Source organism: Python bivittatus, unplaced genomic scaffold (genome assembly GCF_059951505.1).
Source record: "Python bivittatus isolate LINGU-HERP-01145 unplaced genomic scaffold, Pbiv_v1 ctg000210_np1212, whole genome shotgun sequence".
Lineage (NCBI taxonomy): Eukaryota > Metazoa > Chordata > Lepidosauria > Squamata > Pythonidae > Python > Python bivittatus.
This window is the reverse complement of record NW_028277053.1, coordinates 12,028,822-12,100,910: the sequence shown is the minus strand read 5'-3', so window position 1 is coordinate 12,100,910 and position 72,089 is coordinate 12,028,822.

Here is a 72,089-nt window from a genome sequence, read left to right as displayed (position 1 = left end):
AATAGAAAGTACAGGAAAGAAAAAAACAGAAAGAGAAATAGAAAAGAAAAAAATAAGAATATAGTAAAGAAAAAAAATAAATATATAAAGAAATTACTTCCCCCTTCATCACAAGTATAAGGAAATCCTTAAAGCCTCATCATTTCAGTCCTGATATCAGGAAAAGTTCATTAAGGGTTACCAGGGATAACACCATATCTATTTTAACCTTGATCAAATAAACCAACTTTATATTCCTTCCTTTATTTTTAACAATCTTGATCTTTAGTCCCTTCAAATAATGTCCCTGAACTTGATTTCTTTCCATTTTTTCTTTGTTCCTTCTCACAAAAATTCTTCAAAGCTTTAACAAGACTCTTTTGTACATGCAATACAGGAAAATTATCCAGGTCACTTTCTTGGTTTGTTATTTATATATTCCTTGTAATTATTAAGACATCAGCCAGTTTCTTTTGCATGTCCAGTGTAGCATCTTTTTCCATTCTTGTAGCCTGTCATTTTTAAATCCACTGTCTGATCAGCCTCAGTCTTGTCCAGTAAAACTTGTTTCTGTTCCATAACAACTTTTAAACACAGCCTATCTATAGAGGCAGACACTCTTAAAATTACCTTCTGGGTCCATAATATCCTTTAATATGTTCAGTGTTAAAATATTTTGCTTCATTCTCTATTAGTAAGTTAAATGTAAATGTTCTTCTCCTTTAATTGTAATCTTTAGTTCCTTCTGGTTCCCTCTAGTGTCCAACCTTCAAAGTCTCATCTTATCATGTTTTATTTTTTTAAAGAGAATTCAGAACAACACCATATTCCCATGGGAAGGATTCCCTCATCTCCCAGAGCTCTAAACCTTCTGGAGACTGCTGGAGCACTTCTGAGTGATCTCATGCACTCTCCTTGTCCAGAGAAGAATTACAAAGAGCTGGTCTACTTGCCATCTCTTCGTTCTGCCACAATCATTGGCTCCACTTTTCACAAAGCTGTCTTCAGTTTGCCATTTCTTCCCCAGAAGTCCAGAAGAAGGATTAAAAAAAAAAAAAAAAGTGGAACCAATTACCTAGACAGGTTTTGGGTTCACTTTGATTGGACGTGTTCAAATGGAGGCTGGGCAGAGATTCTTTAATTTGAATCCTTGCATTGAAAACATGGGAGTCTATGCCCCCAATGGCCCTTTGTAGAATTCTGTGAAGGGCAGGAATTAGCATCATATATTTGCTCAGGATTTAGCCCCATCCCTGTAATGAAAGGCATGTGCAAGGAGGATACTGGAATGGAGGATCAAGGTTATTAGGAGGGAGGGGGAGCATTCCTGAGCAAGCACTTCCTCAGCCTGCAGCAGGACCATGAGAAGGTGAAGAAGCTGAGACTGGCCCCTTCCTAGAGTCTCACGGGGTATAGTCACTAGCTGCTTTAGCCTAGGTTTAATCTGGCGAGATTCTGTCTACAGGTGCAAACTGATAAAGGAACTGGACTGGACTGGACTGGACTGCCTTGTTGTCATTCTTGGGCTGGGCCTGACAATCCCCTTTGATAGAACCATATTTAGCTACTAAACAAAAGGGTATTAATCAATTTGCACATATGGGAGTAAAGTAATAGCTTATCAGGACTGCTATTATCCAACACGTCTTGCTCAGTGTCAGCCGCTTTCAGCAGTATATGAATCCCAACCAGGGAACATGGAGTCTCAGACATTAAAATGCATAATATGAGAGTAGTGCTATCCTGGCAAGAACATAAATGGGTCAGCTTCTCTCCCTGGGAGATGTATATGTTTGATACTCCCCCCCCCAAAAAACAAAAAACAAAAATTAAGAGAGAGCCAAATTAAGACCATTAAGAGAGAACCTTGCTCATTCAAGATGAACTACAATCATGCAACATGAACATTTCTGGACTTATATAGTGGAGGAATCCTCTCATCTATGCCTTTGATCTCAAGAATAAATTATGAATTAGTTAGCCATTCCACCTGATTGTCCCTTAGCATTCCAGTTTTCACTGTGTGGAGGAAGAGGAAGAGGAAGAGGAAGAGGATAGCTTCCATGGAATCAAGTGATCGCACAAGATGCTATCACCATGGCAGAGGGCCATGAACCAAATTTGTTCCTCTTCTACATCTCAGAGAATGTGTGAAATGTGCAATGAAGTCTTAAGCAAATTAGCTTTTCTGGGGAAGATTATTGTCCCCTGAACCTGTGAATTTGAATAAACCAATGTCAGTTGTTGTCCAGAAGATTCCTAGCCAGTATGACTTATACACCCAGTTTCATGGAAGTTTTCTTTTCCCTCCTGATTGGCTCCAGTGGAGCTTCCGTGGCTCCCAATCCCTTCCTTGGGAAAATATGATTGGGCAGTGCCAATACTGGTAGTGGAAATACAGATTGAGTGTGCTGATTTATAACTAGTCTGGAAGATGAGCGGCATCATTGCCATGTCTGAGGTTGGCACATCCAGAGCTATACTAGTGTTGTGGATTGCATACCTGAAAAACATCTGAAAAGATGAAGTTAAAATGCCTTCATTGACTTTAGAAGAAAAATCAGTTCAAGCTTGACTATCTTCAATAATTAGCAGTAATAGCAAGGGGAATACAATTACAGGAAGAGCAAATTGCTTTTTATTTAAATGCTCTCATTTTTTTTCAATACATCCCACTGTGCAAGTTCCTCTTTAAATTAGAGGGAGCATGTATAATCTTAGTTCCTCCACTGGGGCTTATAGGAATATATGTTCTTTAGATGCTTACTTATGTGTTTGGAGGATTAAATTGCTGTAAGAACTTTGTAATGACAGATATCAATGGTAATTTAGTTAATTGTGTGTATTCCAGCTCTCTTTTTAATTTGGTTATATTTTAAAGTTTTCCATACGTATGTCTTCTTCCTCCCTTGAAGAGAGGGAGGGCAATCAGCTCAGAGGAAGATCTTGCTCAGGTCTAAGGCAGCCAGTTCAAGGAAACATGAAAAACAGCGTTCTTGGGAAAAGGTCTGTTTCCTCTATTCTCTGGGGAAGGAGATTTTCCTTTGAATTTTACTGAGAGTCAGAGGCTCAGGGAACAAAAGTAGCTGTATTTAATAGGGCTGTGCAGTACTTCAGTTTGGAGGGGAGAAAGGTGCTTTGGAGTGCCCTGAGTCATTCATACAGCTCCTGTTGGCAACTCCTTAAAATATTGCAGATGGGGATAATATGACTTCCCTCTGCAGCTCCACCATGAGAAGATCCATTTGGTTTGAATAGTTGCAGGTAGATGCTACCTGTGTTCCCATGTTTCTCTTTAAATCTGAAGAGCTGCATAGCTCCAGTGTTTAGGTGTACATCTGAATGGCTTCATTCATCTATGAACACGATCCCTTCCGCACTTGGCAGAGGAAGATATAGCAGGAGACTAGGGGTGGGCTCCCCACAGGGGAAGGCAATTTCAGGATCTTAAATTGATTCCACATTCCATATTTCAGGATCCTTCCCCTGTACCTGGTTATCAGACCCTCAGAGACTCTGGTTTCTGGCTTCTGCTACTGAATCAGCCTGTAATATAGCTCTTCTATAAGCTATAATTTATAATTATAATTTATAATATAATATAATATAATATAATATAATATAATATAATATAATATAATATAATATAATATAATAATATAATATATAATTATAATATAATAATATTATATTATAATATAATATAATATATAATATAATTATAAATTATAATTATAATTCTATAAGCTATGATTTAATTGCGGATGAAGCCAACCTGGATAACTGAGATTTCCTCTCACAGATATTCCTTCCTGAGTTTTGAATGGTTAAGAAACCATGGGACCATGAGTTCTAGTCCTGTCTTAGACATGAAGTCGACTGGATGACTATGGCCAGTCCCTCTCTCTCAGCTCTATGAAGAAGAAGGCAAGAGCAAGACACTTTCAAAAATCTTACCAGGAAAACTGCAACGACTTGTGTGGGCAGTCACCAAGAGTCAACATGAGTCAAAGCCACCCCCTCCCCCCCAAAATCAGCCATGACCCCACAGCAGGGGTGAGGTTGTTGCCACTACCATCAGGGAAAATCATGTGCCTTTCAGGAATGGCACACCATAGATAACCAGTTGTGAGACCCTGTCATGAAACTGGACACTACGGATCAGTTGGAATCTACTATACCAGCCTTCCTGCTGTGTAGCTACTTGACTTTATGGCCAAGTTGGCAGTGGAATTTCCTAGACTTATGCTTCTGTTGTAGAGAACCAGAGAGATCATCTTGGAGAAGGAATCCACAAAACATAAGGTACAGAAGCAATGTGTTAAGTCCAGAGAGCTAAGAAGAGATTCAAACTAGTTTTCTTCCCCCCAATTCCCTGGGTATAAAAGGGAAAGAAGAGAAGACACAGACAGACTTTCAAGCATCTGATAGCCTATTTCAATAAAATATAGTTCTACTCTTTCTGTGGAGTCTTTTCCTGATCTAGTCTACCTTGAACAGCTGACTACTGGGAGATTTCAACCTGCCTTCCTTAACTGTAGAATCAGAGTCAGAGGTGCCTTGGGCAGGTTGGGAGTTCATGATCCAGGTCATCAAGGGTTCAATTCATAAGGGTAATCATGCACTGGATCTAGTTTTTGTCTTGGGGCAGTGACAATGTGATCTGGATAGGGGGGATATTAATAATCACTCTCTGATTATGTTGGAATTCTCCTGGGCCACCCCCTACCTTAGGGAGGTAGGACCTATTTGATTGGTCTGCTCCAGATGCCTAATAGACCCTGTTGAGTTACAAAGTGACCTTTGGGTTATTCCTGAAGTTCTAATACTTAATTTGACTGAGGCCTTAGTCACCACTTGGAAGGGAGAGAGATGATGGCCTTAGATTGGATCAAGCTGGTGCCTCCTCTCCCTGTTTGTAGATCCTCAAGGGTCCCTTGGTTCTCAGAGGAGCTCCAGGAGAGAAAGTGGTAGAAGAGACACCTAAAGCACCACTGGAGGAAGGCAAGGAGAGAATCTGGTTGAACACAAGTAAGAGCCTTTAATAAGGATAACATTGTGGCAATAAGAGTAGCAAAACATAATTATTTGTCTTGGCTCATTTTTGTTCTGTTATTCCTAGGTATGACCTTTTGGCCTCATTTAAACAATTCATTTATCTTCTTCAGAGATTAGGGCTGAGGTGTACAAATCTGAACAACCACTAGAGGGCAGTAAAGAGATGGCAACAAATAACCTTGTTGCCACCTAGTGGTCCTCCAGACCCATGAAGCTAAGATTTATTAGCCCTACTAAAATACTTGTAGACCATCAGTGCATTCCCACAAATCACTGTCCAAGACTGTGCATTTAATATTTCTCTCTTGTCTTAAAAATGCCCTCTTCATAGTCCTGCTTCCTTTTTCTCAATTCAGCAGCGTCATTCTTCATTTCCTGTTAAACTGGAGGTGCTGGATAGAATTGGGGATGGAAACCACAGAGCAGAAAGCAAAGTTCAGTTCTGCCTAACACCCCGCTCCCCTCAAAACTAATATTGCTGCTATTTCTAAGTATTTATGTATTGTCTCTCTGCACACTCAGTCTGGGGGAGGTCAGGAAACACTTGGAGAAGTTGCCTGTGGCAAGGATTAGGAGGCAGAGGACTGACCTGCTGGGAGAAGACAAATAGCAAGTAGCAAAATTCATTTTTCTTCTCTTGTTTCTTTTTCTGGGCAATTTTACAGATCGTGCAGAGGCAAATATGGAATTACCAATTAGTGCTGCAGCCATACAAACATGGTTCCTGGTTTGACATGCCAGTGCCCTTCTGATTCTTATGCTTTACACCACCCTGTAAATGCACTGGGAAGATACAGAGGGCAAGGTGGCCAGCCCGGTCTCAGGTTTAGTTTAAGCTGTTTAGAGAGCTGATTTGGTCTAATGGTTAAGTTGCTAGACTAGGAGTGGGGAAACCTGACTTCTAGTCTTGCCTTAGGTACAGAAGCTAGTTGAGTGATTCTGGGCCACTCACTCCCTCACAGCCTTAGGAAGAAGGCAATAGCAAACCACTTCTGAAAAAAAATTGCTTTGAAAACTGCATGGATTTGTCCATGTAGTTCCTAGGTGTCCATCTGAAATAAAGGAGCACCCCCCCCCCCCAAAAAAAAGACATTCAGGCCATTAGATCCAACCTGCTGCTCTCTTCAGGAATCCAAAAGAGAGTAATTCAGAATGAATGGATTCTGAAATGACTCTCTTCCAAAATGTGCCCAGCATACCCAGCACTCTAAAGAACCATCTGCCAAGGTTCAAAGGGATGCTGAGGAAAGAAGAACAGTATTATCTACAGCTGCTTTCCCAGACACTTTGTGGGGTGACCACTTTCACATAATTGTCATGTCTATTTGCCCCTTTCCACAGATTTTCATGCAACGCACGATCAACATTTGGCATGCACCATTTTGCTGTTTCCCTATCTACTCAGTACAGGGAGATGAAACAGGTGGGAATCGCATGCACATACTTATTTCCTTGCCTTTTGGGGGCTCGCTCCTCTTTTTCCAAGCTGCCACACTAAACTAGGCTCTAAAACGATAGAGTGATAACAAAAAGAAAAAGGGAAAAAAGCCAAAAAAAAAGCCAGCAATTAACATTTTCTCCCTTCCGTGTCCTCAGTGAGAAGGGCTCTCTTAAGCTGTCACATGATGAAGATAACATGTGTCCAGGCCCTGATACATAACACAAGAACTTGGGAAAGTTTGAACAATTCAGTCTTTGTAAATTCCAGTATGGACTGCAGTTGATAGCTCCTAGCACAGATAATTTGAATGTAACCCCCTTTGGGCATTTCCAGATTGTGTTAGCAAAATATGGCAATAGAACAGTTACCAATTTGGAGTGACACATTGTTTGGGAGGTTTAGAGAAAAATAGAGCATTTCCATACTTGTTTTAGCCCTAAAAAGAGCCCAAATGGATCAGAAAAATCCTGCCTTCATTATGACACTGCCAGATATCCTCAGAGGTTAACAAATGTTTTAAAAAATTAAGTGTGGCCCCCAGTTACCCAGAAGATTAATGTAGAAACTGGACGAAAAGACCTGTTGAGTGAATGAAAACCTAAGAGTGAATGAAAGTGATAATGCCACATACCAAAAATAAACCTTTATCTCTTTCTTCTGATACTCTATGATTGTTCTCACACTAGTTCAGTAATTTTGAGTTACATTTCCTTGCAGCAATCAACCTGTAGGGCTGCTCTGGGGATTATTCTAGGCAGACGTTGGATAAAGTCACACAGATCTGCTTGGAGATGGAATCGGGCTGTGTAGATCCTATGGAGTTGCCTGAAGCTCAGTCTTAATTGGGAAGAGTTTGACCCTATTGGCCTTTCATAAGGCACTGAAGACCTACTGTTCCCTATCTTGGGCCACATATTTAGGCAAGCTGTAGTTGGTGACTATTGTTTTTTATGAGTTGGGTGGTGTTTGTGACTTCAGGTGTTGTGGTTGTCGTTAAATTATTGCCTTTGTTGTTTTTAATCTTTGTACTCTGCCCAGAGTCCCTTTTGTGAGATAGGTGGCCACATAAATTGCTTAAACAAACAATGGTTATAAAGCCTTTGAAATCACTTCACATCATAACAATGGCAGAAGATGTCTGGTAATGCAAATCAATATAAACTAATGTGGATGAATTAGAGTTTATCTCAAAGTTTGAGGTAAAGGTGAAGGCAAGAAATTTCAGTAAGGAGGTTGAGATTTTTGGTGGAGAGCATGTGATAGGCCAGTGTTCCTCAACCTTCGCAACTTTAAGATATGTGGACTTCAACTCCCAGAATTCCCCAGCCAGCATGGCTGGCTGGGAAATTCTGAGAGTTGAAATCCACATATCTTAAAGTCGCGAAAGTTGAGGAACACTGTGATAGGCTGTTACAAATGTTGTTTGCAGCAAATAGATAATTTATCTGTGTGTTTTTGTTGCTTTAACCAACTGAGACCCTTCTGGATTTAACTGTCTCATGTTACACTTTTTAAAGAATTATTTCTGCCACTGGGTTTTCCCCACCGACCCACGCACGCAAACCCAGGAGATGCAGCCATTATCGTCCTCAGCTGATATTTGCAACCATCACCTTCAGTTTCTCCATTCAATCAGGATTAAGGCCATAAGAAAAATTCCCTTCTCCTTTCCATTGCCTGAGAAACATGAAGACATCTTAAATCCAGTGATCTGTCTGGAAAGACCTAGGTCTTAAAGGCACATTACCATATTACAGTGGTTGACCCACAGCACAACTTAGCATTATTGATTAAGAACATATGACAGCAAAGCAAAATATAGACGAATATTAAGATTTCTTTTTTAAAAGAACCTCAAAAGAGAAAGTGTGAACAACATAACAGTGGTATGTGATTAGGCCTCAGAGAAAGGGTAGCTTTTAATGGAAATCAAACTGGCTTGAGTTGAGCATAAATAAAATAAAAGCAAGCCCTAAGATTACTCACTGAAGTTAGGAATCTCTTTAGATAACATTCCTTCCAACATCTTTCACCCAGGTCTTTGGTGAGGGTTAGGGTTAGACCCCTTGCTTCATCGCACTTCCCACCTTTATCTTTTATGTTTTATTGATTTTATTGTAATTTGATTGTGGTGAACCACCCACAGTCATTGAGACATTTACTAGACATAAAACTGGTGCAACTGGGGGTCCTCCTGGACTCACAACTCCTGCTCGAGGAGCAAGTAGCAATCATTGCCAGGAGAGCCTTTGCTCAACTTCATGTTGTGCACCAGTTATGCCCTTTTCTGGATCAGGAAGCTGGTCAGTCACTCACCCCCTGGTCACCTCTTGTTCAGACTATTGCAATGCGCTCTACATGGGGCTATGCTTGAAGAGTATCCGGAAGCTACAGCTGGTTCAAAATGCAGCCACACGGACAATCTTGGGTGCCCCAAGGATGGCACATATAACACCTTTGCTGCAGGAGCTGCACTGGGTCCCAGTTTGCTTCGGGTCCAATGCAAGGTGTTGGTTATCACCTTTAAAGCCCTACATGGCATGGGTCCAGGCTACCTGAGGGACCATCATATCATCCTCTCCCACCCAGTCAGGCAGAGAGGGTATGTTATGGACCCTGTCAGTGAGAGAATGTTGGCTGGCAGTGCCCAGGAGGAGGGCCTTCTTTGCCATTGCCCCTGCCCTCTGGAATATTCTCCCCCCAGAAGCGTGGCAGACCCCTTCCCTCCCGGCTTTCTGGAAAGATCTGAAGACCTGGTTCTCCCAACTTGCTGGGGCAAGAAGAGTTTTAATCAACACTGGGGGTGGCTGGTGCCCTGATGATATTCCCTGAGCCTAATAATTTTTAGCTACCATCTTGGAAGTAACTTACTACTATTTAGGACTTCATTTAATTGTTACATTGTATTTTTAATTAATATTTATTTTTCCTGTAAACTGCCCAGAGTCATTTTCTAACAAGACAGGTGGTGAAAAATTTGATAGATGATAGATAGATAGATAGAGTTAGTCTATATTATAATTGTGGGAGCATTCTGCCCTAATGGGAAATCTTTAGAAGCTTGTGTTTCTAGAGGATCCCATCCCAGTGTCTCTTGGTGGCAATCCTCATACAGCTGTTCCCCAAAGAAACTCAGCCACATAGCCTAGCACTCCTGCTTCTCTGCCTGGCTGTATCAACAATCTTTGGGAGTCATTAGCTGGAGTACCACTTCAAGATCATAAGCAGCTGACTTTGTAAAGGTAGAAGGAATGGGATCTTGTTTATATCAGCTGTGGACTACCCTTCTGGCTTTCAACCACCACTTTTCCTTTGAGTCCAGAAAAGTCATGAGAATAAAGATCTAAATGTAAGTAAAATCTGAATTTGACACATTATCCCTTGGCCACCACTCAAATATTCATATTCTAAATGCATATATTGCACATTTTCTAAATGCAAACATTTTTAATGCTTATAGCTCTCCTAGTAGAACTGTACAAAATGAGTTTGGGCTGTTGCCAGCATTTGAAATCTGAGTTGAATTGATTCGGTAAACTAAAACCAACTTGGACCGCAACATCTTTTTCAACTCTAATTTTCACTTTGGACCAAATCCCTAAGAACTGTTCTGTTGAGAACCCCAGTGAAGCTGAGTTTTGTTTATGTTGCAAGATTATTCCTTGGAAGTCCACTGAATATGATTTAAAGCAAGAACAGAAATGACACACGTCCAAACTATTCAATGCCATCCTGAGATTCTGGCTGGTAAAGCCAGTTTATTTTAATAGAAAACATGCAACAGTGACTACACATTTTACTCATTCATTAAATCCAATCGAAATAATATTTTAGGGATGATTATTATTATTGCATTATTCTTTCTCAATGAATGCCAAGCTCATAGCTCCAGGGGCTGAACTAGGAGAACATATTTATGGAGAGGCTACATTAATATCATTAAACCCAAAAAACAGCAGCCTAAATCAAAGTAATCTGTCACCATCTGTAGTGATGGTTAAGTTAGATGTCAAATGGTTGACTCAGACAGCACTGTATCCTTCCTTTCCCCTAACCATCTTATAGGATATCTAAAATCATATATAGGTTGCTTCTATTATTCCGATTTCAGTATCTGTTATATCTGTTAAATTTAGCATGGATACTTTTTATTAGATTTGATTTAGTTCCTCTTGGAAAAGCAGTTGCCCTTGGGGCTGTAACTGGAGGAGGCAAAGCATAGACAGATCTTCTCCACCATTTAACCTTGCTCTGAATCTCATTGAGCAATAAAAACTGTTAGCACATCTGGCAAAGGAGAAATGTGGCAAGCTATATTCTTACTAATGTATGGTGATAACATTGACATCCATGCCTTATTTTTTCCATTCTTCATACTGGTTTAAAAAGCACTTAATTCCATTCAGATGTGTGAGTCAAGAACCCAGCTGAGTGCTGAGTCGTAGGCTGATGAATTCCATATTTATTCATGGCTGTTTTCTAGACTGCCAAATTAAAGACTGAAATGAACCTTGAGCTTGTAGTAGACACTTCTTATACCTTGGACAGAAAAATCTCATCTCCATCCCACCAGGCAGCATCTCTCTTGTCACCATAAAGGGATAAGTTTTCCACCATGCTCTGGTGATGGCAACTGTTATGGCAACTGTTTGGCTCTTCTAGGGTGTGGACAGAATAATGTGTTTCTGCTGTGTGTTCCAGTAGTCTGGGGACAGGTTTGTCTTGTTTAAAGCATCTTCACTTTAAAAATGAGAAAATGAAAAGGATCTCAGGAAAGAGAGGGTGGAAAACAAAGTCCCCAAGGCCTATTGCAGCTGAAAAGTTCCTTCTCCTTCACACATGACCACCAACTATTCTGTGGGAAATATACCTGGGATTGTTGCATACTTTTATTTTAAAAATGTGTTATTATTGTTGTTATTTCTTTTAAGCTGCTTCAGTAGGATCTGTAGGCTACGGATAATAATGAACTGTGAGCGATTTTGGTAGTCAGTGATGTACCAAAAGGAGGACGAGAATGAGTATCCCATGGCAATTTGAAAAAAAGAATCCAGTTTTATTACAGCAAGAATTCCCCCTCATATCAAATTAAATGTTCTCTCTTTTTTTAGCATTTTCCCCCAGAGGGGAAGAGGAGTTGTTAGTATTTCATCTGCTTAGACATTCTATGTGCAAATATTACCACTTGCTTGAGTGTGTTTCTCACCCATTCTAAAGTTGAAAATTGGAAAGTTTCCTTTTGTCTTGCTGATATTATTTCCAATTTTTCCCCTTTTAGGAAAAGAAGAATGTTCTTATTGTAGATGCAGCTTGTTTCTAAAATAAATACTAGCTGCTAATCTTAAGAAGAGAAAGATGATGTATTATTTTCTTCTGAATCATACAATCTTTACATTTGCAAGATACTGTATGTACAGTAGATGTTAGCTTTAGTTTATAGTATATATATGTTTCACATGGGAATGAGAAAATAAAGATTAATCAGAAAGTTATTTCAATTGCAGCAATAACAGGAGATTTTAAAACAAATTGGTCAAGGTTTAGAATCTTATATTTTCTACTCTCAAATCCAGAGCAATAGTAAAGTTTGTGGATTCTTCCACATTAAAGCCCATGAGCTTAGGCAAACTAGATCAGAAAGGAAACAGATTTTGTAAGGGTTAGGTAATTTAGCCTACCAAATTTCTTCAGTCTGATTTTTTTTTCCCCTACTGATATCAATGGAAATGAGAAATTAGCTATGCCAGTTTCAGGCCAGCAGACCTAAAGCTGGAGAATGGTGTTGGTCTGAATAAGGAGACCAAAAGCTGGTTCTGAAAGAAAACTTGCTCCATCACAGGATGGTTCATTTTAGGACTTTACACCAATTTTAGCATGCTAAATATGATTAGAGAAAACTCCTTAGGAACCTTGTTTCTGTCTATGGCTAGTCCCAGGCAAAACTTGAGACATTTCACCCACCCCCAGCCTCATCATCTGCATCTACACTGTATTACTTGCTTGGCTGGGTGACTTACTGATCTGCATTCTCATTTTTATATTTCTTGAGCTAAATGGGAATGGATTTGCTATTTCCCTCACCAAAGAAAATCCCTTGAATCCTTTGATTCTAATGTAGGCATGGTGGGTACGCATGTGTGTACAAAAACTGATTTCTCTTTTTTCAAGAAACCAAGGTGAGTTACTGATGACAATGGCCAGGCATTCTACTACCAGTATCAAAGATCTCTCAAAATGCTTATCAGAGGGCCATATTTAGATGCACGCCTGAGAAAGAAGTGTAATAAATCCATTCCCTTTACTATTCTGAGCAATATCCATTTACCAGTTGAATGAACAAGTCCTATGAAGTTTCCCCAAAAGTAGACATTTATGCCAGCCTTGATATAAAAACAACACTCCTGGATGATACTAGTTTGTTTTTCAAAAATTATCAGCCAGGTTTTTAGCTGCTAATAAACTAAGAATTAATTCAGTGCTCCATCTCGATCATTGAGATAATGGTGACTTCAGATATAATGGGTTAGATTCAATCTTGCCATTCTTAAAGAAGATCCATTGAAATTATCGGGCTTAATTTAATCATGACCAATCTCATTGATTCAACTGTATGATATTAAGTTCAAAATGTTAGTAACATCACTTTGAACTTGAGCCATGACCACCATATTTACTGAGTGAGGGGTGTCTTTTTGTTTACTTCTAAGAATTAAATTGCCAGTTTGCCTTTACATTAAACATAATATTAAATAATTGTGCAGATAAAAAAATATTTTCATCATGGTGACATTTAATCAGAAAACCATCTATTTCACAGATATTTCATTCTCCTTTAATGTAAGTGCCATGCAATGATGAGTTATGATTAATTTGGTTTTGTTCCCCCCCCCCCAACACCCAAATCCAGGCTTCTTTCTGAAACTGTGTCACAATTACTTCCCTTTTATTGTCCTCTCTGATACCTGATGTAAACTATAATGCAATCATATCCCGCTAGGCCTTTTTTCTATTCTAGCAAACATTTTTTGCCTAATTGCCCCTTTTGTAATTCTCTTTGGCTGTCTATGTATCTTTAATGCATGTCTTAGCTACTCCACACCCCTAAAGACTTGTCAGGTTAAAGATTAATGAATAGATGTTACCCAGAGGTTTTGCAAAGGTTAAAAATAATTACAAATGGGATCTTTTACACAGCGTTGAAGATGTGAATTTTGGGAAATGGGATGAGCAGGAAGGAAAGCTTGTGGGAATCAAACCAGCCACTTATAGCTTCTGAGTAGCAAGAATTAGCATAAGAGGAAACGTGAAGGGAAGTGAACCTCTTTGTTTCAGAGATGTTAATGCAGACAAATAAAAGAAAATAGGACATGGTACAAGACAGGCAAAGTTTCCCATCTGTAACTTCACTCATTTCTAATCCCTTTGCCCCATTTCTGCTAGCTAAAACATACCACACCAAATCTGTTGCTTCATGCTGTCATTTATTAATTGACTGATGTTCTTCGTTTTCAAAAAGAACAATAATCACTATCTTCGATAGATGCATTCTGGTGGAACTGACCAATACAGCAAGAAGGTTTTGAAAACCTGATGAAATTGTTCTGTCAAAGAATTTGTCACCTACAATGCCACTTGAGTATGCACTTATGTGTTTGTTTCTAATTATATGATATAGTTCTTACTGCAATCAATCAATAACATTAGGATCTATATCGGTTTAGTCTTATAGAGTTTAAGTGGAACATAAGCACCCTCGGCAATTTTTTGGAACAACATCCAGTCCCCAAACTACACTTCTAGACAACCTTGGTCATTTCAGGTTATTTGGAACTCAAGCTTCACACAAAACTCAATCTATCTGTAGCCAATTTTATGAATCTGTAACTTGTCATTTCTAGAAGTGTTTTGTTTTTGTGTTGGAAGCACGGCAGCTGTGAAAAGCAACACAGAGACATTCTGCCCAGCGCATAGACAGAAAATGAGAGATATGTGGCATTATGATTACCTCTTGGTTTGTTATCTAGCTGACATGTTACTGTGTCAGGTGGGAAAAAAAGCCATTTAAAAAAAAAGTGAATGTCTATTATTGTACCGAATTGGAAAATCTTATGGTAAGATCATACTGCCCTCCCAACACTGAAACTGCTTCTCCATCCTTGGATTGTTATGCCAAGTGAAATAGCAATTTATACACTTACACTAAAAATGCTCATTGCAATCTGACTGCAATTGCTCAGCGACAGTTAGCCATTACTGGGTTTGGCATACTGCGCAATGAGCATAGCACTGATGCTATGCTATTGAACCTCATCTCTCCTAGCTGATATATGCTATTATTTCACTTTAAATACTGTGTCCAGCTCTGGGCTCTACACTTTAAGAAGGCTTTAAAAAAAAATGGGAACAGGCTGAAAGAAGGCAGTGGACTGTCAGAGAACCAGAAACTAAGTTCTGTGAAGAGAAATGGAAGAAGCTGGGTATTGAAAAAAAATTACTGAGTGTGATGGACTGGAATGGTGGGAGGGGAGTAAAGAATGTGCTCTCATCTCCAGAGGAGCAAGGAAGAGATAAGTGGAGGAGACTGGCACCTCCCTAAGAAATTCCAGTCCATCACACTGAGAGATCATACTCTTCAAAGGCCTGAAAGGTTGGCACACAGAGGATCAAAAGTGTTCTTTCTGTTCCAGAGTGCTGGACACAGAGTAATGGATATAAGTTTCCAGAAGGCATATTCCAATTGAATGTTAGGAAATCAATCAATCAATCAATCAACAATCTTCTTCATTTAACCATTTTAACAATGGAACCAATTGCATAGAGAAGTGGTAGGACCCCATCACTGGATGTGTTCAAGCACAGATTAGATAGTCATATGTTTGGGCTGTTTTAATCTGGATTCCTACACCTCAGTAGGAATTGGCTTGAGTGGTTTAAGAGGCTTCTTCTGACACTATCATTCCAAGGACCTGGAACACAAGGAAAGAATAAAATCCTGAGGAGATCTCTCTTCATCTTTATCCTCACAACTAAGAATGACTGTCTCATCTCAAAGACATCAGTGAGTTCCATTGGCTCCCCCCAGTTCTAGTCCAACAACTTAACCACTACACCCCCTAGTGTATTTACCAGGATTTTTGTACAAATAACTCCACACATAGATTTAATTTGGTCAATATAAGAATTGGAGCAACAGGCAGAATCTTACTTATCTTCCATATAATTGCTAACATTCTTTTCCTTTTTATACTACAGTAACATAATTATAATGATGTTTTCAGGAACTAGGTAGATCTCCAAGTCCATAATAATAGCTAATTCAGAATCCAACAGGGTTTAATAAAACCAGATTGATTGACTGGTAGTCAGAGTACAAAGCAACTGTCATACAACTATCTAGCAATCTTCTAATAAGCAAATGCTTTTCAAAGATTCAGAAATGTACCTTTTCTGCGTATAGGGAAAAAATCAGTCTAAGAAAACAAATTTCCATAAAGGACAGTATAACATTCTTCCCATGACTCAGTATGGAATCAGTGACTAAATGAATATTCTTTTTGCAAAGTATGCTTTATATAATGCATATAAGTATGTGTTTGTGTGTGTGTGTGTTGATAAATACATATCATTACATATATGATACAACTATCAAACATTAGAGCTACATTTGTTTGTTTGAAATTTATTTGGAAGAAGTGCTTCAGAACTCAAATGCCTCTCTGCTGTTTATCAAAACATCTCAACTATCTTCAGACATCCACAAAGAGCTATACCTTTTTTGTCAGCCTTGCACAGAAGGACAGAAGAAATTTGGGCTTCTTTAAAAAAAAAAATAACAGAGATGCTGTGTTCATGCTCATGAGAACATGAAGCACTTTGCATCATTTTCAAAGCATCGCACACCTATCAAATATTGACCTGTAAATAAGAATCTAAACAGCAGAAATCTCTCCCCTTCCCTAGTTTGCTCCTGTTTTCTCCACATAAGAAAATAAGTCTCTGGTGCATTGGGAAATAAATTGTATAAAATTTCTGCAAGCTGCATGAATAAGTTAAGCAAACTACAGCTAAGGGCCACACATTCGCACCTTTTGTTCAAGGAGAGCCTTCCCTGTCCCATCATGGATGTGTTCTGCATCGGTATCTGGGTGGCATTTGCCAAATAGAGCCTCTATAGCTTCCCATAGTTTAAAGCCTCACCATATCTAAATCTGGCCCTGGGTTTCTGTCTCAAAAGAGCTAAAACTCTGCCCATCTTGACAAAGAAATACAGGTCAGAGAGAGGTCAGATAAGAAGATACTACAGAATCTTACAGCCAAGTTCTCTTTTCTCTGTAAGTACAGTTTAGCACACAGACAAGATCCAGAAAATTGTAAGTAGGAACTACAGTAAAATCCACTGATACTTCTCATGTCTATCATCTCTTTAACCTTCCTAATGCAGAAACTCTAGCATGGCACTCTAGTTTGAATAGACAATTAACACGGGCAGAGAAAATACAAGATTGAAACATCAAGAATGTCAAAACAGCAGAAATCTTAATTTATTCAGAACAGGAAAAGAAACTCATCAAGTCTTAAAATATCTCCCAAGATCATAAAATCAAAGTATTGTTTGTTTTAGAAGCTTGCTAAAAGGAATATAAGGCAAGGGAAAAAATCTTCTCTATATTTCCTTTAATTGAATCATGATCCAACAAGGTTCACATGACTATGAATATAAATTAGAGAACAGAAATCTCTCTAGTGCAATTACGTTAGCCATATGCACAGGCTGGTGTCTGTATATTACTCATAAGGAGATTTTATTTTATTTTTAATGCAATACCTTTTAATGCAAACTTCCTTTTTATAACCTCTATGTGAACCCACAGATGTTATATGTCAGTAGTAGTACTCTTCTAAATCTTTCATGTGAGTGAAGAATAGATTAGAAAAATGTGTGTGCTTGCCAAGAAAGAAGAAAGAAGAAGACAACAGGTGGGATCAAGGAGCAAACTGGAATGTTCTTGGAAGAGATACAGATTTTCACCAAGGACAGATTGAAATAGAGGACATTTATCCACACAGTCACTATTGTTGGGCCAACTTGATGTCACTTAGTTAAACAGATTCTATTTTTCAATGCAGTTAAAAATAACATATGAGAAAAATTGGAAAATGCATAGGGACAATGTTTAAGTAGAGTTTTAGAAATGCAAACTCACCTAAATGCAAAATGATAGCCATTAAAAATATGGGTATTCTTGGCCAACTTATCTGCCTATTGCAGAACATGTGGGATGACCAAGAAACAACCATCAGAATGGAATGGGGAGCAACTAAAAAAAAAAAAAAAAAATTCCCCATTGTTTTGAAAAGAGTCAAAATTGGGAAGAGATAGGGCCAAGGTTGTACACTGGCATCTTATTTATTTCATAAATGCTGGATATATGAAAAATGCAGGACTATAGAAGAAATTGGAGTTCAAATCACTGGGATAGGCCAAGGTTTCCACTTCAACGACTAAAAATAAGGAAGACTTAAGGAATAGCTTGCTGAAAGTGAAAGAAGAGATAGCAAAAGCCAATCTGGTTCTCAATATTAAAAAAAGAGAAAGAAATTAAAAAACCAAGAATATGTCAACAGGCAAAACCAATCCAATGAAAATAGAGAATAATTTGAAATGATAACGGACCTTATCTTCCAAGGCTCAAAAATTCACAGGGACAGTTACTGAAGGCATAAGATAAAGGGATGTGTCTGCCATTCATGAGAAAGAGTATAATAGATCTAGAGAAAATATTAAAATGCAGGGACTTCACACTGGCAAAGACCCTAATGCTTAGAAAAATTGAAAGCCACTGGAAAAAAGGTCAGGAGAAGGCAAAGTGGCTAGAAACTAGAAATCAAAGTAGCAAATACTGATAGTGAAATGATGGTGATATGATGTCCATGGTGTCATGAAGAGTTGAAAGTGACTAAACGGCTGATGAACAGTGGAAATCGTGGCTTTGGGGATTCTTTCCAACACTTGTACTAGCAGTGGCCATGTTTTGGTCTATATGTGCACTGGGAAGGATGGGGAGGGGAGAGAGGGCTGTACGTACGCTACCCTGGGTCATGTGACTGGGAGGGAGGAAGAAGTTCTAAATCACTGCCAACTATCTCTTCCATGAGAACTCATCTGGACTGCACTATTGGATAACCACGTGAGTATCACAGGTGCTACCCGATGTCTTGGACTTCAACTCTCATAATTTCCAACCAGCAGGGAGAAGCCCAACCCAACTGCAGAGGAGTTAGTCATGATTCAATAGGTCGTTAGCAACAACAATGTGGAGGCCAGCTTTGAAAACTTCCAACTTTGAAACAGCCTTTAAATTAAATCCATTTCAATGCCAGCCACCGAGCTAAAAACTTCTTAGCAAAAGCTAAACATTAAATGTATGTGCCTTTACTCCAGGATCGATGGAAGGAACACAGTGACACACCTTGAACTGTTTTAAGACATTTTGTTAGACACCTCAAAAGCATTACAGAACTGAGACAAGTAGGTCAAAAGTTATCACATTACCAATATGAATAGTAAAGGCTAAATTCTTTATTATGTGGGAACTGTTCAAATTATTGCATGGTTAGTATCTAGGAAGTTACAGTACAAGTTATTTCAGTTTCATGATGATAAAATTAAAAACTAGATGTAGCCTTGATTAAAATGAATTCAGCAAGGCCTAAAACTTTCTTCTTGTTTCTATAAATGTCCCCTCCTCACCCCCATCTCCAACCCCTATCTATCTTGGTGATTAAAAGTAATTGGTTATATAACTGAAGCAAAATGTCAATACAATATTGCTGTTTTTATAAGGTGTCCAATCTCTTTCAAGAGCCGGGAGCAAAAACTACTATACTAGTGATCTTGAAGTGCATATCTAAATGCTTCTAGACATAGCTGTCTTAGAACTCTGCACAACGTTGTGCCATTAGGACAGGATTCTGAAACAGATATCCAATGGAATGAGCAGAACTCACACACCACACACACTTAAACATACGTGCAAGTTTCTGAACACATACCCATGAAGTTCAGAAACTTGATACATTAAACTTATTGACTGCGACATTGTTGATAAGATTGATTATAACTCTGCAGTGCAAATTTCCAAACTGAGTACCAAGGCAGGTTAGTGTACCATAGTAAGGGCTAAAATGTGCCATAAAAACCAAGCTGCTATATTGGTTACATCACTGTTCTCTGCCAATCAGAATGGGAAGACTCAAGGCAGCAGTAGTCTCTTTTCTCCTTCCCCAAGTCTTGCAGGGAAGGAAGAAGGAAGGTGTATCAAGATTCCATGGTAGAGCTGACGTTAGAGAGGAACAGGGGCAACAGAATCCTGGCAAGTTCACCACAACCCACGGATCATGGTCTCATGCCACAGCTCTGGTTGAGTGGGCAGTGAGACGTCCAGGCAACAGTATTAACTTGGATATCCTACAAGGACAGTGAAGGTGTCTGGTTTTTTTTTCCCTGGCATTTGATTTATTTATTTCTCTAAAGTAAATGTAGCAGGTCTTCAGTTTTAACTCAAAAGACAACTGGGCGGAGGATTGGTGATACTCCTCTGATGGAAAAGTTGCATAAGCAGGAAAAATGAGGGACGGTGTGTGTGTGTGTGTGTGTGAGAGAGAGAGAGAGAGAGAGATACATACATACATACATGCTCTGCCAGTTCAAGAAGAATTATTACTTTTGTTATGCAGCAATTTACCAAATGGGACAGAGAAAGAGGCGTTTAGTTCTCTGTCTCCGGTAAATCAAAGATATTAAATTTGCAAGATGCTAGTCTTAATTCACAGTTTTAATATAATTCTCTATTTGATAAAGGGATTATTGGACCCTGTAATTTCCTTGTTCCAATTTGTTTCTTGTATCATTGATTGCCCTCATTAATGTCAGGGCATCAGCAATAAACACAGCCTCATAGAAATGAATGAAACTCTTTGGGGGAAGGGGTGTTGGAGGGGAATGGACCTCACAGAATTATTTACGTTTATACCCAGATCAGTTTCCTCTCCCTCTTTTATATCAGACAAACTGTGAACACTTGAAAATCAACCGTCTTTCCTTTTCAGACAGGCTAGGTGGAAAATACTGTTCAGGAAAAAGAATGCGTAACCACTGAACTGTTTTCTTTATCCTTAGCTGTTGCCATTAACTGGTGCCATCAAAGAGAAAAAGAGAAAAGATCACCTACCAATAAAGTTTTCCTAGATCCTACCACTTCATTTCTCAGCTGAGAGGCAGACTTTGGGCAGTCTCCAAAGACCAGGCAGGAGAGGGCCCCATCCATACTTGTTTGGAGACATCAGGACAAAACAACATCATCGCCTCAACTGGGAAGCTGGAAAAAACCTCTAGATGAAGACAGTGGCAAACCACTTCCTTATTGCTTCCAAGAAAACTCGATGGAGTCATGAGGAGTTGAGTTTAGCTGAAATGAAACTTAGCCTTTTTAATTAACATGCTTTTTTTTTTTTTTAATGCACATGATTTCTGGAAAAATGATCAGGACCCAACATGGTGCACTCCAGGGAAGTTATGATCATCATAAGCTATTTGCCAAGTCAGGAACAAGAAAACAGATGTCATCATCTATCAATGCATTTCTTGAGAATAGTCCATCTACTACAAAGGGCATTGATTGTATTCGGCTAAAAATAGTTATAGTTTGACTGCAGTAATACTGCAACCCTTCTTGTCAATGAGGATAAGAGAGGAAAGGCAGGCTGAAAATTATGGTCTCATTTCCCCTCTACACTTAAAATTATTGAGTACCTGAATAAGATGTTTCTAAGCTATGAAATATTCATATTGTTCTTTGCACACAGGAATACATAACTTATTCTAGAAATCTCAGTAAAATTATTATTTCCTTTTCATTGGTATTGAAATAGCATTGCAAATTAAGAACAAACTTGCAGTATTCCTTTCTGCTTTTATTGTTTCTATAATTTAATGGCTTCAACTGATGGGCCAAGAGATAATCAAAGAAGAGAATGCAACTGCAATGGATGCTGGACAAGATAGACTTTGGTCTGATCTAGCACTGCACTAAATTAGTAAGAATGGATCGCATTGCTGGCCCTGGTGTGGATGATATTTTTGGTCTTTTTTCCTGCCTTGTTGAGTTGGTAAGGAGTTTTGTTACAAACCATGTTAATCCTATGTTTGGGCTTACATCATGGTTTTCAGGGTTTCCTATCTCAAAATGTGAATGAAACAGTTCTGCTGAAGTTTTGGAAACAGTGATCAGAGGAGGCTCTAGAAGCTGCAAGACACCCTAGAGTTGCAGATTGCCTTCTGGGCTAAAGGCTGGGAGGTTTCTTTCACAATGAATGTAAGGAGAGAATTCTGCTAGAGTACAGGATGCTTAAAGCCATTCATGTCCATAGCCTTCGATTGACACACATACTGAAGAATCAGTAGGCATACTTGCATTTAATAAAATAGAAATTGTGTTATTTTTGTTTCCTTTTTCCAGATCCAGGATGCTATGGAGAACAAGAAAACAATGTAGATGTAAAAATAAACCTTCCAAACCAAGACTTTGCTCAGCATGCCTTTTTTTCCTTTTGCCTAATCTTTCTTCATATTTATTACAAGTTCAAAAAGAGGGTTGAGGTCTCTTATTTCTGTCCAGTTCTCAGGCCTAATCTCAGAACAGTTTTGATTGATAGAATGGTGATCCTCCTCTTCCAATAATCTACCCTACAGATTGTGCTAACAAGCCCTTTGAGTTAGTGACCCAGATCTTCATACACATTCTCCTCAGCTGCTGAGTGCTTCATTCTCAGATATTTGAAATCGAGGTAAATAGCTAATAAGTGTATTTCACCGATCCAATTCTCCCCTCTTTTGAGTGACTCATTTCCAGCTTTATCATGTGGCAACATCTGCAGACTTAATTCACTATCTCAGCCATATTTCCAAACAAGGAGCAAAATCACAGCAACATCTGACTTTATCAGCTCTGTTTGAAGGTGATTTCAGTACAGCTTGCTCCAGTTTAACTATGCCTCCGCCTCTGTTCACACACCAATATACAATGAAGGATATGTGTACAGGTAACATACTTGATATATCCTAGGGCGAGAATCAATCTGTTTTTCTGTAAACCTCACTATCATTTTCCAGACATAGAAAGCACAAACAATAGCCATAATTTTCTCAACACAAAGTCATCCGGAGGGTCTTTCAAACTCAGAAGAATTTAAGACAACTTATTTACCTGGTCTGAAAAAGTAGGATCCAAACTAATTGCCCGAAAGATTATTCCAGTATGGATTATTTGGTACCATTTTATTTAGCATGCCAAATACAGGTCAAAAGCATCTAATGAGATAGTTTTCTATTTTCAGAACCATACTAGAAACAGCAAAATATTATGTATGCAAGATGAAGTAATGGGTGTACATAGACTTTTCTACTGAAGCAATTTATTTTGGCCAATCAATGTTCTGAACAGCAGATAATTAGGACAACTTCCAAATCTGAATAAATAGCTAAATACATTGCAGTGTTACACACTTGAGCTAAAAGATCCATCTAGACATACCGTGGCATGCAGTTTGGAAAATGAATTTATGCCAAGCACTGGATCATTAGCTGCAGCATAGTAGTCTGTAGGATTTGCCAAGGAAACAATTAGGGTATTTTCAGTTTTCAAGTGGTATTTCTATATTTGAACATTCTTGATACAGCTTCACCATCTTTTAGAGCAATTTCTTGAATTGTTTTGACTCAAATTGCTTGGTATTTTTTCCTCAAAGTTTAGTCTGACATAAAAGGGTATAGATAAAGGATTGTACAGATCATTTGTCCTCTTTAGAATTTGAGTCCTAGGCCAAACTCTTTTTGAGTGACAAACATGCATATTGATCTAGTCTTCAGGTTTGGGGCCATGCAACTGAATTCTTTTCCATACAAAATCATTTTAAATACATACATTTTAAATAAATACCACATAAAAATATAGGTACATCAGGAACATGGCTGGAATAGAAACTAGCATTTGGCAATTCCATATCAGTGGTTTGGTGACAATAATGGCAATTATGCAGAAAGATTTTTTTAAGAAGAGGTAGACACAGTAATCCCAATTGTTGGGGACTGAGAATTATGGAACAGTTAATACAGCATCCAGAGTTCTGATGATTCACAAGTCCTGGAGAAAATTGGAATAATCTTACAATAGTTCCATTGCTGGTAGTTGCTTAAAACCTCTTCCTCCCACTGAAATAAAATTGAAGGAATTAACTATACCAACTTCAAAGAATATTTGTGAGACTATTGGGGAAATGTAGGGGGTTTGATTCCATAAGTTGGATGTCAGAGAACCATTCTCATTTCCACTGTCCATGGAATGTAGAAGCAAAAGAATCACAATGGTAGACACCCCTATATGGCATCATGGCATTCTCCCAGGATTTCTCCCTCAGTATTAAACCAACTAGAGAAGGGAATAAAAAGTTGGATCTTCATTTAACTCTTCTCGAAAACAACACCTCTCTGGAGAAGGCTCTAGGGCTCTAATGCTGGGAAAAGTGGAGGGAAAGAGAAGAAGAGGATGACCAGCAGTAAGGTGAACAGACTCAGTTACAGTGGCAATGGGTGCACCCTTGGAAGACCTGAAGGACCAATTTAGGGACAGATGGAGAAACTCCATCTACTGTATGTGGTCACTAAGGGCCAATACCAACTTGATGATACATAATCAATCAATCAGTCAAAACAACACCCAAGTAATCTGTAAAAAACTTAATAAGAGGTGACTGTAGACTATTATACTTGACCCAATGGATTGATCAGCAATGCTCATAAGGTTCCAATTTCATTTCCATTAGAGAAATCCATATTGAAAACTGACTGAATAGTACATTACAGGAAGAAAGAAAAAAGCTAGGCAAAATCTATTTCTCTATTTATACCCCTGAAATCTAGCCGCACACATTTTTCAAAGTGATTTGTATGTACAGTGAACCATGTGAGTAGCAAAGTGTAAAACCTGAGAGCAAGAAAGTTAAGGTTTCTTCCTCAGAAATAGATGGATATAATTTTATCGAAATACAAATATAAATTCAGTGAGACAATGAAGTTCTCACCATGATACTTGTCTTTTCTTCTATTATCCCCCAAATTATTTGTTACTGGAAATCAATTATATGTATATAATATCAATAAGAAAAGAAAACCCTCTCAGAGTGTAATCTTATGGTAATAATTACCCATTTGTTACATGACCACTGATGCCATTTATTTTAGGTGACCATGTCTTCAAGGCCCAACCTTATTTATGCAGTCAACCAAATTAAGATGGCAGAAAGGATTGTGAGATTCCTGAAAAACTCTTTTGCTTAAGCAGTTCTTAGTTCAAATTCTTCTACTTTTCCCTAGCTTCATCCTCAGCAAAGGTAAGTGAAAACATTCTGAGAATTTCAGAAGATAACCACAGCCCAAACCTTTCATAGATAGGAAGGATTTTTAGTGGCCAGCTGATATTTGTCATCCTCCTCCTCCTGCTTCACTTTAACCTAGGAATAAATGTTAAAAAAATCTATTTCTAGTCCTTGTCAATTGCACATGTACAGGTAGTCCCCGGGTTAAGAACACCCAGTTTAAGGACCACCATTAGTTAAGAACAGAGTCTATTGTAGAAAAATTCAAGTTAAATACACAATGGTTTGAGCTCATTATACAATACTACTTACACAGTATTATGCAATAATACTGTTCCAGCTTACATCCAAATTTGACTTAAGGACAGATCTTGGGAACGGAACTCGTTCTTAAACTGGGGACTACCTGTATTCAATTATGTCTGTTACAGTTTCCACATCAGCTTATGATTCTTCTCTAAAACCACACATATGCCTTTTCCATAGCATACAGAAAAAATATTCTCAAACGTATGTATTTCTTTATGGAACTTCTTATACATTTATTTTTGAGTTAAAAGCTGTATCATAAAATTCAAGGAAATATGCAGCCCCATGGATAAATGTACTCTGATCTCCACATTAGGGCAGAAAGAATGAATTTACTTTAAAAAGTAAATAAAATAATACTCCTTTCTCCACCTCTAGTTTGGCAGAAATTCTTAAAGTGTTTCTGTGAGATTTTGAGATTTAAATTACTTAGAAATCAAAACAGTTTTTGTACTTTAGAGTAGCTATCAAAATAACTACCACAAAATCTGGAGAAAATTGTGCTGTTCCTCCACTGATAAAGTATTTCAGAAATTTTAAAAGGAGCCAAAAGAACATCAGTAAGATCAGCAAAATGTCTCAGCCATTCCTTTATCTCTCTCACCAACACAAAGGGATCAGAGTAATGTCTGTTGACATTAGCCACAATTAAATAACCTCAGAGATATATTAGAAATAATGTTGAAAGTCACATTACTTAATCATGTACTTTGCCCTATTTATGTATGAAGCAGAAGACTGAAGTCTCATAATTACATCATGTGGACCACACAGACCAGGGAGATGAATTCCTCGTATCTGCCTTATTTACTGGAACTCTCTTGTTTTGGTGGGTTTTTTTTTTTCCTCAAAGCTGACCCACTTCTGATATTGGAACGGGGCTGACAATAATTTACTCAGCAGCATTAAATGCAACTTCAGGGGCTAAGAAAGGGTATCGATAACATGCAAGATAACATGTTTTGGGGGAAAAAAGTGGGGATCTATTGGTCACAATATATTATGTTTCAACAAACAACATTTCATGCAGGGTCAAGGATCCAATCCAGATCCCTGCTGGCTACAGAACCTAATCCTGGACAAACCATGAGTGGATCTTCCATGTGATATTTATTATCAGGTAAAAAGAAGATAACTCTCAACCCAGTTTAGGATGGGTTGAGAGGCCAGACCTTTACCTTATCTTTAGCTAGAAGCACCCATTGCAGACTCACCTATACATATTGTTTACCTACTCTCTCCGTGGCTCAGGCCATTGCCCCAAATGCCAACACTGCCCACAGAGTTGTGACTGAAGTATTTACAAAATTGAATACATTTATACTAGCCAGAAAAAGATGAGTTGTCAGGGAAACCTCATGTCAAACAATTACAGAAGTCACAATGGCTTTGAACTGGATATGGGCAAAACCTACTAAGTCGGTCACTCACCTTTACCCCCTTTCCCCAGTCTCATTTTCCAGTGTATATGGGACAAGGTGGAAGTTCTGTCTCTCTCTCTCTCTCTCTCTCTCTCATCTGCTATAGCATGGAACAAATTTCCTTCAGCTGTGCTCACTACTATCACACTGAGAAAAATTGGACACCTTCTCCTGAGTGAGGTCATTGCTTTCTGGAGATATGAAGCTTATGATAGAAAGGTCAGAAAACAGTTCTCTCCCTTCACCTAGCACTCCTTTTAATATTAAACCACACATAAATGTGTTTACAGCTATTGTGCTTTATCCTTAAGCACACTGTAAATGCACTTAAGTGTGGTTCCTTGGCCCAAGCAACCCAGGTACTTGGCTGATTAATGTGGAATTAACCATGCAATGTTCTTATTCAAGTTCAAAGCAATCGCTCTCATACTGGTTTTGATCTATAGTGCCTTCCATTTCCATGTATAATGTGCCAGTTTTTGTTTTTGCTTCTGTTTTTTTCATTCAAGTAACCATAGCCTCACTTTTTGTTCTTCCTCCCAAGGCAAAAATAATGAATGTGCCCAGAATAAAAGAGCGTGTGTTTCACTGCACACTCAAAGTCTTCCAGTCCACACTTTCATTTGTCTAACTGAAGAACCAGAAAAACACCAATAATTGTCAGCTCTGTAATGCTACTTAAGAGCATGAACTGGTGCACAAAAGAAGTTGATGTTACAGAGAGAATATTGAGTTTAAAAAGGACAAGGACTTTGTGTCTTCTAGTTTTTCCTTGGGAAAAAGAGAAAATGATTTTTTCTCTCTCACCTGTAACACTTACCAAAGAGCATAGTTAATTCTTATTTTATCAAGTAAAGAATCCAGCAAACATTAGAAATGTTCCTTCATTTTCTATGGTCCGGTAATATTTAGTTAGTTAATTGGGAGAGAAATCCCCCCCATTAGGTGATCTCAGTTCAAACCTTTGCCAGCTATTCAAAAGTCTAATCCATTATAAACATATTTTTATGACTTTTTCCTTTCACCAATATACAGTATATTCCTTAATGGTGTTAGTTGTTGCAGCTGGATCTTGTTATTACCCTATCAGAGACATGGCTGGAATAACACTTGACCATCTTTCCCCCTTTCTTCTGCCACAGGAATTCAGTTCTTATTAGTTCTGTGTAACTAGAAAGCTGCATTCCAGTTCTAGAAGCAGAAGTGCAGGGAATGCAGAACCAAAGATCTTGCTAAATTCCACATTCAGTGACAGTGGTTGAATTACTGGCTTTCAGAGCTTCTGGCATTGTTTTTTACTGGGAAGTGCCCTGAAATCAAGCCTACATCTGTCTCTGGTTTGCCTATGCCTGTATGGATTTAAGGTAAGCTTATATGACACACTGAGAACCTTGTGGTATATTGTAAAGGCATATAAATAAATACTATGCAGTGAAGCAATTTTGTATTGCTTCATTGGCTTCTTCAGTTTTCAACATGTGGTAAGATTTTGGCCATCTGTAGTATGCTTTAAATACTCTTCACACTACAAGCTTGGCTGGAGCCATGCAAGGAAAGGGTAGAACAATTATTATCATGGTGTGGCCAGAATGAGAAGTAGCTGCCTCTATGGTCAAGGAAAGATTTATACGATCTGAAGAGAAACCAGAATGTAAAAATATGCTAATGAAGAAATTCATTTCAACAAACTAACGTCATTGATAGACCAGCAAGGTGGGGAAGGGGAGATGTAAGATGGCAGTTGCAAATTCACAACTGAAGTCCTGTCCCCTCCTAGACTGGTTTGAAAGAAAGGTAGTCTACTGTAGTCTAGCCCTTACTTTCCTGACCTTAAAAAAATTCAGAATAGATTGGAGGCTGACCAGTGGAGGGTCTAGCCTGTTTCATCCAGAGGACCAGCTGTATCCTTTGCTGCAGTTGTGGTATGACTACAGCTCTTGCATTTCACTCTAGGGATTCCCACCTCTACTCAATCTATCACAAAAGGATACTCCCACGTGTCAATAAGTCAGGCTGCAACAAAGCTGCATGAATCTATTGCAAAGCATACCACCAAGATATATGGCCAGGACACTCACTTAAAATGCATTAAAGTATACAATCACTAGAGGCTCAATTGGACAGTGAGCAAAACTGCCACCCTGCACTTTCTTGCATGATAAGATGGGTTGCTGAACAATGCTATAACTCCTAGATCAAAAGTCATATATGTCCTGTTTTCTTAGGGAAGAAAAGGTGGAGGGATTGTTTTTCCAGTACATAACCACAAGTGTAAGTTCCTCAGACATATGAATTGGGCCAAAGAAGTGACAGGTGTGAGCCCTATGAATGTAAATACTGCAGATTAACAAGGCAAGAGGTATTCAACAAATGCTGAAATCCCTATGAAAACATGTCTATTCCTGATTGTGTTGGCTGGCTTTGTGTTTCTGATTCTGTGGAGTCCTAGATCTCAGGCATATGGGCTGCTAGAAATGGAAGTCTGTAGGCTGTGCAAGAAAGCAGCTGAACAAATCAGTTCCTGTGACATTATAGTAATTGACAGAATACACTTGGCTCCTTCTATACATCTATCAGAATGTTCTGAGGCCAATTCAGTCTTTTTGGCCACATCCTGGGTTTCCAGTGATTCTCAGTAGTTAGAAGGCTAGTAAGCTCATCCAGTGGGATGGCTTCCACCTAGTTTCTAGGTCCCTGGATTCTCCCCATGTTCCATTTTTTCTGGAAGCAAGGAAGTGTTGCTTGTGCAGACAATCTGAACAAAAAACTTTTTATTTAATTATTTTTCAAAAAATAGTAATATATTAGGAGAGCAGAGATAGTCTGTACCTCGAACAAATCACTTTGACGGACTTTAATGTATGTCAATCATAACAGTTTGCTTACTGAAGGCAAATTATCCTCTATTTTTAAACAGTTATTAGGACCAGAGTATGGCCTGAACAAAGTATCTATCTATCTATCTATCTATCTATCTATCTATCTATCTATCTATCTATGTATCACCTCACAACATGGATCAGAATTTGGAAGTCAAAACAAGTCAATTAGTGAGTGACTAATTGAACAGCTTCAAGCTGGTTAAGGAAGTGGTACTCCTGTCTAATGAAACAGGTTTTCCCAATCTTTTCTCTTGGGTTTCATAGGGAACATAACACCAGTATAAGCCATCAACACACTTTCTTTCACCTCTTTGCTTCAAGCAATTGGTTCACTTGTTCCAATACAATTTAGTAGGCTTGGAAGAGGCAAAGCAAGAACGTTCAGGCTTGATGTAGGTATTCCATTTTTGCAATGATTTGGATTCTGCAGTGATTTAGTGGTGCTGAAGGAACAATGTTCTGCCGACTGATCCTCCCAAGGACTACCCTTGTGAGCACCAAGCAGTGGTGGTGAAGGAACATTCTCCTATCGATCTCTTATTGACATCAGTCTTCAAGGGAGGGAGAAGAGTCCAAGCTCTTCTTAGGGTCCTGTGAACTCATCTCCCTGAAATGCTAGGTTGGAACTAAAGACAATTTGTCCTTGAGGTATAAAAATAACAAAAGGTACAAATCAGCATTTAGACTGATCCATGGTCATGTTGTTCAGTGAATAAATATGTGGGGATGCATTAGCCATTGCCTGTAGATTTGAATTCCCACACAGGTATATTGATATTACAGTTTGTTCAGACTTCTTTGTAGACCCTTCAGCTACTAAAATCAAGGTTCTTCTCACTTCTAGTCTTACATCTTAATTATTATTTGGGGGGGGGGGGTAATACTGTACCAAGTAGAATACTGAATATTGTTGCAAAGTTAACCAGTAACAAAAGATGCCAAAAATTTTGATCCATGGTATTCAAAGTGGACATTACAGATCTCAGGGTTCAGTGTGAGGATACAGGATGTCACATGACACAGCTTTCATGTTGACATTAAACTTCGTGAATTGGGATCCACCATCTAGCCTAAGTAGAAATAAAAAGTTAACATTCTTTGACTTCCTTTTTCTGATCAACATGTGCTGTGCAGTTGGTGGTGTCAAAGTTAGGACAGTAGTTGACAGAGAACACTGAATGGGAAAATGTATATAAGCATCATATTTTCAATGGGACCTTCTTCAGATGTCATAACCGACTAAACCCATAGTGCCTTGATTTATTTGGGGAGAAGTTGTGTTATTATAAGTGATTTAGATGCTTCTAAATATTTATCAGCAGCAACAGCTTTCAGTTTTTTCCTGGGTAGAAAGATGCAGTCTTCAGTTCAAGATGCACTCCTTACAAAAGTATAGTCCTATTTGTTTAAACAGCCATCACTTTTCATCACCTTCACTTACCTATAATGAAGGCCTAACATCTGTATTATCTTATTATGATATCATTCTGTTTTTTATAAGATACTTAGAAGCACAAATACAGCAGCTGGTTAGGTGATGAAACAGTGTTTTTTTCAAAGAAAACTGACTTTGAACAAAATTGGGTAAAGGTGATTTGTATATATAACTTTCCTTTAAATTAAAGTTTAGGATATTCATTACAGCCTTGGTATTAAAGATCTTCTATATTATAGTAAAATAAAATTAAGAAAACAATAATAATTAACACAACACATAATCAACCATTTTCTGTCTTTCTTTTCATTCTTTCTCTCTTCCCCCCGCCCCCAATTCATTGTCTGCCTGATGCAAGCTATGAATGGAAGCATTTTATTTAGACTAAGTTATTTCACTTCTAATTTTTATAAAAGAGCAATTTCCATTATTTGTCAGACAAGTTGGCACTATTCAGGAAAAGAACAGCTGATGCTTCTTTTTTGTACAGCAAAGATGAAATGGGTGTGTGTTAACATTCCTCCATTCTCTTCTTGGGAAGAATCCTGGCCATTTTAGCATAATGTCAAAACAGGGGATGTTCTTTGACTGATATTTCTGTTCCAAGTCAGATTGTGCCACATTGTCAGCATATGACTTATTCAGACTCCCCTCCATGGACTGAAGCCAGTTTTGCTTCAGTACTGCTCTAGATGAAACTCTCTAATAACTCTAATTCTAATGCCAGTTCATATAAATGTGCCTTAATGTCCATGATCAATTTCCATTCAAAACCTCTTTGAGGTAATAGTAATAGAGTGATACATCATCATCTTATCTGCTTCATCATGGTAGGGTCTTGGTTGCTCATTTCTGCTGACAAGTACACCTCATTGAGCTCAGATCCCCAAAGCCTTTCATATTATTTCCCCTTTCACTTTATATTAACCCTAAACAAGACCCCAGAACTAGTCATAGACTCACAAAGAACATTTAGGCTATTAAATGCAACTTCCTAAATGCAGGAATCCAAGTAAAGTCAGCTGGCTTGAACCGTAGCTTCAACATCCTGCAGAGGAAAGTTCACCACCTCTCTCAGCAATTTGTTCCACTATACAACTGTTTTATTAAGATATTTTTTTTTATTAACATCCAATTGAAACTTGCCTTCCTTCACTTAAGACCATTATTCTACTTCTGGTACCCTAGGTTGGTAAAGATGTTCTGTTTAATATCCTTTCAAGTATTAGAACAATGCTGGTATATTTCTTTCCCTTCTCACATCAAGGCGAGTAGTTCCCCTCCATCTCTCCTCATAAGGCAATGCCCAGTGTACAGATAATCCTCATTTTCCTTGGATGAACCAGTTCCAGTTTGGCTGAATCCAAGAAAGTGGCCCTTTTCTTAGGGAAGAAGACATGGAGTATGAAGTAGAACAGGTTTCAAATACCTTTTGAAATCTGTTATGAATGGAAGAATCAATGGAAAATTAAATAGTAGAATGATATTAAGTATGCAAGATGTTCCTCAAGAGACTGTTTAAAAGGAGTTTCTTTTAATGGAATATATTCATAAGGCTTTGGGTTAAGATATGATGATGGGATAGATTAGCTTTTGGTCTGATTTGGTAACACAGTTCTGTTCTTAATCATATTCTTCTGATAGAAATTGTAATAGGATCATTGTAAACTTACATGGCTCCCAAATCAGATGGTATCAGAGATGGGTAGATGTGGTAAGTACTTTCTATATAGCTTTTTCAAATACAAATATTTTCTAATGTAAATATTCACATTTATTTCTTATCATACCCTCTAAAATCCAAATACAAATGCTGAAAAACTTATTCCAAACATCTAGGATATTCTCAGCCTACCTAATAACAGAACTAGAAACCAGGGTTATTAGGAGTTAAACCATTCTTGGTTTAAAACCCAATATTCACCAACATTTTCTGCCTCAGGAAAAGAGATCCAAATTTATTCTCTATAACCTTAGGCAGTATATTAGTGGACAGTGGAATAACATTAACACGGTCTCACTGTTCAAGGCAGAATTCCGAAGAGTCTGAAAGATTCATTTCAAATGGAATAACTTTCAGATGCAAGACCAGTTGGTGTTCATCTAACTTCTTATTACAAAAACTGTGCATGGGGAAGAAGGGAAAGAGATGAGCTATTTGGAAATTTACCAGTGCCAACTTGGTTATTTATTTCTTTATTATTGAAAAGGGGAAAACAACAACATAGAAAATGCTTTAACAAAAAAGCATATGAAATACCCCCCCAAAGAACATGTTAATATGTCATTAGAACAGTAAACAATTACAATTCTATATATACTTATCTAATGCAAATATTATTCTAGTACATATATATTTCTAATATATTTATACGACTATCATGTTTTTTTTTATTTTATTTTTTTAATCTACTGTATTTTATATAAATAAGTCCCATATTTCACTGTACTTGAAATTGGATGGAAGCAGGGATATTGACTTTGGACCAACTGAGAGACGATTAAGATGAATTTTTAACATATTCCATGTTAACAGATAAATATCATCTATCAGATGTAACCCAATGGCAAAATTTACAGTTAGAACATTTGTTAACATTGTTTGGACCAGCAGCATTTTCAGCTTCTGAGACACCTGAGATATTAGTACAACTTGTTAAATCCTTTAAAACTAAAAAAAAAAACTAAAAACCTACTATGAGTTTTTATAGATATTTGTTATCAATAAATCAGTTTGATATGCAGATGTTAAGAAATGAACAGAATAAAGAATTAGAGGTTCCTATATTGTCTAGACGATGGGAGAGTGTTTTAACTTCTATAGCAAGAGTGCCAATGGACCTCAAATTATGTCTTATACAACAAAAATTTATATTTAGAATTTATTGGACTCTATTACATTTGTATAGAAAAGGATTATAAAAAACAGCATTTTGTTGAAGACGTAATAAGGATAATGCTTCTTTAAAACATGTTTCTACAATGTCCTATACTTATCAAGTTTTGGGAGAAAGTAGTAGACTATAGAAATATGATTGTATGACAAAAACTAAATTTTTCAGAGGATAATATTATTTTGAATTATATACCTAGTACATGGAACTTGACAATTGGACAACATAAATGGATTCTCCATGCCCTTACTATGGCTAAAAAACTGATATTGCAGCATTGGAAAGATAAATATATGGCCCCATTTATTCAATGGATTGAAGACCTGATTGCCCTTGCTACTTACAAGTGGATTGCCAATAGACATAGACTTTGTACCAGTACCAACTTGAACAACAGGTCAAACATCCCTTCCTAACTTAGTGGAACTTTACACCAAATTCCTCCTGCAAGTCAAATTATCTTCTAACTAGTAACCAAATGTAATGGTATGGGGGAATGACCTTGGGAGACTGGAGGAAGATCCACAGATGGGACAACTGTCATGTAAAAGACATCTCAGCCCACAGAGGAGGGAATGGCATGGGAAGGATTTCAGAAGGGGCCCTCCAAAGTCTTCTGGAGAGTAAAAAGAGAGCAGAAGAGAAATACTTTCAGACTTGCAAGATTCTGTTGACACAACCTTATAATAAAGGTAGAGTAGTACTCCTGGTTGTGCTTCTTGTCTGGACTACCCCTGAAAGGCTAACACCAAGTAAAAGTAGAACCATGCAGACCAAGTAATGCAAACTCTTCCTCCCATTCTTGTAATTGATTCACCAGAGATTCCACTGTCCTGCCTTCTTAGGATTGGCCCAAGTCTTCTAGTTAAAATTATTTCTTATTCCTTATGTTCTAATTTCCCTCCAAACCAGCTCTGATATGCATGGTGGTACATCATTGGTCTCAGCTACTTATGACTTTTAGTCTTGTTGTTTCATTTTGAGGTTGTATTCCCAATAAGAATGCAACAACTACTCAATCTTTGATTTCTAGGGTATTCTCCTATAGGATGAAAACATTTTTAGCTCATTGATCCCCATGAATTTATATTTCATGATAAGCATAAAAGATGCCAGGAACATTTCAACAGCTCCACAGCTCCATGGTCCTTCTGATGATTGAACTTGATTTTAACACTGTAGCATAACGGTTAGCTAAGCCTGGATCTCACAGAGAACTTAGCAGAAAGAATGCTTAGTAAAATGCAAAAACAAGAGAAATGCCAACCAGAATAGAAATATTCAGATGCCTGAATTTTAAAAGGATGTAGCTTTCTATAATGTTGAACGTTTAAGCATAGGTGCTTAGGGATCATGGGTATCCACAGGGAAACAAACAATGTCCTGTGCGTGGTGAACAGCAGCCATTCAAAATGGAAACCATCAATAAAAATATGCATCATGACATCATTGCACGAAGGCGAGTTGGGTAATTTGAATCAGCCATTGCAAGATGATCTTATGATGCCATGTAGCACCTATGAGCCAAACTTTTGGATACCTATGGTGTACTTATGATCCAGTCTTTTTCTTCTACATTTTCTCTGTTTGTGGGTCTTTCTTTCAGACTTCTTGTTGCTTTAAATTTACAGTAACCAAGGACTGGGCGCAACTTCATAGGGACATTCAGTGGAGAAGCTAATAATTCTACAAGAGAACCAGCTGCAAAAAAATGCCTATGGCGTTGCTATAATATATACTCACAGTAAAAGAAAAAAGAAAAAGAAAAGAAAACCTATTTCATAATATTGTCTGCAGACTTAGCATAGGAGACTACATGGATGCTATTCATGCAGAAGGAATGTTGCTTCTAAAAAGGGATGGATATAGTAGGAAATCATTGTGGATTTTAGGTGAGGGTGCACGTGAAGAAATATCTGAAACCTGAGAAGTGGTAATGCAACATGCTGATGATTTTCTGAGTGCTATTTTTCCTCACGGTGCCTTGAGTGGGAAAAAGACAGAATAAAATGAAAAGAAATTGAAACTGGTTTGTTTAGCTTGACTGGTCCCTCATGTTATCTAGTGTAGAACAAAGTGAATGCCCCTATTTATTGCACAGTGGAAAATAATCTAGATATTTTAGTTTCCTATTCTGTGACTGAATTGATGCCAAGATAGCAATGTGTTTGTTCCATCTAGCAATCTGAATGGAGAGTTCAAAGGAAAGGTCAGTTTCTTTGAACTGCTGAACCTGTAATGCATATATTTTCAGTCTCTCATTCATTTTGCAAATTTTCCCTTCACAATGATGGAGGTGCTGGCAGGTTTTTCTCTTTCAGGATTTACAATTTTCTGTTCATTATTTCTGAATTTGTAATCCACCATGTGTTATTCAGCATTTATTACATATTGTTTCCGAATGCCTGGTTTTCACTTAGTTATTTGCAATGACAATTTATTATTAATGAATTGGATGTTTTCTAGGTGATCGGAGGTAGATAACTATACCGTGTTTCAAGGCAAGGAAAAGGATTCAAATTTATATTTATTTTCACAGGTTTTAGAAAGAAACATCAAATCAAGACTGGAATAGTAGAACCAGGTTGCACAGGCAGCTGTAAAGTCTACAAAATCCCTAGATATTTGAGATTATTTATGCCAGCTTTAGTTGTCCAACAGAAGTTGTCAGTAGTCCAAAATTTCCCAGAGATGTAAGGCACATTGACTCTACAGACTAATATGGATTTAAAATAATCCGCTTTTCCCCCAGAATGCTGAGGCCTGTGGTTCTCTGAGAAAAGCTAATGTTCTTCAGCAAAGTATCCTTAGTATTCACACCATTCTATAATCCTTCTGGATATTTGGGAGATGTCAAAATGGTTAAGTTGGTATAAAACAAATATATGCTTATTTTTTCTGCCAGTGGTCCAGATGTTCACATTTCTTTTGGTATCTTCGCCTCAGCTAGTAAAGCAGAATCTGCAGATGTTTGAGGTGGTTGGGGGCAATTGAACACAAAGGAAATAATCAACATTAAGAGCTAGCTAAATGCAGGAGATACCATTTAACTGGGCAGTCAAATAGCCTTAGAGGAGAAATTTCAATGCACCAGACAGAAATGCATTCTATTAGTAAGGAGATTTCTTAATTCTTGCATTTTCTGGAAAGATGATCCTAGTATATATGCATGCTAGGGATGTGGGCTTTAACTTTGTGGAAATCCTAAAATGAAATGGAACAATTTTGGGTGCTTTACAAGTTATTTGGTGCAAGACTTATGTGTTTAACTCACCCGTCTTGATTCAAAATCCTCCACAGGATTGTATTCTGCATTTGTCTTCTGGGTTAAAAAAGACAGCATCGGGCACCAAAATAATGTTAAGAACTCCTACCTTTGGTAAACATTGATTCCCAGACTGAGAAGGACTCAGAAGACCCAGCTTCAAGTTTCTCTACTGTCAGTGAAAAGACCAATTTCCTCACCAGTTCACAAAGAAAATATCCACCTAATGTACACATGGATGGATTGGTTCCAAAGAAGAAATGGTTCAGTTGCTAGAATTGCTAAAAAGTGGGAATTAACTCCACTTTTTTTCCCAATAAAAGGGGGCGTAGGCGCTAAGTCCATAAAAACATACATCTCTTATGTATGTTTTACTTGTTACAGAGACCAACTGATGCAATAACACTAGGTTAACATTATAAACATAAGCATTTACAACTAAAACCTTATTCCACTGCTACTTTCTAACATGTTCCAAAGGCCTTCTCCCTTGTTGTTAATCTTACTACATTATCTGTAATAGAGTTCTCTGATCTAATAGGAGAAAACTGAATGTTTGATTCTCCATCACCACAGATCTTTTCTTAGAAAAAGGGGTAATGTATCTTTTTGTTAGTCTTTGAACCAAGGGCATATGAAGACTCAATTCTTCCATCCCATGTGGGCAGAGATAGAGTTGTAGTGGGACGTGGCAAAATTTACCATAATAATAATGCAGATGGAAGATGTTATTGTGCCTATAATTAGCCAATGGCAATGTTTTCTATGATTTTGAGGTCAAATTTTAGAGATCCTTTGTGCCCAATAGTGGCAAAAATAGTGGCGGCGGCGGTGGTGGTGGTGGTGGTGATTACTTTTTCCAGCCAATTTTGCCATCAGCTCCAAATATGAAGGAAAGTTCTGCTAAGGATTGCATTCCCCTATGAAGCTAAGGGGGCTAGGACTTCTTGGTAGAAGTTTCCACACTGTGGAACTTGTTCCCGTTCTCTAGCTCAGGAACACTTAAACCCATTTTGTTTGTAACACAAATATATTACCTCCCTTAAATCTTGAGGCATCCCAGTGGAACGTGGATACATGTTTACAGTTCAATTTAAAAACCAACACAACCCCTCTCCTCATAAGTACTGATCATAAACAACATGTAATATATCTCCATTATAAATATCACATTTTAATGTATTGAAAGCAAGTGTTGTGATTGACAAATTATTTAGATGAATATTGCATTATAATGAGAACCACACAGTAAGGTGCTTAGGAAACCATGAGAAGCCAACAGAAATCATATTTTCAGAATCAGCAAAGAGAAACACATTGCATGAGCTCTCAGAGATCAGACAAGTGTCAACAAATGAAGGGGAATAACTTATTCTTAGAAAAAGAAACAGAAGCAGCATTTACTTTGGGGACTTCAACAGATCCTATCAAAGCCAGTAGCTCAGTTCACGCTAGACATAGCTAGCAACCTATGCATTCCTGGACTCATGGCTTAACGCAGAAATTAACAGTTGGTCCCAGCCATAAAGATGTCCTTAGAGGCTATACTATTAAGGATGGCCACATAAAAGGAAGTGACAAGCTTGCCTTAGATTTTGACTGTGTTGAAAGGTCAATTAATGGTTATTTGATATATTGTTACCATATTTTATTGCCAGGGAAAGGTGGTTATGGGTTTGTCTGTCTCAGATATCAGAATAGTTGGGCTGACTCTGCTCTTATATCGTCTGACTTAGAAGATTGCGAAGGTGCCACAACATCAGGCAGAAAAATGTTTTGGGCTAGCCACAAATACCTGAACGATGTACCTCTCCAGGGATTGTGGACTCTCTGGAGAAATGTCATTAATCGCAATGAAATGCCTTCAGGTTCCTCAGAGCTTTCCCAGAAGAAAGAACATTCAAATTCTCTGTGAATCTTCTATAGCATATCTAACTGCAGCAAATTCTGTGAAGTTGTAGAAATAAAAGTGGTAACAAACCATTTAATTTTTTGTTTGACCAAATGTAGGTTGTTGTTGTTTTTTAACAGTGTGATTTTCTTTATAATCTATTGATACACATTGCCATGTTTAATCCCTCCCTCTCTTTTACAGTAATTATGAACATAGCTGAAATATATTAGTCAAGATTTTTTTAAAAATTGATCAAATCTAGAGAGTATTAACCTGATCCTTTCTTTGCTTGTACTCACCTATTCTATAATTTGCTTTGGAATATGGTGCATGGTATTTTAAACATCTTTTAAATAAGCCAATGATGTAAATCTGTCTCCAAGAATTCAAAATGTTTCTGCTTTGTTCATGGACCATCCAGCTCTTATGGCCATTAAATAAAGTTCAAAGATAGAACTTTAAATAAGTTCCAGAAATGGATCCCTACAGCTTAGTTGATAGATCAACATGTTGCCCAAGGAATCTCTTTTGTTCCAGGAAGATAAGATGCTTCGGAACTACTAAGATGAAAAACAATGATTTGGAGAACTCCAGAAAAATCAAAGCAGGTTATGCTACTTCCATTAGAAAAATGTACTAGGCCCACTAATTCAAGGAAACCAGACAATCCAGAACAGCATTAGTCAACCCAGAATGATAACAGGAAAAATGGCCCAGTCAACCATATGTCATGATTGTTCACGTTAATAACAATGATAGCTGCTTAGGATGCAAGGAGCTTGGTGGAACACACATTGCTCATTCCAAGGTTAAATAGTTTCATTTTTGGTTCTTATGTCCTTTTTTTGGTTAGGCTGTGAAGATGGAGCTTTTCTAGAATGCTTTTGAGACCCAGGTTTTGCTGCTATTAAGTGGGGTTAATGGGGCATTTTTGTTACTATCATTTTATGGCTACATTATGTTGTTCTATTGATCACTGCTTTTATTTTTAGATTTTATCTTGTGCTAGTTTTTAACAGTTTGTAAATCACTGGAAGTTGATTCTGATCACGGTGGTCTATAAAGTTAGAAATATTTTTATGAGTTCAAAGGTTGGCTTCCCCCTCTATACCTCCATAAAACCTTAAACAAAATTGCAGGAGGCACAGAATATCAGACATGAGTATGTTTTTGCCTGCTGTACTTCTCATACAGTTTAATATAATTTGAAGTAGAAAAGAATTGTTTTAGTAGTTGTTTCCATGCGAGGATTGCTTAGACTACAAAAGCGTCTACTGGTGTTTGCAGAGATAGCCAAAGTAGTTAGCAAAATAGGTGCAACTAATCATTTAGCTTCTCCTTGCCAGAAATCATTTACCTTTCCAGTGTAATGAATAAAGAAACCAAAAGCCATTCCTAGGAATTGTTAATTGCTCTGTTTGTTAGAATTAATATGTACAAAATGATAAGATCCTAATGTTTTTATGGTGCATATGCACGATGATGTTAGAAATATGCTGTAGGTATTAGGTGCTATATTATTGAACTATTACTTTATTGTCTTAATTTGTTTCTCATCCTCCTCCAGAACTTTACAGAATATAATTGATTCATTTCCCCAAAACTAATTGGTCTATTGGACTATATGCATCTTTTTTTAGTAAAAAACAGATGAGTTCTGATGATTTATTGGATATTGCTGGTTCAAACTACTTTTGTATTGTAACAGAGGTTTGGAAATTAACAGGATAAAAATGAAAATGGACACTGAGTATTTTTATGATCATAACAAAATTGATACTAACATACTGGAAAGACCCTTATTCTCCCTCTATTATACAACGGTCTCTTTCTATATTTGAAGAAGATTTTTACCACCAGGAGGGCCGACTGTGGGATGTAGAAATGCATGCTACGGTACATACACTAATTTCTTTTTGCATTTTCCCATTTTTTTCCTATTGTTAAATAACGATGCTTAATTTAATTTAATAACAGGACATGAACATATACATAAGACTAGTTCTAATATATGATAAATATGCATTTCTGTGTGCTTTTTTTTCCTTTTTTCCTTTTTCTTGCTGAGTGTAAGCAAGAGCATATGCATCTCCCGTGATATACTACACTGGAGATGCAGTGTAGAGGAATATAATGATTGCCTAACAATAGCAACAACAAAAGCTACCCACTGAACAGACACCTGGCAATTTTCTATATTCTAGACATAGACCACATGTACGTGGTGATGAGCTTCCTGCTCTCTTCAAGCCTCCTGTGTGAAAGCAACCTCAGACTAGGTGTAACACAAATGCAAAATTACGAAGGTGGGCACAGTTTGTGTAAAAGTTTGATTTTAAAAGCAGAGAACCCACTATGAATAGATTATCTCGATAGACTTTTCCTTGGGGGGGGGGGAAGTCCTTGCACTGTAAAATATCAGGATCCCTTGAAGAACTGCAGAGTTTCACTGTTTGGAAAGGGTAGTTCACAGGTGGAGGTACAGCAATATACATGACAAAAGGTGTTCTGACATTCATTGCACACTCTTCAGATTTCTAAAGCAGCAGCTAGTTCTTTCAAACACTGCCAAAGCCCACATGGATCCTTTTCTTCTCAGTCTGCTTGTATCCAAATTGCAGTTACTTTACACACAGCTTGATAGTATTATCCGCGGGCGTGAAGAAACATTGTATTTTCACCTGTTCATTTTTGTTTTATAGTATTCATATTCTTCAGGGGAGATGGAAATGTAACCCAAGGAGGCCAGGGACCTGCCCTTCTTACTGAGCAGGGGCTCATAAACTGAGCAGGAAGCAAGACTTCCAGCTTGAGAGAAATTTACTCCGTGAAGAATTGAAGACAGGCACTGGAGGATGAGTAGAACAGGAATCCAGTGTGCGAAATGCAGATAAAATTTCAAACTGATAGCGGAGCTCAAAACCAGAAGGCTGATCAGAAAAACTTTAGCAAATGGTTCTGGGAATATTTGAATCATTCTCAAAACCTGAAGACGTATGAGGAACTGGGAGCTTGGGGAACATGGCTATACATCTTCCGATCCTTGATGCAACTGGCTGGATTGATAGTTAAGGAAATTCAGTCTCAAACAGAAGCGGCTGAGAGGTTATTTAGTTGTGGGAGACATTAGAAGACATAAATAAAGCAATTAGCCTAAAAATAGTACATTTAAACAATTTCATCTTTGCAGTTAAACAAAGTGGGTATGGATAATACATATCATGAAGCTTAAATCTGGACTTATTTGTTCACAGCTGCAGGATTAATTCTGGGGAGTGTATTTTTCTCATCCTGACTATCATATGTATCTTGAGAAGCACTTCAAACCACATCCCCTCGGTGTCCACCTTCATGCAGGGCATTCTGGTAAATCGAATGAAACAGGAACAGCTTCAAAAATGAGTACAGAGCAACCCAAAAGAAAGAGTAAATGTAAGCAGAATGCACAAATTGCTAAACGATAGAAGAAGAAGAAGAAGAAGAAGAAGAAGAAGAAGAAGAAGAAGAAGAAGAAGAAGAAGAAGAAGAAGAAGAAGAAGAAGAAGAAGAAGAAGAAGAAGAAAAGAAGGAGGAGGAGGAGGAGGAGGGCAGCAGGGGGGAGACTAGACAAGACAGAAAAGAGTAACTAGACAAGAGAGCCAGTTTGGCCAGTCCCTCCTTAGACACAAAGCCAGCTGGGTGGCCTTGAGCCAGTCCTGCTCTCTCAGCCCTAGGAAGGAGGCAGTGGCAAACCATGTCTGAAAATCTAGCCAAGAAAACTGCATGGATTTGCTCAGGTAGTTGCCAGGAGTCAAGACTGTGTTGAAGGCACCAAAAAACAAAGCAAAAGCACATTTCACATCATGTGTGTATTCTTCAAGCAGTTTGCAATTTCTTTCTCCTGGAATGTTTTTTTTTTCCCCCTGAAAGTTTTCCATCCAAGGATCAGGCAGCCTGACCCTGCTTACCTTATGAGGCCACACAAAGTTAATACTCCTAATACTCCCTAATACTCCTTCCTCCTCCTATCCTGTGAGGTGAGTTGGGCTGAGAGAGGGGGACTGGCCCAAAGTCACCCAGCCAGCTCTCATGCCTCAGGCGGGACTAGAACTCAGTCTCCTTCTAGCCTGGAGCCTTAACCACTAGACCAAACTGCCTCTCTTGTCTAGTTACTCTTTTCCTTCTTCCCCCCCCCCCCCAGTTTCCTTGAATTCTGTAAACTTTTCCCTTCAAACAAAAAGCATCTTCCACAACTTGCTTTACTTTTCCCACACTAGAGCAATGGATATTGCGAATAATCACTCTTCCACTGCATCTCTTCTCCCTCTTTTCTTCAGTTTTTATCTGCCACATCTTTAACTGCAGAATCCGTACTTTCACATAAGCACTATAGCTGAATAAAGTTGCTCCCTCAGAAAGTTGCAGTGTTCCTTTGAAGGAGCATTCATAACTTTTTCCTCCACGTGAGTCAAAAAGCTGCATTTCCAAGGGATGGCAGCAGTGCAGAAACCCATTTAACACATCTAACTGAGGTTGGAGAGGTCTATTTATTTATCTCTGCCAGATTGTAAGGATTCATTTGGAAGATTGTGTTGAATGGATGGCTGTTCAATATATTCACAGAACTGTAGTGTTGGATGAGAGCCAAGGGCACAGGAGTGAGTGGGAGGAAATGATTTAGATCAGTAGAAATACATTCAACTCAGGCTTTTCTACTTTTCCTTTTCTTGTCATATATAGTTGTCCAATGTAATACAACTAATATAAATACAAGTTTCAGAGGCACATTCTGGCCCTTGTGAAAATGGAATCAGGAAAAGAACAAAACTTGGAGAATGCCATATATGCAAGATCATTGATGCGCAAACTAGGTTTGGGCCTCAACTCAGCAGAAGCCCTGGACCAGAGTGGATTGGGGCCACTGAGGATAGGTTAACTTATGGCTGTTTTTAATTTACTCAAAAGTTGTTTTACCCCCTACTTCTGATTCAAAACCCTCCACAAAGTTCTGCCTTTAATGTGTCATTTCAGATCTCAGAGCACTGGGCAGAGCTATGCACCAAAGAGAAAAGTTTCTGAAAAGTGGTCCTTGCTCAGAAGAAATGCCTTGATGGGGAACAGAAAGTGAAGAAAAAAGGAGGTAATTGATTCCATGACTGGCAAGCCAATTCTTCAATCAAAACAGACTTTGTGATTGGTGACCCAATAACAGTTTTGGCCGAGTGGTGAGAGAGAGTCAGTTAAGAATATCATTTTACAGTCACTACCATTTTATTAACATGCCCCCCAGCTCTAGTTTTGAGAAGATCCACGGGTGATAATTCTTTCTTTTGTTCATGACTGTCTGAATTATTTTTCAGTTCATCCTCCTAGTTCCTATTCTTCTGTGACCCATTCTCACTTGATGTTCCTCCCATTTTTTTCATTTAATTTTCCAGACCATGCCTTTCCATTCTTCTATTTTGTTAAAAGCAATTTTTAATATATACTTTTTTTTTTACTTAGCCTCCCCTCTTCTTCATTTATTCTTCCCACAAATCATCCATTAATTATCTTCTATTCACTGTTCAAATGAAAAAGAAAAAAGAAAACAGTGTGTGCTTGTTTTGTTCTTGGAAGCAGAATCCCTCCCATCCCCTTTGACACTATAGGAATTTTTTGAGCAGTGCAAAAGTATGTGTTAGAAGAGAGCTGAGGTCACCAGAATGGGAAAAATAGGTACAGGACTAGTCAAAAGACTCTGAGAACAGATTGTTGGGATCTTTGGAAATCTTGCCAAAGAGATCTAAGCAACCAGAGGATCTGACAAAAAACTCTGCAATTGGAAAATTCTTGTGCTGATTTTTACAAAATTGTGTTTGCTTGATCTCTTCATAGTATCTATTTGTGTGTTGTGTATGAGAGAGAGAGAGAGAGAGTTGTCTTCTCTGATATAAGATGGAAATGTTGTAAGTGCTACTGGGCATTTATGCTTTCCCTTATTAGATAACAAGAAAAATAACACTTCCACGCAAAGATGGAAGAATACAAAAATACCCACAACAGAGGACTGGATCGTAAAGATGACAGAACTTGCAGAAATTGCTAAATTGACTTGTTTGATTAGGGCGGGAACAACTACTACTTTTCTCAAAGACTGGAAATCCTTTATGGGCTTTTTGCTGAAAATGGATAAAAATAAACTAGTGATTTCTGGATTTACTGATGAATAAGGTTGAATAAGGGAAGAAGGGAATCATGTAATTTAGAAGGAAGAAAATTACTTCTGCTCTAAAGAAGATCAGAAGTTGCTTCTTTAAGGTTTTTTTTTGTTTGTTTCCTTTTTATTTCTCCACTTTCTATTGTTTTCAACATCCTTTTCTTTTTCTTTCTTTCTTACTTTTTTATATTTTCATGTTTATCATTTACCTTTGTATTTGAGTCCAAAATTTTTTAGCTTTATTATATAAATAAAGCTAAAAATTATATGTTACCTTTGTAAAAAACTTTTTTAATAAAAATTATTTTTTTTAAAAAAAGATAACATTTTCCCCATTCCTGTTCCTAAGTAGATTGGCTCCCCTGTCACTGGAACCTCACACAAGATGAGTTAGGACACTTTCAGAACTGAAGATCTAGCTGTAAAATAGGAGTGCAAATCACTGTTTTCTGATCTTTGAGAGAAGTGCCACCTTTTAAACAGCTTCCTTGAAAATGGGCAGAAAAATTAAGCTGTAGTTTGACTGTGAAACACAGAATTATGCTCTTGGACACATATACTATGTCCACTCTAAAAGGTTTGCTGCTATTTTTATATTCAGTTCTTGCATGTGGGCTCTGCTGACCAGCCAGATGACAATTCAGATCTATCTCTGGTTCATTTCAGTGCCACCACAGACGTTCTTAGACCATGACTTGCTGAAATCCACTCATTTGAATTAAATAGCAGTTTTGCAGCTAGTATACCCCAATTATGAAGTTTCTTCATATAGAATTCTATACATATGCAAGTAAAATAATTAATATGTAGAAAGGTTTATTTTCATAATATTCTTATTGAAGTTTTACATATATAAAAGCTAACACAAACTAAAAAGATGTACAAACAAAAAAGAAAAAAAATATTAAGAGAGAGACAAAGAAAGAGTAAAAAGAAAGACATAAAAAAGCAACTCCCCCTCCCTCCAGACAAGAATAAACATTTACAGTAACTTAACACCTTCTCTGATATTACAGAAAAAGAAACTCTTTTTCCCATTTCTCATCACTAAATAATAACCAAGTTATTAAAAGATTCATTGATCAGTCTTATACAACAAAGCATTAAGAGTACCAGGAATAATAACCTATATATCTGAAGCTTAGACAACTAAATCTATTTCACATTTTGACTTATAACTTTCTCTAATAAGCAAAACATAAAAAATTTATCCCCATAGGCATAAAGAATGTCAATAATAGTAACATATATATTTTAAACTAGATCTAATGGGTCCCTTTTACATACTAACCCCTAACTTTCTCTAACAAATAGAAAATAAAAGATTCATCCCTATATAAAAAAATTTTTACATCATCTTGCAGTCCTGGTCAGAAAAAAAGATTCCAGTAAGAACAACCCAAAATCAAAACCTATACAATTTAACCCTGGTCAAATAAGTGCACCTTGAATTCCTTTTCCTTCTTTTTAAGAAGCTTGATCTTCAGTAGCTTCTTCAAATCCCTAAGATAGGGATTTTCTCCCTGTCTGTTTTCAGAAGCAACTTCAGAGATTTAACACTTCCCTTCGGTGGATCCAAAGTAAAATAACACTCCAACTCACTCTTTTGACTTGTAATTGGATATCCCCTTTAATTGTTAAAACATCAGCCAGCATATCCATTACAACTTCTTTCTCTATGTCACTCTTGTTATCAAGCAACTTTAAGTCCATTTTCAGATCTACAACATCTTTTTCCATATCTTCCATACCTCTTTTATAAACTGGCATTTCTTTAAAGTCCATTTTAAACTCATTCAAATCATCCTCAGCTTCTGTTTTTTTCCAATAAAATCTTTTCTTCTTCTATAAGGTCCAATTTTAAAAATAAGTCCTGAACACATTGTTCCCAAACAGATTTAAATTATTCTATAGAAAAACAATGTTCCTCTATTATGTTAGGAAATAGCTTTTCCTTTAATTGCTCTCTGGTTCCCTGTAGTTAACCTTCAAAGACCAATCCTATCTTTTGTTTAGTTTTGGAGCCAAAACTTTCCCACGATAGGTTTTCTTACAATTAAGTCCAAAATCATCTGCTGTATTTTTATAAAATTTAAAACAGTCCATCAAAAAAACCCTATTCTTTCAGATCCATCTGGCCCCTTAACTGTTCCCAGTCAGCATTCTTAACTCCCTTTTGCTGTTTCTAAAAGTTAAGATTTTCTTTTTTAAACTTTAAACTATTCCTTCCAGGATAGAAGGAAATTCTCCCAGTGTATAACAACTTGCCATTCAGAAGATTTTTAATTTCCAAGTAAATCATTAATAAGTAATTTCCGATGGTAATTAAAAGAGGAAGTGAAAAAATCTAGTGTCTCTTTGGAGGCTCCAAACTGCGGCTTGGGCTCGATGTTTCCTGTGACTCCCAGAGCACTCAATCCGCTGGAGATCGCTAAATTGCAATCTCTTCACAGGGATCCTCTGTAAGGAGCACTTGTGGGTGATCCAGTCATCTCCTTTGTCTGGAGATGGTTCCAAAGAGCCGGACCTTTCACCAGCTCCTCTAAACTGCCACAGCTGTCAGCTCTGCAAAAATGGAGCCATCCTCAATCTGCCATTACTCCCCCAGAAGCCCCCTAAAAAGGTTTTCAATTTCTTTTAATGAGAGGATTCCTTAAAACTACAGAATTTTCAGGCTTATCCTGAAGCTTGAGAAAAGTTATTAATGAATAACAAGAGGTGTTGTGATCCTGCACAGTCCAAAGCATTTCTTCCAAATAATTTTCAGTGTGCACAGCCCTATAAGAAACATAGGTGGCAAAAATATATTCTCTCTAGGAAAATACTGTGTCTAATGATATTGAAGATGATGACAGATACATAGAAATGCATAGGGTTGTACTCCTTCATACATTTCACAGGATAAATCATCCATTGTTGTGAACAAGAGTTTCTATCCCCCAAACTAGATTGAAAACCAGACTGACATACGTATATCCCAATTATCTTTATTATTCTGAAGTACTTGGTTTGAAACATTATCATCTTTCCAAGTATTTTGCTTCAAAATTTTATCTGAAACTTATTATATAATTTTTTTCCTTTGAGTACCTGGGCTTGCCAGCTCACCAAATGTGTGTAAAAGTTGTTTTGCTTATGTGAAATAAAATGTCAAGAATACATAATGTCATTTCCTACTGTAATAGGAGAGGGTGTAGCCAGTTTACATTATATGAAATGAAGTTACAGTGTTTCAGCACAGCCAAGCCAATTTACTGGGCTTTATACAGCATAGTCAAATGATTCAGTACAATAATCACTATTTAAAATGGCTGTGTCTACTCATGGCCCTATTTGTTTCAACTGCATCTCCAACTCACCTCTAACAACACACTCTACTTGATGGTCAGATTATAGATGAGTAAAATTATTCCTGATCAGCCAGTTTATGGATATGTTCTGCTTGGCTTCGAGTTCCTCTTATATGAATTCGACAACATTTCTATCTGTTTTGTAGGGCTGTTTTTTCAGAACTAACCTGGCAAGCCTTAATGGCATTACAGAGCCAAAGTGCCCTACAGCCTTGGTAAACTCTAGTATTCATTGCTTCCCTTTCTGTCCATCAGTACACAAAGCAGCTTAAAAGGAAAGAAGGGAGGGAGGGAGAGAGACAGAGAGAGAGAGAAGAAAAACAGCAAAACATTTTGCATGAGGTACCTAAGAGTAGGAAAGTTGGTATACCTAATTATACTGAGCTGGAAGGAAGCTGCCAGTAACTAGATAGGTAGATTATACGTCTTTCAGTTGTAGCATTTAGATGAATTCCAGGTAGACTTGTAGATATCCAGTTATTGTCTCATCCAAATGCTGACCAGGATGAGACCTGCTTAGCTTTGACAAGAGCATTTGACTATTAACAAGTTTCTTGTACACAGATTTGCAGTACATCAACTCATTTAATGCTGTAAGATTATTTCCAAAATCAAAACACTGATGAGTTTCAAGTAGAAATTCCTATTCAATAAAACCAATTTTTTACACCATTTAGGGCCATAATGCTGCTTCATTTACAATACATTCTTATACTTACTGAATATGTTCACTACTCATTTGGAATTATTGAGAAAATAGCTTAAGTGTAAAAAGAATTGTTTATCACTATATTCACTGAATAACAGTGATCTTGCATTGCTCTTATGTAAGCAAATGTCAGGCTGGGATTTGTCCTTGAAAATATATAATTTTGTTTTAAGGGCGCATATCAGCTTTCATTTCACTGAGATTATCTTTTCTTTTATACATATAATAGATGACCAAAAGAGTGTTTTCTTTTTTGATATTGCATTTACTATGTTCACTATAAAAATCCTTAGACATTTCATAATAATTTTGTTAATATAAGATTGAATTTGATATAGATTGATTAGAATACGATTATTCTATACTAATCATTATACGGAAACTTTAATGAATAGTAGATTTATTTATTTGTTTATTCATTCATTAATTCATTCATTGAAACTCCTGATTATTGTAAGAGAGAGGGGAAAGAAAAATGGCAATGCCATTTTTGCCCCTTCATTAATTATTTCACAGTGAATAACATGCTGAAACAAAAGAACTTAATATATTGTTGTTGTTTGTGGTGCAGTCGTTAGGTCGTGTAGAAGGTTGCTTACTTCTGAGTAGATCTGCATAGCATATTCTTGCAGGATACAATCCAATCTATAGTTCCCAAGAAAATGTATGGGGTTGCTTTGGGGCTGACTTAAGACCCTTTGTTTTCTGGCTAATGCAGTCATAAAATGTATCATAAGAGATTCTCACATCCCATTAAGCACTCCATCTTCATTTGTCAGTATGAAGGGAAATTCATCCCTCATCCATTACAGAGACTGTATGCTCCCTAATTCTAGCAGAAATGAACTTCAAACAGGGTATAATCTTGAATAGGTCTCCATGTGAATGTTCTCTGGGCTTTATTTTCAGACTGAAATGCAGCAGTCCCTGAAAAATATGTCTTCTCTTCTAACCAATCCCAAGAGAAGCTGCAAGGTCAAGACTTCAAAGGAGGGATCAAAAAGAAATGCTTCATGGAGGAGCAAAAAGGCAGGATTCACCACCATAGTATGGAGGAACTCTGCTACCAATCAACAGTCTCCATCCCCCAAATTATTTATTTATTTATCACATGTGTACAGCGCCACAATCACATTGGACATTCCATGATTACTAATACGAACTTCCTCTACAATGATACATCTGCCATGTCTGTGGTATAGCTTAAATCAAAACTAAGCCAACCACATAGAAATAAATAAGGCACTATAGGCAAAATAGGTTTCTCAGAAGCAATGGATTAAACATTGTCGCAAACTGAAAGCTGCACACTGGGCCACATGGCCGGTTGCTTTGATCTTTCCATCCTTCCTGTCCTTCCCCAGGACAGACCGATACTATAAGTTTGGACGGTGGAAGTGGAACTGTTTGACAAGTGTTTGCTTTCCATACTGCTCTGCTTAAGTTCCACGGATCTATTGTTAATCATGAAATCTGGCCTCCCAGCTAGAGCTGCAAAACTTCTGAATGAGTTAAGTGTGCAGGGGAGAAAGTCACCCTGAACTTACTCCTTTCTTCCCCAACTATCTCTACCACCACCACTAGCAGCATACCTCTCCCCGCACCATTTTTCCCTCTCCTCTCTTTTTCCCCATAAGTCCCATCATGATGAATGCAACTGACAACAAAAAGGAGGTAGGTACTTTAGGAACCTCTCAACCTGTCTTCTGCCATTTTCCCCAGCCACTTCTAGATTTTGAGAGACTGGAACTAGACAGCAGAAATGAGTCTTCAGTTCTCAAACGAATTAATAAGATCCACTTACCATCCCCAATAAGAATAATGTAGTCTCCCTTTGCCTCCCTAAAAAAAGGGAGCAGCATAATACTTAGGCCACAATAGACTGTGACACTTAATAATAGTCTCATGGCCTTGAATCAGAAGCGAGACATCTCTGAGTGGCAATAAGTATGTGAATGTGTAAAAGTTTTGAATTTGATTCCTATCTGAATCTCTTCTTTAAGGATATAAACATCCATTCTAAATGTCCCAGATGCCCCATGTAGATCAGACAGGAAACATGACCAGATGAGCTAATTCTACTTTATTGTAAGGCTACATTAACAGAATTTTGCAAGTCTGAAAGTACAAATCTCCCCCCATCTCTTTTTATAGTCTGGTAAGTTAGGGCAGATCCTTTCTAAGTTTCTTTCTGTGCCCGTTATTCAGCTGTGGGCTCCTCCCCCTTTTATCTGATCGTTCCCAGGCAGCATCTCTTCCCCTTACCTCTCAAGGTCATTCCCACATACCATTACATCACCTTTCCCACTGCCTCTTTTCCCCACAGTAAATTTTGGAGCCCTTGAATGGGAGAGGTGGTTATGGAAGAACTGAACCACAATTCTGGTTCAAAAATGAAAACCCGTTTAAATTCTTCAACAGCACTATTTCCATGTCTGGGGAAAAAATCATCTGTATCTTCTTGACTTTTTTTTATTACCTTAGAAATCACCTTATCCTTCAAGTGGCCTAATCTTTCTATGCAAATTTACAAGCCACTCAAGCTATTACATGTTTGCAGCTCCTTTGGAAATTATTCACAAGCAAACACCCGTAATATCTAACACCATTCCTTTGCTATAAAATTATGCTAAGCAAGGTCCCTTTGCTTCCCAAACCCATGTTTGCCTTTGAACTCAGGTATCCTTTGATCACACTGAGTGGGGTTGAGCCCATTGTTCTTGTTTATTAACACAGCAAATTTCCTCTAGTCCTGGGGTAGAAGAAAACCCTTTAGCATAGTAATTATACATTCATACTAGGAGGGCTTCTTTGTGTTCTGAAAGAATATAATTCTCTGATTACACTCGACCTAACTGGCATTTTGAATAGGAGTATTAATAACTCATTCTTACTGATACATCAGGTAGAATGAAAATTAGACTGAAAGGTTGTAACCTATCAAACTAGGGGTTTAATTATGGAAGCTATTTCTGTTTCCGCTAAAGATTCCCTTTGTATTTGTAGCTAAGAAAGAATTGGCAACTGCTTGTATGATCTCAGTTATTTGCATGGCAACAACCTATGACTTCATTGGCTGGTTTTATCTGTAACATTCCAAAGAACTAAAGGAAATACTCTAGACCATGGCATATATTCCTTAAGCAATAAGTGTAGTCATTCCAGAAGTGTCTAGTGTTAAATAAGCTTATTGCCATCAGATCAAATTATGGGTCAATTTGCTATTAGTTTCTATGGAGCTTAGTGACCACTCCTTTCTCTGCCTCTCAGTTGTATTCTAAGCTATTAAGCAATGTTGATTGTTTACATTTTGCATCATCTTTCCCAAATTGCCTTTTGTTGTTCATTTAATTTCAAGGAATTATGAAGGTCCATTCTTCTACCTCTGGTAGTTTTAGTAGGATTCACCAGAGGAACCCACCTTTGATCCAGTTTATTTAAATGTACAGGATTCTCACATACTTTACAGTTACATTACTGAGTTCTAGATTACATTATTTCTTCAATTTTCTTGCTGCCCATTGTTCTTCCCCTCTCAACATTATTTTCTTGTTCTGATCAACCTGATTGGCCTATCTTTACTTGGGAATGTGACCCTTACTATCTAAAGTATCATAGGTTTCTTCAAATTAGTGGTGTTATTTGTTTCATCTGCTTCTGACTTAAATATGGTATCATCAGTTGAGCTTATGGAAGACTTTGCTTCTCCAGTGGGAGGAGTTAATAATACTCCAGATAGTTGTCATAGGATATTGACAACAGATTTCAGGGAGTCTTTAGCATCCCACCACCTTCGCTCATCAAACCTTAACCCAGCTGCACTTCTGGGGAAGAAATGGCGAACTGAAGATGGCTCTGTGAAAAGTGGAGCCAACGACCATGGCAGAATTTTATTTATTTATTTATTTATTTACTTACTTACTTACTTACTTACTTACGTACGTACAATTTATATGCCACCCATCACCCCCAGAGGGTGAATGAAGAGCAGGCGAGTAGACTGGCTCTTTGTAATTCCTCTCCAGGCAAGCAGAGGACCTCAGATCACCTACAAGTGCTCCAAACAGTTGCTCCCCACAAGGAGACTGCAAGATGATGATTTAGAGCACTGGGAGACAAGGGAATAGCTAAAGGCAAGGTTGGTGCCTTTAAAAGGACACTCAATTCTCATATTTCCTTTTCTAATCACTTTTGGAAATTGCTTGTTAACTGCTTTTCAGCTATTTGGAGCCTTTGGATCAACAGGTTTTATTGGTGAATTTCCTTCAATCCTTAGTGAAAGAAGTTTTAACTACCAGTTTAGAAATTTGTTGTTGTTGTTGTTGAATAAATAGTTACACATTGACTAAGGGTCTAGATAAATTTGAAATAGGATTTTGAAATTATTTATAAAGAATCATTCCCATGGGAAAATGCTTTTGTTTTGAATTCTTTTTTTAAAAAGCATATGATAAGACTTTAAAAATTGGACACTAGAGGGAACTAAATATTATAATTCAAGGAGAACACTTATTGACTTACTAATACAGAATGGAGCAAAATATTTTAACATTGGACATATTGAAGGATATTTTTGAACAAAGGGCCCAGAAATTAATTTTAAGAGTGTCTGCCTCTATAGATAGTCTATGTTTAAAAGGTGTTTTGGAAGAGGAACAAGTTTTACCAGACAAGATCGAGACTGATTTGTAAGTGAATTTAAAAATGACAGGCTACAAGAATGACATGGAAAAAGATGTTACGCTGAACATACAAAAGAAACTGACTGATGTCTTCATAATTAAAAGGGATATACAAATAAGAAACCAAGAGAGTGACCTGGATAGTTTTCCTATATTGGATTTACAAAAGAGGCTTGTTAAAGTTTGAAGAATTTTGTGAGAAGGGACAAAGAAAAAATGAAAAGAAATCAAGCTCTAAGACATTATTTGAAGGGACTAAAGATCAAGATTGTTAAAAGGAAGGAATATAAAGTTGATTTATTTGATCAAGGTTAAAATAGATATGCTGTTATCTCTGGTAACCCTTAAGGGACTTTGCTGAACAGGACTGAACAACAAGGCTTTAAGAATTTGTTTATAGATAAGAGATGGGATATGGGAAGAAGAGATCATTTGTTGTATTTTAAGAGAAGGTGATAAATTATTAAAATTGTTTATACTTGTAGTGATGAAGGGGAAAGACACTTCTTTATATATTTCTTTTTTTTTTTTTAGTATATTCTTATATTTTCTTTTCTCTTTCTCTTTCTCTTTTTTCTTTTCTGCCCCTTCTTTCTTTTTTCTTAGTTTGTTCTGCTCCCCTTTCATTACAGCCCAAAGAGGTAGCTTCATTTAAGAGAAAGTAACCTAAGGGCATCCAGAGATTTTACCAGATGAAGAGGGATTTTGACCTACATTTCAGTACCTGGCCAACTTTGGGTCCAGTCAGGCCTGGTTAGTAACCAGGAGATATCCATTCTGTAGGCGAGAGTTGGATGTTGAAAAAACTTCCTGGAAAAAAGAAATGACTGCTTATTCCATACTGTTTCCAAGAAAACTATTCAAATGAAGTCACTTGTAATCAAGGACTTACATTTCTAGATTCATATGTGTTGCCTAGAAGTTATTAAAGAAAATAACCACTGAGACTTGCACACATGAAACTTCTATGCATGCTTTTTCTAATTTGAGAAAGACTCAGCTGGCATCAGCTTTCAGAAAGACTTCTCATAAAAATGAACCGTAAAGCTCTTTCCTGGAATCTCCCTTCATCACTAATTACATCCAACTTCTACTGATGTTGCTTTGGTTTCATCAGCAACCTCCCAATCTCTAGATCCATGGAAGCAGATGTTTAGTCAGTGTGTAAATTGAGGACAATTATCATTAGGACCACACACAGTAATATGAGAATAATTAGATCATTGCTGCCAGCAAAAATATAAATCAAATCAGTTCATAGCAGCAGTGCTAATAGATTGTGAGATAGAATCTATTATTGCATATGAAGATGAAAACACTGCTTAGTAGCCAGGCCAGAGAAGCTCAATGCCATCAAATATGGAAAATAAAGTTCAGAATATGTAGAAGCTTCATGGACAGTAATGAATCAGGAAAATACTCAAAGAGGCTATTACTATATGCAGGTATAAGAGGGAGAAAGAGAAATATTTATAATGTTATTCTTCCCCCCCCCCCCAAACTGGAGAAAACTGTAACTAAGTTGCTTCACCTCTAAAAATCCAATAATATGGTAAATATGTTATGTTATAAAAAATGGCCTTCATAATATTAGTATTGGATGACATTCTAGCACTAAGGGACAAATGGTATGTACAGAATTTATACAGCATAACCAACATTTCTATCAGAAATGCCTGTAAATCACTTTGGATATATTGGTGAAAAATAGATTTCATATCTTTGGAGCAAAAGTGGTATGTCATTGATGTCAGGTTCGGTCAGCACGGGGCTTCAGGGAAGCTCGCAGCCAGACCACGCGGAATCCACCGGCGGTAGCTAGCGGGGAAAAGAGGAACTGAAAGCGCCGCTAATTAACGGGCCACCTGCGCCCAGCCAAACAGGAAAACCGCAGCGGAAGCGTTTAACTATAAACTGATAATGGCGCGAGCCAGCAATGAACGGGGCCGCAGGCAGCGAAACAAGATCGCAACGCAGCACAGTACCCGCGGGCTTGCACGTAGCGGGGAGGAACCAACCCAGCCGGAGGGGGACTGGCAATCAAGGACAATGGACCCTGACCGATCCTGCCATCATGAACAATCAAGGGGGATTATTGGGGGCCAATAATCCGCAGCTGCAACGTGATCGCGGGGCGGGAAAAAAGCGCGGGAAGGGGGGAATATAACAAGTGATGCAATTGTACCAAGCCAGTCCTGGCTTTGCTTGTGACTACTACGTTACGCATGAGTAAACCTTCTTTGTGAACCACACGTGTCACGAGAGTTTCTCTGTCGAACGGGGCAAACCTTACATAAAGCCAGGACTCACCGTTAGCGCTACCCGGTACCACCGAGGAGCGTTTCCTTTTCCAATACAGGCATGACCAGCGACGAGGAATCCATGGGTCAGCTGGAGCACGAGGAACCCAGGCTCGAGGAGGGACGGTCAGAGCCACCCGGGAGCGACGGGACAGCGGCCAGGACCGGGCGCCCTCCAGCCGAGCGGTGGTCTATGGGCGTGAACCAAGGGCCAGACGGTTCAGGCGTCACGATGACCCGAGGTTCAGGGTCCCAGAACCGCGAGTGGGACGAGAAGTTCGCCCGACTAGAGGAGAGAGTCGAGCAGCGCCTAGACGCCATGGAGGCGATGCTCCAGACCCTGCTACAGAGAGTGGGACCACCGGCGGTGAGCGAGGGGGCGAGCAACAGGGGTGGCGGTCCGGCACCTCAGCTGGCACCGCCCACGATGCCCCGGTCGGTGGACCGACGGGCGGCAGACGCCCTGAGACTTCGAGGTATCACTGGGAAGTTCTCAGGGGACCCTGAACAGCTGCCGCACTTTTTGACGCACATTAGGGGGTTCATGCAGAGGGGTGGTCACCTATTCGCTAGGGACGAGGATAGAGTATCCTACGTGGCCGAGCTGCTAGATGGTCAAGCAGCTAGCTGGGTGATCGGACTATACGATGCCAACGCGGCGGAACTACGGAGTTTCCCGGACTTCATGCAGGCACTCCGGGACAGATTCGAGGACACATTGAGCGCCAAGCGGGCGGAGGACGACATCCTGCAGTTCAGGCAGCGGGACAAGTCGGTATCAGAGTACGCCCTGGAGTTCCGGAGGTTGGTAGAGAAGCTCACGGACTGGCCAGAGTCCCTGAGGGTGAAGTATTTTAAGAGGGGGCTCAATCCAGAGATCCTGGAGCGGGCACTGGGGCGGGACGACCCGTCCACAGTGAAAGATTGGATCTGGCTGGCCGGAACGGCGGAATCGGCATGGCGGCAGATCCAACAGAGCGCGAGGCAACGGGACCAGACGAGGGACCAGCCGAGGGAGAGAACCCCCGAGGAAAGGCGGAGCAGTCGGCGGCAGTCCACCGGGGTGCGAGAGGCGACCAGAGCCCCGAACCTGTGCTTCCGGTGCGGAGGCAGAGGCCACCGAGCGGCGCAGTGCCCGACGGAGCGGGAAGGAGCCTCACCACGGCCTGAAGTCAAGCCCCCGCGTGCGACCAGGAAAAGGGCCGGCAACCGACCGCGGAAGGGGGCAGTGGCAGCGGTGACTGAGAAAGGACGCGGGGGGTGGTCGACCCTGGAGACGGCGTCCTCCGGAGAGGACTCGGAGCCGGCGGGAAACGAGGCGCGCTCGCACTGAACGGCGTCCCAGTGCGAGCAGGGGAGTCGAGGCGCGCGGACCCAATAGGAGATGAGGACTGCCCTCCGTTCCGGGTGAGAATACACATCCGGGGGGTGAGATCCGGAGGGGAGGCACAGCTGCGGGCGCTACTGGATTCAGGCTGCACCCACTGCTTGATGCACCCAGCTGTGGTCTCGGGGCTCGGACTACAGCTGAGGCGCCTCCGGGAGCCCATTGCATTCAGCCAGCTAGACGGCACGCTGGTGGGGGGGGGCCAGCTCAGTATTACACCGAGCCGGTCCAGATGACGATCGGGAGTCACCGGGAAGAACTGAGATTTGTGGTGGTCCCGGTGGCCGACTACGCGGTGGTACTCGGCTTGGCGTGGCTGCGGCGACGGAACCCACGGGTCGACTGGACGGTGGAGGCAGTGCGGTTCGGGGTCGACAGACCGGCGAAGTGCGAGAGCAGAGGGGACCGAGCCGTGGAGACGGGTGCGGCTGCAACCACAGACGGGCAAGTGGAGGGTCCGGGACACCGGGAGACGGGGCGAGAGCAGACGGAGCCTGAGACCCGGCCGGCAACAGCAGCAGCAGCAGCGCCGGGACCCCGGAGACCCGCAACGATCCCGAGGCGTGGGGAGGCAGTGGCGACTGGCGAGACAACCGCAAAGAGAGAGACCGGGCCCGGGGAACCCACGACGGGCGGCGGAATCCCGAGGCAGTATCGAGACCTGGCGGCAGCGTTCGGGGAGAAGGAGTCCGACCAGCTCCCACCACACCGGCCCAGTGATTGCGCCATCGAGTTAGAGCCAGGGGCGACCCTGCCTAAGCCGAAAATGTACTCCCTGTCAAGGAGAGAGATGGGGGCTCTGCGGGAGTTCATAGACAAGAACCTAGTGCGGGGATTCATCCAACCCGCGAAGTCACCATTAGCGGCCCCGGTACTATTCCGGGAGAAGAAGGATGGCTCGCTCCGAATGTGCGTGGACTACCGGGGGCTGAACGCAATCAGCACGGAGTACAAATACCCCCTCCCCCTGATGAAGGACTTGATGTCGCATCTGTCTAAGGGGAGGGTATTCACAAAATTGGACTTGCACGAAGCTTACTTCAGAGTCAGGATCCGCGCAAAAGATGAGTGGAAGACGGCGTTCAACACGCCGCTCGGAAGCTACCAGTTTTCCGTGATGCCGTTCGGATTAAAAGGGGCCCCGGGGGTATTTATGCAGCTAATAAATGAGGTGCTACACGGCCTACTCTACCGGGGCGTCCTGGTCTACCTGGACGACATCCTCATCTACACCGAAACCCTGGCGGAGCACGTGAGCCTGGTGCGCACGGTGCTCCAGAGACTGCTGAAGGCACAGCTGTACGCGAAGCTATCGAAGTGCGAGTTCCATCGAGAGCAACTAGACTAACTCGGCTACCGAATATCCAGCCGGGGAATTGAGATGGACCCGGCGAAAGTAAAGGATGTCCTGGGCTGGGAAGCGCCGTGAACCCGGAGGCAACTCCAAAGCTTCCTAGGGTTTGCGAACTTCTATAGACAGTTTATCCCGAACTTCGCCCAAATCGCCCTTCCCCTAACCGACCTGCTAAAGACCAAGGGCACTGGGAAACCCCCCAAGCCCAGCATGGCACTTGCGTGGACTGCAGAATGCCAGGGGGCATTTGAGGAGCTAAAACGGCAGTTCACAGCGGAGCCGATCCTGCGCCATCCCGACCCAGATCGGCGGTTTATAATCCAAGTAGATGCGTCAGACGTGGCAACGGGGGCAGTCCTGCTCCAGCCCAGCCCGGAGGGGGCCATCCACCCATGCGCCTACGCCTCCCGCAAATTCACCGAGACGGAGAGGAGGTGGATGGTGTGGGAGAAAGAGGCGTACGCAGTCAAGTGGGCACTGGCCACGTGGAGGCATCTACTGGAGGGGGCAGCTGAACCGTTCGAGGTGTGGACGGACCATAAGAACCTTGAGGCCCTGAAGACCCCGCGTAAGCTATCCCCCAAACAGGCGCGGTGGTCCCAATACTTCGGGAGGTTCAGGTTCACACTAAAACACATCCCCGGGAAGCGTAACTTCCTAGCAGATGGACTGTCTCGCATGCCCCAGCACGCCAGCCTACGGGAGGAGATCGTGGACTCCATCATCCCTGCCAGCAGACTGGCTGCAAAGGCGGTGACCCGAAGCCAGACCAAGGGGGAGCGACGGGACGCGGCGCCTGAAGTAAGGCAAGGGTTCGCGGAGGCGGCGGAGCGGGACGCTTGGCTCAAGCAGAACCGAGAGGCGCTAACCAGCCAAGAGGGGTTGTGGTGGCACGAAGGAAAGCTGTACGTGCCCGAGGGTTGCCGACGGGAGGTCATGGAAAGAGCCCACGACAGCCGGAGCGCTGGGCATTACGGCTTCATAAAGACGCTCCACTTAATCCGGCGGCAGTTTTGGTGGCCCACGCTCTGTAAGGACGTGGAGGCGTACTCGGGGGGTTGCCCGGTGTGCGCGATGGCGAAAGGGGCCAAAGGCAAACCTAGAGGGCTACTCCAGTCGGTAGCGGAACCCAACGGCCCATGGCAAGAGGTCGCCATGGACTTCATAGTAGAGCTCCCGGAGAGTAAGGGGAAGACCGCCATTTGGGTGGTTACGGACTTATTCTCTAAAACAAGCGCACTTTGTAGCGTGCCGGCGAGTCCCCACAGCAGAGGGGTTGGCGAGACTGTTCGTGCAACATGTTTACCGGCTCCACGGCGCGCCCCGACGGGTCGTCAGCGATCGGGGCGGCAACTTCATCGCGCGGTTCTGGAGGGAGTTCCTGAAGCGGGTGGGGACGAAACAAGCCCTTTCTTCCGCGGCGCATCCGCAGACGGACGGAGCCACGGAACGCCTGAACGGTGGGCTCGAACAGTACCTGCGCTGCTACGTGGGGCACCAACAGGACGATTGGGCGGAGCTACTACCATTCGCGGAAGTGGCATACAACAACGCCGTCCACAAGAGTACCGGGTTCTCTCCGTTCAAAGTAGCCACCGGGAGAGACTTCGTCCCCATGCTGGAGTTGCCTCAGCCGGAATCCCAGATCAACTCCCTGGACGCCTGGTTCGCCCAAATCGACGCGACCCGGCGAGCGGCGCACACGGCATTGCAAAGAGCCAAAGCCGACTACAAGAAACACGCGGACCGCAAGAGGCTCCCCGAGGAGCAGTGGAAAGTGGGGGACCAGGTGTATCTGTCAACCAAAAACCTAAAGACGCACCAAGCATCGAAAAAACTCAGCCCGAGGTTTATGGGGCCGTTCCCCATTGCAGAGGTCATCAATCCAGTAACCGTCAGGCTGACGCTCCCGAAAAGCCTCAGGAAGATCCACCCGGTGTTCCATTGTAGCCTGCTAAAGCTGCACCAGCCGGGGAACGCCTGGCACAAGACAGAGGGAGTGCCACCACCCATCATGGTCGGGGGGGAGCAGCATTTCGAGATCAACCAGATACTGGACGCCCAGAGGCACAAGGGGCAGACCCAGCTCCTAGTGCAATGGAAACATTTTCCCAAGTCCCACAGCGAATGGGTGAGTAAAACCCACATAAGGGCACCGGACCTAGTGCGGGACTTTTACAAAAAATACCCCGGGAAGCCGAAATAGAGCCTGGGGGGGGAATTGTCTTCAGGGGGGCGGTATGTCAGGTTCGGTCAGCACGGGGCTTCAGGGAAGCACGGGGCTTCAGGGAAGCTCGCAGCCAGACCACGCGGAATCCACCGGCGGTAGCTAGCGGGGAAAAGAGGAACCAAAAGCGCCGCTAATTAACGGGCCACCTGCGCCCAGCCAAACAGGAAAACCACAGCGGAAGCTTTTAACTATAACTGATAACGGCGCGAGCCAGCAATGAACGGGGCCGCAGGCAGCGAAACAAGATCGCAACGCAGCACAGAACCCGCGGGCTTGCACGTAACGGGGAGGAACCAACCCAGCCGGAGGGGGACTGGCAATCAAGGACAATGGACCCTGACCGATCCTGCCATCATGAACAATCAAGGGGGATTATTGGGGGCCAATAATCCGCAGCTGCAACGTGATCGCGGGGCGGGAAAAAAGCGCGGGAAGGGGGGAATATAACAAGTGATGCAATTGTACCAAGCCAGTCCTGGCTTTGCTTGTGACTACTACGTTACGCATGAGTAAACCTTCTTTGTGAACCACACGTGTCAGGAGAGTTTCTCTGTCGAACGGGGCAAACCTTACAATTGACTGGGTAGTTGGTGCTGGTAAGTATATGCCTCCCTCTTCCTTCCTTCCTTCCTTCCTTCCTTCCTTCCTTCCTTCCTTCCTTCCTTCCTTCCTTCCTTCCTTCCTTCCTGCCTTCTCTCTCTCTCTCTCTCTCTTCTCTCTCTCTAGTTGCTGTACTGAATGGGATATCACTGGCCACATTTTCATGTGTGTTACATGGGAGTAGGGCTTTGATTGCCCACTTGTAGCTGCCATCTTGATTTTTTGACTGCCCCTGTATCAAACCTACACTCACACACATCAACATACAGTCAGTTCCTTTTACACACTCACTGGGATGAGATTTAATACAGTAGCTCTCAGATTCAATTTTAGATACTCTGCACTCATATCCACTATTCAGTTGCACATTAGACAATGTCTCATATGTTTGCAGCAGAAGGTTGAAAGCGTGTTCATGTATTCGTGGCACCATTTTCAAGCCTCAAGCTAAGGTCCTTAGTTGTTGTAAGCCCTTACTGTTCTGGCTTCCTTTTATCTTTGCAGGTTTCAGAAAGATGGAAAGGGTGTTTGGAAGAAAAATGAGGAAGCTTTATAGTAACAGTACCTTTAATGCCTCTTTATTCTCCAGTACATACTAAGCCTTGATTCAGAAGAAGAAGACCAAATTATTTTCAAGGTACTTCTGAAAATTCAGACAAGGGTTTGTTATCTGGCAATGTTCCTTTTAAGAGAGAGACCTTAAATTAAGTAACATTAAAATATTGATAAAACTCATGTAGTCCTGTTGGTTGACAAATAAAAATATGTTGCAAAGCATAAAGCAGTCTTCACAGATACTATAGAACTTTTGTTTTTCCTATAAACAAATCAGCCTCACAAATCAGGTTGTATCAGCCAGCAAAATAAAATAAAAATAAAAACAATCAACTATATAAAACTAAATGCTAAAGTAGACTTTAGGATAACACTAATAAATAATATCCTCTAACTAATAAAGGAGACAATTTTATTGTCTATTTAAATATTCCAGAATGTAATAGACATACACAACTGCCAAATCTTATTATTTTATTCTCTCAAAATAATAATTTAAAAACCTGGGTAAACAGCCTAACATGAAAAAAATAAAAAATAAATAAAACATGCATGATAAATTGAGAGGAATTACAGCAGAGAACAAACTTAACCATTTTGCCATTTAATATGTCACAACTTCATTTTTTTTTTCTTTGAAGTTGAAAAAAGAAGGTTTGCTAATAGGCAGAACAGAGATGCTGCAATTACACAAAATCTACATTCCTGCTTTTGGAGTAGCTGCAGAATTCTACTCTTCAACCTTATTGGTCCAATCAATATGGCTTAGCAGTTTAAGCATTAATTCCAATGCCTGATATTCAAATAGGTTGGTTTGAATATTTATGGCTTCCATGTGCAGATCTTAGTGATCACCTCCTGACATAAGCTTCATCTTTTCCAGTGATTACTACTGGTGAATGCAGTGATAGATAACTTTTTTTTTTTTTTGAACTACTAAATAAATGCATTCATGTTGTAGAAATATCTACTAGGGGATGTGGGTGATGCTTACTGGCACTTTTTAGCATGAGAACATTCAACAAGTCTACGACATATCATTCCTGAACCAGAAATTTTCCCTCTGTTAAGCTGGGCTGCGTCAATACTCTGATTCATTGAGGAAACCTTGTTCATCATTAGGAATGGTTTGCCACTGATGAGATTTTGTACTTCAGCCACTTGATTTGTGGCTTGGCATGAATCTGCTTGGAATTAACTAGCAGCTGTTGAGAGAGATCACTTAAAAGTAACTAACTTGATAATTAGTAAATGATCTATACAAAGGTAGTAAATAAATATACAGTATTGATTTGCTTGGCATGGCCAAGTCTTCATGAGTGAGATTGAGTAAATTAGCTATCTTTTTCCCATGAGTAGAAATAAGATTTACATGGCTGATGTTATCAAATGAAGGAAATAATTAAAATCTATAAATAATATGCCTCACATAGAAGGCTGTGTGAGACTCCCAAGTTTGATTTTCCTCCATCAGAATCCCAACTTTTTACTGTTGTGTTTCTGTTTTAATATCAGTTTCTATGCTATCAATCAAGAGTATTTTTAATAATTCTATCATTCTGAATGGTTTATCAGTACATCTTCCTCTCTCTATAGACACACACACAGGCTAACAATTGTGTTTCTGACCATTAGGAGGAAAAGTGGGCAAAATTCTTACTCTTGAAACACTGGGCCCACCTAGTGTAATCTGATTAAATTCTGTAGGACTATCTTGGACAAAATGAAATCATTTCAAGGACAGATGAAATATGTGCCTTATCCAGTTAGCCATTCTTTGGTTTGATTGTCCATTATGACAGGCAAATCAGTTGGAAATCCTTCTTTTTCAAGGACAAGTTTGAATTCTTAGCTGCTAACTGATCAGTCTGGGCTGAATCCTTGAAAGCTTCCTTCAGATCTAACTTAGATCTCTCTTGCCTTGCTCAAAGTTCAGCCCACTGATATACAGTGAGTAACTGTAGGAACTTAGAAGTATGAAGCTATCTTACTTTGAGCCACATGATTCATCAACCTAGCACAGAACAATTCACGTGGAGTGACAATGACTTGGTCTAGATTTTCAAGGGAAAATATTTACATGAGTCAGGTAAACTAAGTACATGACACAATGCTAAAAGCAAATTCACAGAACAAAGGGAAGAGTGGGGGTAAGATAACCAGCCATTTAGAGCTAGCATTTTCTATATTTGCTTGCAGCTATTTGGTGTCCATGCAGATTTTTGCAGCCCACATCTGTGGTTGCTCCACTTTACACACAGGGAAGTGCAGGTCAATGCAATCTTCACTCTCAGCTTAATATAGTTTAATTCACCCGTCCTTCCTACAGCTATAAGATCTGGGCTGGAAAAATCTGGGTAACTATTAGATGGGTGCAAAGATAGTTTTCTGTATCTCTTTGCTGCCATCTAGTGGTCATCTGGAATTTTGTAGCTCAGATTAGTTAGTCCTGCATAGGTATTGTAGATATGAGCTAGTAAAATACACTGGAATGGTTTTAGGCTGGGCTTCTATGCAGTTGAATTTCAAAGGGTATCTCCTTCCATCTAGAATAATTAAACAAGCTTCAGTGAGAAGTTGTCTTCTTCAACTCCACTGAAATGTTTCAGTGGTGAATAATTTTGATGCCACCATTCAACAAAGCAGGCTGTTCTTTTAAGAGTTTGGATCACAAGCTGCGAAAGATTTTAAAAGTGAACACAAGTGTTTTGAAATGTAGTGAGAAACTAAGCTGCAGTGAGCCAAATTGCTTCAATCATTTTTGGGACACATTCCCAATAAAAGTAAAGCATGATGTAGTGGTTGAGCCATCAGGCTAGAAACCGGGAGACCATGAAACTATCTTGGGCCAGTCACTCACTCTCAGCCCTAGGAAGGAGGCAATGACAAGCCACTTCTGAAATCTTGCCAAGAAAACTGCAGGGACTTGTCCAGGCAGTTGCCAGGAGGTAACACTGACTATACACACACACAATATCTCAAGAGAAGTTCACTCTTGATCATGACACAGGAATGGAATGGTTCACAATTGCCTTTTTTACAGCCCCAGTTAATAGCCTAACAAGTGCTACTGAGCTAATAGTATATTCTAGATATCTTCAGGAAATGTCAGATACCACAAAGTGCAGTCATCTAATTTTGATCAAACAATCATAGTTATGAATGGACAAGTACCAAGAAAAAGTTGGTAGTGGAAAGATCTCTGTGCTATTAAGGCCACTTAAACATATGTTTACAAAACTAAATCTTAATTAAAAGTCACCATCTAAACAAAATATGCTCCTTTAGGAGTTAACCCAGCTAAAATAACCTTTCTACAAAGTATCTACCTCAGCAGGATTGCATTTCAATGTATTGGTCCAATCCAGCCTGTTACTAATTTCAGATCACAGTTCAACTTTTACTGATTCTCCTGGTTTACCTGAAAAATAATTACAATGGGTATTATCAGCATCTTGATGGCACCTTATCACAGACTCCTGGACACAGATAATGTACATTTTAACAAGCAAAGGGTATAAGGTAAAACCCAGTTCTCCTACAGCAGTGTTGTGCAAACTTGGCCACTTTAAGATGAGTGGACTTCAACTCCCAGAATTCCCCAGCCAGCCATGCTCATCTTAAAGTGGCCAAGTTTGGACAACACTGTCCTACAGGACCCACTCACTTCAATAAACATGGCTTTCCCTTTTATTTTTCATTTGGATTTGCCTCCTTCCTATGCCTTTGGACATATAATTCATGGATTAAAAAAAAATCATGACAGAGATCCAGTAAGTGAGCAACGCAGGACCAGTTACATTACTGGTAATGCCAAAGGGACTGGGTACAGGATGCCTGAAATCTCAGCCTTTGATTCTTCAGCATGACCATAAGGGATTGACATTTCTATCAATAATAACTTCTTTGTTGTTTTCAAAATGAGAATAATGTCTGAAGAACATCTGAAATAAAATTAAGCAACTGAAGTTGTTGGCCATTACAACTGCATTTTGCCCTTGAAGGATATTTCCTGCCTATATAATAATCATGCCTGTTGGGGATTTTATACATTTATTGTTATGTTGCCCGTATGCCTGTTCATACATTTATTGTTGTGTTGATTGCAAAATGACTAAGCACCTTGCTTGCTCACACGCACACACAGAGAGATGCATTTCCTTCTCTGATGAATTAAAATTTCTGGAAACTCAGGAGGCAAATGCAAGGACGTTCTGCCACCTACTGGCTCACAGAGCAAGAAACGCCACAAAAGGAAAAACTCAGCCTTCCATACATTCTTCCTAAAATTGTGTTCCAAATGAAAATTAAATTAGATGAAACTCTCATCCTCAGTAAATATCAGCTTGTTAAATCTTGACATCAATTTTGAAGGGACTCAATTAGAATGCCTACCCCTGCCTCAAAAACAATGTAATTAAACTTAACCCGAAGGTGATATTATAATGAAGCCCATTCCTTAGTCTAAACAAATATAATATCTTTTGGCTAATTATGTTGTCTTAATTTGTTGGTTTTATAAACTCAAATGTCCTGTGCAAATAATATCTCCCAGCCGTCTGGTGGTTTCTCATCCCCCACTCCTTTTCTTGTATTTCTTGCTTCGTACCATCTGGTGCTTAAGAAAAGACTTTCATGGGTGGAGTGTACGTGCATTTGTGTTTCTTCATCTCTTCCAACCAAACATCTGAAGGCTTCCCTTTGCTAGAGCGTTCTGGGGGACTTTATTTAATCAGCTTTTATTACATGGCCCAAAGTCAGAATGTTGTTTGTACAGAAGGATGAGCTGCAGGACAGAAGAGAATGACCCAACCTTTATTTATGTTTGTGTTATGCATACACCATGTCCTTTCTTTCTCTTCAATGCATGCCACATTTCCTCAGTGCACATAGGTCTTTGGGGTTCTTTCTACATTGCACTTTGCAAGGCACAGATCCTGAATATTGAGTCAGTATGTGAATGGCAAAGTATACTGGTTTATATTACAAGAACGTATGATTCAGTCCCTCATGGAAATGAGGTTTTTAATAGAGCATCAGAGACTACAGGGCCCATCATTCATGATTACTCTGCCCCATCACAAGTTCCAATTGCCCATGGATCCCTTGTTGATACAAATGCTATAAACAAACAAGGCAAGAATCAAAAATGATCTATTCAGAATGGAAATAGAGTCTGGAAAGTGTTTAGCTAGACTTCTGGATGATCTTGAATCAGTTCAGAACTCACTTTGATTTTACTAACCATCATATCCATATTTCATGACCTTTCACATTAAACTTCCAAAGATTTGTCTATTATTCTCTTTAAAAGGATTTTTTTTTTAAAAAAGTGCACAAAAACCAAATGTATACATCTTTAAACCTGCCTCAGGACAGCACTGAATTATGCAACTATAGTTAGGGGAATTGTTGCATAAGGATTATGCTGAGTTTGTAGTGACATTGATCAATTCCCCCCAGATTTTATTTAACTGTCAGTTTCAATCATGGAATCCTTCAGAACGTTGTGCTTGCATCATGCTTCTAATCTCCATTTTTTAAAAAATGCAAATAACATGTCAAGGACTTAAATTGGGGCTACAGTTTTCTCTTATTCATTACTTAGCTTTCCCAAGCAGAAACAAAAAGGAAAAAAAATCAGGAAAAAAGCATAGAGAGGGCTAAAAGGGTGTGGTGAATTCCTGAGAAAGAGAAGAACCTTGTTATCTTCAATGGCTGCAGGAATGCAAGGCTAGATTAGAGCATTTTGAGTTGATTTTCAGGTTGATGTAAGAAAGATATTGAGATGAATGCTTTCACTTCCCTAAAACTGCTATCAATTTTCAGCATATGTGTAAATTCAATAATCATTAGTAATGCATATCTGTGGAAGCTGAACACTGAGAAAGAGGGAAAGGAAGGCCTCTTCCAACTTTGGGCTTAGAGATGGCTACTAACCATCACAGATTCCTAGATCACAAAAATTCACATACTTTGGGATAAGATGTGAGAGAGTAAAAAAAGACTATCCTTGATGAGATTGAGAGAAGTAGAATGGGAAGTAGAACAGATAACGTAGGTGGGCTCAGGGATTTCCTGGCAATTCTTGAAATTAACTATGAATTAATAGTTAATTAATTAACTATGTTCAGTTGAAGGGGTTCTAGAAGCCTAGATAAATGTCATTAATTCGACCTTCAGGCCCTGATAAATCCCGTCCAACTGCCTGCCTCACTCCAAACATTGAATACAATGACAGAGTTTAATTTGTCCAAGATGTGAGCTGTATTGCCCTATCTGGAGTACCCATGGAACAGGGTAAGCTTGGAAAGACCGTACCACTTTACTCTGCCAGGGAAGAATTCCTTTCTGGAATCCTCTCTAGCTAGACCTAGAAATCACTCCAAAATATGATAGTGGAACAGAATGAAAGACTGTGCACAGAGTAATATTTCTCATTTTCCTGTGGGCTAGTTTTGTTTTGCTTTTTTTACCTGCATGCATCTATAATTTAAAACTTCCAATGGGTATGGTTAACGTACAGGCAAGGACTAAATTATACAGAACAGAGCAGCAGAGTGAATGGCAGAGTTCTTGGGCTGTATCACTTCTGACTCTATAATACTTCCTGGAGGCAGAAGGCTAGTATATGGAAAAACATGTAATCATAGCCTTCTTCCTGATCCCTGATGATGCCACACAGTGGAAGAACCTTTCTTTACCTGAGAAGATTAATTTCATGTCCCACCTGCATTTTGGCCTAACCTAATCTTCTAGCAAATTTTCTGCAGTTATAGACACCTATTTAGTGAAAGACTAAGTGGAACACGGGCTGAGACCTCAAGCCCTATGGTCAAGGGGGCCCTTGAAGCACATGCTCTCATTCCCACCCAGCATCTCCTGCCCCACACTGTCTTATAACTGTCGCTTTGTTTTAAGTGAATGGAAATAGCAACAGAAAAGCTAAAGCCTAGAAAATGTGTTGTGTGGCATACAGCTGAGATACACAAACAATAGCAAGAATGGCTGGAGAACAATAGCCTAGGTATCACTTGGAAGCTTGCTTTCTTGTTGAATGCCTCACAAGAATGTTTAAGCCTGAATTACAGTAAAGGAATCCTAAATGCTTGCAGAAAATCTCACAGTTGCAGTAGGGTAAAACATCCGTTTCCTGCCAGATTTCAGGGATTTCTTGTAATGCCTTAATCACAAAGGCCAGCAGACCTTCACCAGCCCATATGTAATTCTTGGACTTGTCATTCCAGTCTTCAGTCAAAAAGGCTGCCCTGAGGCCCTCTTTGTAGCACCAATGGTACAAAGAGCATCTATTTTCAAGCAGGGACTCTGCAAATGAATTTGCAAGAAAGGACTGGGCCCTGGAAACACTGCCACCATCTTTCCTGCCCCAACAGGAAGTAAGGCAGGCTGGGACTTCAGAAAGAGGCATGTGCTTTGCCAACAATGTCAGGCTTCCCCGAGTATAGAAACTGAACCCTCACTAACACCTTGCCTGTCACTCCTGATTGATCTCTAATGTTTCTTTCTGCTATGGCCTCATAAATGGAGCTACATCACTCCATTGTATTTATTTTGCTTTTCAAAATAGCCAGAGGAGGGAGAGAGGAAGGGGAAGGGGAAGGGGAAGGGGAAGGGGAAGGGAAGGGAAGGGAAGGGAAGGGAAGGGAAGGGAAGGGAAGGGAAGGGATGGGAAGGGAAGAGAGAAGAAGGAAGGAAGGAAGGAAGGAAGGAAGGAAGGAAGGAAGGAAGGAAGGAAGGAAGGAAGGAAGGAAGGAAGGAAGGAAGGAAGGAAGGAAGGATGGGAAGTCTGTCCCAGATTTTGCAGCTATTGAACCACGGTAACCCACTTCACTCCTTTCAAATATCCCATTCCAGATCCTTGGAAACTGCAGTCATTTGCCCTGAATCTACCTTCTTGCACCCTAGTGCACTTATTTATCTGAAACCAGACATACATTTAGCATTCATAATAAAACTGTCTTTTGCCAAATCTCACTCTTGAGTCTTGGTCAGCTCAGGTCACATCTGCCCCCTCTGAAGTAGACCTTTTTTAAGTGACACAGTTATTGAAATGGGAAGAGGGAGGAGTGGCTGGCGGGATGAGGAGGAGGGTGGCTGCTTTGCTTTGCCAGCCCACCAACAAGGGAAAGGCAGAGAAAGGAAAGAGAAACAGCTCAAAGGAGGCTTCTTTCATTTTCAATCCACTTTAATGACAGCTGCTATTACTCCGTAAATCTCTTACTAATAAAAAAGGAAGAAAATCAATCAAAACAACGGAGCATGCTTCCCAGAGGACAAGCCATCCCCATAATAGAAGTGGCTGATGAGAAGTTAGCATTACACACTTACATCAAACATCACTATTGAAACAGGGATGGAATCCACTGGAGCTCGGTGAAATGTGCTGCTTAATTGAACACTCGAATGGCTGCTAAGAAAATATAAAGGGGGTGGATAGAAGATACACAGACCTTCCTTAGAGATCATACAGAATTCTTGTCTTCAATAGCTGGAGCACCTCACTGTCATTATACTGATGACCTTCTTTTCTATTTTTTTCCTCTACTCTCCAAAATTTTGCATGCCTATGAGCTGCAGGGCTGTTCCCTGACTTATTTTAATGCTAATAAAAAATAGGAAAATTGTTGTGGGACCTATTTTCTATTGAGTAATGAAGCAATTTTTGTCTGTCCATTTGTCCCTGTCCCTTTCTTTCTCTCTGTCACATGTGCATGTGCACACAAAGACACAAACACACTGTTATGGATTTGTTATACTGTATTTGCAATAATAATAATAATAATAATAATAATAATAATAATAATAATAATAGATTAAACACACACACACAATGTTCCAGTGCTGAAAAGCACTTTTGTTCCTGGCTAAGTCCCTGGTTTGTACACAGAATGGCTACTGCCAAAAAGAATTAAAAATTGAGTCGATATCTTATAAAGAATTAAATAGACTGATGTACTACTTCTGTATGCCAAAGGCACAAATCCTGTTGCTTCAATAAAAGGATGACCCTTTTGTCATAATAATATATTGCTACTGTTATTATAATGAAAAGTACAACCAAATCTTTTTGCAATGAACTAGGAATGCATCCAGAGGGCAATCTATGGAACCTCTTTTCCATCTTTGGATATGTAACAGAAGGAAGGATGTATCACAGCTACGTCCTTGTGTATTTTAAAACATCTGTAGATACCCCTGAAGCACATAAAAACAATGCCCCCTTAAGTCAACTAAAGGACACAATTATTCATTTTTCTTGGCAACAATGTAGAAGTGGTTTGCCATTGCTTCCTTCAAGATTTGTTTTTCCTTCCCATTTTGGTTTATAGCCCTGGAGATGTCACCTACTCCCATTGCTAGGGAGGCTTCTGAAGACGTCCAGAAATTCAAGGTGCCTTACTTATTTTAGCTGGAATGACTGTCCTTTTTCCTACTAAGTATTTTCAAATAGGGGGAAAGAAGGACTGGAGGAGCAAGATTGGTAAAAGCCAAGAATGAGAAGATTAGAATATGAATTAGAATTATTCCCCAGCTCAAAGAAAAAACAAGAAGCACCTCCTTTTCTAATCTGAGCACAGGGAGTGTTACTAGTATTTTTAATCCAAGAGCACCACACATCTCCAAATGTTGGTCTTAGAAAGCTGGTTCTTCTGATGAGATGTGATCAGGGCTGGCTTTAGGATAAGACTTAGTAGGCACTGGCTTAAGGCATC